At 42.5% G+C, this 72,089-nt stretch overlaps 2 protein-coding genes and 1 long non-coding RNA gene across 3 annotated transcripts in view; 1 reads left to right on the top strand and 2 right to left on the bottom strand.

Moving 5' to 3' along the window:
- Positions 1 to 14,385, bottom strand: part of wdr1 (WD repeat domain 1) — a 17,058-nt gene extending 2,673 nt beyond the window's left edge. The window contains exons 1-14 of the mRNA XM_083770967.1: positions 14,245 to 14,385; positions 12,935 to 13,056; positions 12,698 to 12,788; positions 12,183 to 12,330; positions 11,867 to 12,047; positions 7,975 to 8,052; positions 7,553 to 7,633; positions 5,873 to 6,106; positions 4,349 to 4,438; positions 3,199 to 3,353; positions 2,595 to 2,682; positions 1,549 to 1,659; positions 1,019 to 1,192; positions 149 to 293 (exon numbers count right to left, since the gene is read on the bottom strand). Of these exons, the coding sequence (XP_083627093.1) occupies positions 149 to 293; positions 1,019 to 1,192; positions 1,549 to 1,659; positions 2,595 to 2,682; positions 3,199 to 3,353; positions 4,349 to 4,438; positions 5,873 to 6,106; positions 7,553 to 7,633; positions 7,975 to 8,052; positions 11,867 to 12,047; positions 12,183 to 12,330; positions 12,698 to 12,788; positions 12,935 to 13,056; positions 14,245 to 14,260 (1,714 nt within the window). The 5' untranslated portion in view covers positions 14,261 to 14,385. The remainder of the gene's footprint in view (positions 1 to 148; positions 294 to 1,018; positions 1,193 to 1,548; positions 1,660 to 2,594; positions 2,683 to 3,198; positions 3,354 to 4,348; positions 4,439 to 5,872; positions 6,107 to 7,552; positions 7,634 to 7,974; positions 8,053 to 11,866; positions 12,048 to 12,182; positions 12,331 to 12,697; positions 12,789 to 12,934; positions 13,057 to 14,244) is intronic.
- Positions 14,386 to 31,069: 16,684 nt separating this feature from the next.
- On the bottom strand, positions 31,070 to 47,008 carry eif6 (eukaryotic translation initiation factor 6). Its single transcript, XM_083771978.1, has 7 exons — positions 46,924 to 47,008; positions 45,114 to 45,268; positions 42,301 to 42,386; positions 42,013 to 42,188; positions 33,211 to 33,387; positions 32,436 to 32,620; positions 31,070 to 31,957 (listed from the first exon to the last, which is right to left on the bottom strand). The coding sequence occupies exons 2-7, from the start codon at positions 45,218 to 45,220 to the stop codon at positions 31,948 to 31,950; spliced, it is 741 nt and encodes a 246-aa protein (XP_083628104.1). The 5' UTR covers positions 45,221 to 45,268; positions 46,924 to 47,008; the 3' UTR covers positions 31,070 to 31,947.
- Positions 47,009 to 49,003: 1,995 nt separating this feature from the next.
- On the top strand, positions 49,004 to 59,346 carry LOC310862524. Its single transcript, XR_014569576.1, has 4 exons — positions 49,004 to 49,134; positions 50,148 to 50,238; positions 55,913 to 56,048; positions 58,802 to 59,346. It is a non-coding gene; the product is annotated as an uncharacterized lncRNA (long non-coding RNA).
- Positions 59,347 to 72,089: the final 12,743 nt, after the last annotated feature.

Here is a 72,089-nt window from a genome sequence, read left to right on the forward strand (position 1 = left end):
AATAATTTAAAAGCCTAAACACATGCGTGAGTGTTGCCATTGTACCTAGCTAAAGTATGAACCATGTGTGAGTGTTGCCATTGTACCTAGCTAAAGTATGAACCATGTGTGAGTGTTGCCATTGTACCTAGCTAAAGTATGAACCTACCTGCTATCCTGATCCTCTTGTCCGAGTCGTTGACGGTCCAGACAAAGACCATCATGTCCATCCCTCCGCTGGCAAAGTGCTCGTTATCAGGTGACCAGGCCACTGTGACGATTTTTGCGTGGTGTCCATAGAACTCATCTTTGAGCTAGAAGGAAAGTGGCAGGGGAGAGAAAAACGGTTACAACTTCATAGATCAGTGCTTCTCAGACTTTTCTCACGTCAAAGGACCCCAAGGGTCCCTTGGAGGTCCACTGCTGTGAACTGTGAGGGAAAGACACGTCAGCCAGGGTAATGCTCCTGGCTGTGTGTGTCTGTTAACAAGATGACTGCAAAATGGATGGGCAGATTTACATACAATTTGAGGAGGGATGATGAGCAAGCTGCGCCGAAAGGGAATTTTAACTTTTGGGTGAGAAAGGTCTAAGAAGGTCAAGGTCAAAAATCAATAACAGAAAGGAACTGGTTTGAATAACGTGTTCCTTCCATGCGCTACGTCCGGCCGGGGAAACTCCCCCCTGTCAGGTGAAAAGAAGCAGCTTGGACTCCTCGTGCATAGAAGGAAACATGAGGTCTGTCCGCTGCTCCCCCAGGTTTGCAGAGGAAGTATAGAGCCCAGGATTACATTAGATATTTGACACTGGGTGAAAAAAAAATGGGCTGCAAAATCATGGGATAAAAATGCGTTTAAAAAAAGCAATAACAGATGGGTGGGTTTTCATTACACTTGGTGGTAATTAAAAACGTCCAAATAAAATAATCAGATGTGCCGTCCACTTAAACGGCAATGGCATTGTCCGGAGGTTGAAATCGCAAAAAAGTGAAACCACCTCCCAGTGGAAATCAGTGGTTGTTGTGTGGGGCATTACTTACCGCATAGCTGTCTGCAACGGTGAAGACCGAGACCACCTTCTTCTCGTCCGTGACCGCGAGGTAGGCTCCGTCGTTGGAGTAGGCCATGTCCGTGACGGGCCCCTTGACCTCCATGCTCTGGCCCTCCTCTTTCAGTGTGTTCCCCTCGATGGAGTACAGGTGCACCTTCCCAGTCTGAGGAGGAGGAGAGATACATGACAACTTGACAAGGCATTGGAACAAACCATTAACTCTTTGGGAGAAATTCTGTCTCGTTTTGCCAAGTCCTGGAAAGCAAATTTGTGTACCATTTCATGTATACTGGCTCCAATTAGGGTCTTTTTTGCTATAACTGACCCCGACACATACTACACCACCACCCCTCTTTTCTGGAGACTGAACTAAAGGGCAACTGCAGTATATTTTCTCTCCCCCATAGGGACACTAACCAATCCTCTTTCGTGTCGTGGGTGCCGTCCAATATTAATGTTTTTAACCAATCCTTTCACTTAGATTCCCATCTCTGTCCTGTGTGTGTGCTTTCCACTTACAGCATCCCCCACTGCAGCAGTAGTGCCTCCAGGGTGCAGGGCTCCGGCCTCTGGGTCGTAGCCCAGGTTGTCCAGAGAGAACACCTTCCTCTTGTCCTTCATCAGGACCAGCTGCTTACGGTGAAGGGAAAAGGGATATGGTGAATCACATTGACGAAAGCAAATATCACTGAAGATATTTGTATAACCAAGTCCTAATGTGAGATTTGTGAAAAAAGTGAGAAAGGAGCCATCCAACACACACGCACTAGCACTGTTTCCTAAACAAATTTAACACAAGATGTAAAGTTATGTTTCAATAATATAGTTTCTGCTGTTCTACAGTACGTACATACTGCCAAGTAACCACGTGAAGAAATCACAGATTGAAGCTTTAACCTTTGCTTTTATAAATGTTTTTTTTTTGTGGCTTTCGCCTTTATTTTTTTATGATAGGGATAGAGAGTAGGCTGACAGGAAATGGAGAGATATGGGGGGGGGGGTGACATGCAGTAAAGGCCGCCGGGATCGGGAGTCGAACCCACGGCCAGACTGGATTACCAGCCAAGGTGCCTGGACGGCTGAGCCACGGCCAGGGCCTAACCTTTGCTTTTATCCTCCCCCAGAGTTAGTGTCGAAGTGTCCTTGAGCAAGACTCTGAACCCCTAATTGCTCCCGATGAGCAGGTTGGTGCCTTGCACAGTTTCCTCCATCATCGGTGTATGAATGCGTGAGTGAATGAAATGCACAATCTATGTAAAGCGCCTTGGATAAAGGCACTATATAAATGCACCATTTACCATGTGTATGGGAGGCATAGAACACAGAGCAAGATGGACAACTGATATTAGAGGAGGAGCATGCATTGAGTACCTGGCCAATGATATTAGAGGAGGAGCATGCATGATTGCCTGGCCAATGATATTAGAGGAGGAGCATGCATTGATTACCTGGCCAATGATATTAGAGGAGGAGCATGCATTGATTACCTGGCCAATGATATTAGAGGAGGAGCATGCATTGATTACCTGGCCAATGATATTAGAGGAGGAGCATGCATTGATTACCTGGCCAATGCACACAGCCAGCGTCAGCCCTCCTGGTGCCACCGACACACATTTAGGCTGGGAATCCATCTTCACCAAATCAGAGGCACTGGAGAAAACAGTATTATCAGACGTGGTACTATCAATTAACACAATCCATGTCAGTACATTGCAATAGAAATGCAGACCAGGTGCCAGCGTTTCTATTGTAAAAAAGAAAAAGTAAAAAAAAAACACAGGGGGTTATAGTGCTTAAAACGTAACCTGTCGTTCCTTGGCTTGGGTTAAAAACAAGACTTCACAGAACAACTTGTGTCATTGTGTTTAGAGATAATAAAAAAAAGAGGAAATAGCAGCTCTACAAGCTTACGACGCATTGTAAGTTTGTACTTCAGCTTTTTCCGCAATGTTTCAGGAAATGTCAGTACTTTCTTAGTTACGTTGTCATATGCCCTGTGCAATTTTCAATTACGAAGCCTAAAAAGGCAACCAGAAATAGTTTTTTTGAATTCATAGGTTCAATGTTCAATGCAAAAACACACATTTACTTTAAATTGGTAATTTGTTTGTGTGAAAATGACTTAAACTTTGTAACCGTAACAGCCCTAATTGTTGTGCAGCGTACCTGTACTCCTTTTTGTTGAGGTTGATGAAGCGCACCGTATCGTCCATGCTGCAGGTCACCAGCTGGCCTGCGTCATCCACCACCATCCTGCTCACCTGGTTGGTATGGCCCTTGCCCGAGAACTCCCCATTCTCCCCGGTTTCTGAGTCCCAGTAATGTGAACACAGGATTAAGGAGGAATACGTTCAGAAGGACTAGGACTAGGACTAGGGAAACATCTCATCTATATATAAATCCTGGAATCCCTGTCCGTCTGTGACTGGCTGTCCGTCTGTGTCCCTTTTATGCCCATAGATCTCCAAACTTCCCGAGTTGCTGCATCATACCCTTCGCTTGCATGTAAAAAATATATATAATAATAATAATAATAATAATACTAAATAATTTTAGTAGTGGGTACAAAAGGTGAGGGCAGAAAGGTGAAATTGTGATTGGCTGAAGGTGTGCCATTCTACACTGTGATTAGGTGGAAGCTGTGTCATTCCGTGTTGCGATTGGCTGAGCATCGCATAAGGGGTGTGCGCTACACAAGTGGGTTTTTAAACAGAACAGCTGGTGGATTGGAAATGACACTAGTGCGCGCGGCTTCAACTTGTAGCTTTGGAAAAGCGTTTGTTTTTTTTTGCCGACGGCATGTCACCTGGCACAAACCTTTTCCAGATGGGGGGGTCCACAGCCAAATACATATATCAATCTGTAGGTCCTTGGCACGGAAAAGGTTTGAGAACCGCTGATATAGGCCGCCGCCTTACTGGCAAAGTGATGAGAGCACGTACTGCATTTAACCCATTCTGACCGGGCACCAATTTTGGTGTCAGCATCATGTTATGCTTTAGCTATTGAAAAAAAGCAGATCTACAAGCTCATATCGCGCCACCGAGTGGCGCGATACGAGCTTGTAGGTCTGCTATTTTTTTTTAAATCGAAGAGCGACTGACATTTTTTTAATCTGATCTCAGGTCAGAATGGGTTAATCAGACCAGTGTGTGTCCAGTGGAAACCTCGTGTGAATCTGATCTCAGGTCAGAATGGGTTAAGCAAGAGTACATAAAGAGAAAGTACTGTAATTGAGCATAAACACATAAAAGAGGCCACCTGCTTGCATTGTGTGCCATCTGGTTAACACCACCATTTGAGCAGTGAAAAGGATATTGATGTGTCCATCATGACTGCCAGTGTAGATGAATGTCCGCCCTTCGTTTTTGTGAACCGTTACAGACTGTATGGATTTGCTGTGCCCCTGTAATAGAAATGGAAAGGATTTCAAATTGGGCATCACACGGTAGACAACAGGTATAAACATAAAACAGAATATAAATATTAGCCACAATGTACACAACAGTAGTATAACGTTTAAACATAAAAACTGCAATACTGTATAAAATGAATAAAACCAAGCCAGTGGCCATTGTGAAAGGCGTAAAAGGCCTTTTCCCCTGATTCTCTGGATTAAGAGCGCCTGCAGTGCTAAATGCTAACAGCGCATGTTTTCACTTGATAAATACTGAATCCATGATTGCTCACACCACGTTTGCATTTTGTTTCCATGGAGGTCTATTTTGATGCGCTCTGAGTCCGGGTGCGGGAGTAATCTGATCCCAGGTCAGTGTAATCATCGTTGACCCATTCTGACCGGGCACCCATTTTGGTGTCAGCATCATGTTATGCTTTAGCTATTTAAAAATAGCAGATCTACAAGCTCATATCGCGCCACCGAGTGGCGCGATACGAGCTTGTAGGTCTGCTATTTTTGAAAAATCGAAGAACGACTGACATTTTTTTAATCTGATCTCAGGTCAGAATGAGTTAATCAGACCAGTGTGTGTCCAGTGGAAACCTCGTATGAATCTGATCTCAGGTCAGAATGGGTTAACACTTCATGCTTTTCTCTACCGATCAGTGCTGAGCACGGGTCTTCTCAGATCCACTCGGGTATTATCCATAATGATAAAGAGACACGAGGTCCGAGATAATAGAACCCAACAGACACAGGTCCGAGTGATTATGGTAAAACGCGGATCCGGACAGGTCGCCGATTCTTTGGGGTTTTTTTTTTTAATCGGGGAACCCAATGTGAAGTTCAGAGATGCCAGGTTTTCAAATCTGACTTGAATAGAGCTTGATTTACATAAATGTGGGGTTCTTTCATTATGGCGTTTGAAAAAAATGAAACCTTGGATCTCCATTACAGTCCAATTCAATGTTAAACTTGGCAATGTTATATGATCCCACTAATGAAGATGTGCCAACCGCCATTCAACAACATTTTGGCAGCAAATGATGGATTGGAACCATTTTGTATTCTGCGCCCCCATATCCTGTCCACATGGCTTCTTCGGCCCGTGAACGTCTCTAGACTCAGAAGTGTCAAGCTCTATAGAAACTGGTTGTGTATTCATAAGCCATGAATGACAGCACTCCCGCGCGCTCTTTGCCTTTGCTTGACGGGGTGTGCAATCAGAAAAAAGAAGAAACGATATTCTCTGGGAAATTGGAAGCAACATCTACAAAATGGCATACTGCATGTCCTGATTGAAATTTAAAAAACAGCAAAAGTAGCAGATCCATGCACAAAGCTCGATATTTTTGCCTTAGGTCAGGATTTAGAAGGATTTGTTTTAGGATCGACATCAGGCTTAAATGGGATGAAGTATTGAACCAATCAGAGACTGACCTTAATTGTGCGCAGGGGCCGGTCTGGGTTGTTCTTGTCCAGGTAGTTGATGTATCCCGACAGGGAGATACTGATGAGGTGGTCCTTCTGCCACAGGCAGCCCAGCTGCTGGTCCATGAGGTCGGGGCCCATGTTGAAGGTGGTGACCACCGTGCCCGCTGCCACGTCCCACAGCTTCACCGTCCTGTCCCCCGAGGCGGACATCAGCTGGGAGCCGTCGGGGCTCCAGCACACCTGGGACGAGGAGGTTAAGACCGTTTAGACCCGAGGACCTACAAATGTCTTCTAAACCCCGACAGTTTTCTGCAAAACTCTGTGTCAGTGGTTCTCAAGCTATTACATGTCAAGGACCCCTAGAATTATATATGTATTTGGCCGCAGACCCCCCATTTGAAAATATCTAGTTCCAGACCAGGGACCCTCCAGACGCAAAGATTTGAGTTAAAAACGTTCTGAAAGAATATATATATATATATATATATATATATATATATATATATATATATAATTATTTTTTTCAAAGATTTGTGCCACATTTTCATGATTTTTCAAAAATAGCAGACCTACAAGTTCATAGCACGGCACTCGGTGCTGCGCTATGAGCTTGTAGATCTGCTATTTTTCATAAGCTAAAGTATAACAATGCTATGAACACCAAAAGGGGTTCCACCAAAAATGAAGAAAGAGGATTTCAGTGATGCACACAGACATGTTGTTGTGTCCTCTTCCCCCTCCACTCTGAAAGCACTGGGTTGTAATTAAGGCCGGCACGATAATGTATTACAGACAGTGGTTCAAGTCAAGGACTCCCAAATTGATATGTATTTGGCCGCGACCGCCTATCTGGAAATGAATCGTGCCAGGGACCCCCAGTAGCGAAGATGTGTTAATTTCCAAACACTTCCAAGATTTTTCAAAACAAGTAATAGCAGATGCACAAGCGTGGCATAAAGTGACATGCTGTGAGCTTGTAGATTAGCCTTTGTTTATAGCCAAGTAAGCACATAAAATGATTGCGATGCTATATTAACATGGACCCCTGGGGGTTCCAGAACCCACGTTGAGAACCACTGGTATAGGCATTTTACATGACGATCAATTGGCATTCAAATAATTGTTATTAAACCATGGCAGGTAGAGTAGAACTAATAACTTAGATATACAAAGAAATCAGCACCAATAATCAAAATAATGTACTATACCAGGGGTGCCCAAAAGGTAGAAATTATAACATATGATATTTTTTAGTATAGTATAGTTACTTTACTATTGCAAAAAAATATCATACATTTTATTCGTTCAAAACCTTTATAAAATAACCGGTCTACAAGCTCACAACGCATTATATTGCCACATGTTGAGAGCCTGTGGAGCTGTCATTTACACTATTTTTGAAAATATATATATACTATATATATTTATGAAATGTTAAACAGATTAACTTGACGATGATCAATTATGCAAATTAATTGTGACAGTCATTGCATACTGGTGCCATGCATTAAATAGTCTTATAATCCTAACTAATAATTAAAAATACAATTATGGCGATCACTCAGAATAGTCAAAAACAAATAGTATCCAAGTGAGCAAATAAAATAAAATAAAGTTGGAAACTTTGATTACGTGAAACCATAAGTCATTTCAAAACACAGAAAAGATGATCTATTAATTACTTACTGCGTAAATTCCTCCACTATGTGCCTTTTCTCCACCAATTGAGGATATCTTTTCACTGGTCTTCCCGTCGAACATGAGGATCTGTGAAATCAAAACCAGTCACGATGATGGCGAGGAATTCAGTGATCATTTTCCACATCAAACAAGATTATCGTCTCCGTCGGGTGGAAACCTCATATGTCCAAAACTGTTGCTTTTCAGGATTCAAATTCAAAGATGACAAAAGAAGCAGAACTACAAGATGAACGCATCACTTAGCACCAAACTTGGATCTGCTACTTTTTATGCTTTTGTGTGACGCTGTAGGGCGCTAATTTTACGAATAATAATGAAATATAGAGGTTTGTGCCCAGCATCAGCGATGAGTCACAATGTCAGTCAATATTGGCTGTGAACTTGTTGGCTTTGGACCAGATACTCACTTGACCATCAGCACTGGCTGTAACAAAGCGGCTTCCATCTGGGGAGAATCGCACACAGTTGACGAAGTTGGTGTGTTCCTTTGACGAGTCAGCAGAAAGAAAAGAAAATTAACCTCAAACAAACATGGATTGACGCAGAAATACAATATCACAACCAAAAATGTTTGTATGGCCATTGGCCATGATGCCATGAGCATTTAGCAACATTATATGTAAAATAAATGTTTATGAATGATGTTCCTTGTTGGAATCGTTCCCGTTCTACATGCAGTACTGAACTGAAATCACAGCTTGATGCTTTAACCTTGAAATATCCAGAGACTATGGCCCTCATTTATCAACCGTGCGTACGCCAAAATATGGGCGCACGCCGAAATTACCGACATTTAACATTTCCGGCAAAGCTTGAAATTGAACTTGAGTAGGACAAATAGTCACGTCTGGTCGCGAGCTGGCGTACGCTGTTTTTCTGTTTTACACAAGCGGAGCAGCCTTGTCTGAACTGCTGAGAGGCTGTCACAGGCATCAAAACATATATGTATTCACTCCTAAAATGTTTATATAAAAGGTATGTATAATGTATATGGGCTACATGTAAAAAAATAAATAAATAAAAATGTTAAGGAATACATGTGTCATATGAAATTAGTAGGAGATAAAATCGCGCAATTTAAAACAATGTTGCAAGAGATGCTTAAGCCATTTAAACAGTGTTTTGCATGAGCGCATAGTACATGCGAGGATTTGGGCTGTCTGTGCTGAAATATTTCCATGACGGGACGTTGGAGAGTATAGTGCAGCAGCTGCTGCAGCTCAGCTGCGGAGTCCCAACGTGCAGGTATAGCCTACTGTAGCCTAATCTACAGCATGAAGGCCGATGTCTTTCTTACGGTATGTGCAATATAATAAACCCGACGCGTCGCTCGAATGCCAAATGTACCGTGCCAGGCTCCCAGCGCAAGTGGGAACTGCATCGGAGATATAGGTAGGCTATATTACCCAGCCAGCCCATGCACCAGCCACATGAGGCTATGGTTTTGGCTGCACATTCATATAACAGTGACTAACGACTGCGAGGCAATCTAAATAGACTGGCGAACGTCGGAACGTGCATGCGGGTCAGTTGGTCACGGACGGACCACTGTGATAGAGAGAGACAGACAGACAGACAGACAGGACAGGAGGAGCACCTGTAAAACAGCAGCGTGTGTGTGCCTATTTGTTATTTAATTATGGTTCACAGGTTCAGGTTTTCGTTCACTAATATATCTTGTTGTATATTAAATTAAAAATACTTTAATAATTTAATATACAACTAACAACACACAGTTAAAGTTGCAAATAGTGATATGTGCGTGCGTGCGTGCGGGGGGTGAGGGGGAAGCGAAGCGAGAGGAGAAACAGACAGCTTTATTTAATGTGTCATGTAGGTGCGTGCGTGCATGACAGCAAGGCAAGCGAGGTGAGAGGGAAACAGACAGGGACCCTGCATGAATTAAATAAAGTTGGTCACAGGGTAGGCCTACTGCCTACAACTTTATTTAGTTGTCTGTTTCTCCTCTCGCTTCGCTTCCCTTGCTGCCCGCCTCACCCCCCGCACGCACGCTTTATTTAATTCATGCAGGTGTTCGTTCTTTATTTGTTTAACAACACACCAGTTAGTTGGGCTTGCAAGTTGCGTGTGCGTGCTGTGCGTGTGTATGAGAGAGGGGGGTGAGGCGAGCAGCAAGGCACGGGAGAAACCTATTTTTTCATGTAACCATGGTTTCAGGAAACGTATTGCCGTTGTTCATGTCGCAAAAACGAGGGCGAGGCTTGATTTCTTAGGGCGTGCCAGATCAAATTCAGCCGTGACATTTATTAACGTGAGAACAAAATTAAGGAAGGATCAGCTGTTTGCGATCACTTTATAAATGCCGTGGCGACGTGGGTGTACTACGAAACCTGCACTCGAATCTGTGGCAGATTTTACACTCGATTGATAAATGAGGGCCTATAGATTTTATGAGTGTTTTTAAGATGCTTCTGAACATATTGCCAGTTAGACCACTTCAAATGCTCTAATCTTAAAATAACCCAAATAAACAGCCCATCTACAAGCTACAAATCAGTGTGTGTGTGTGTGTGTGTGTGTGTGTGTGTGTGTGTGTGTGTGTGTGTGTGTGTGTGTGTGTGTGTGTGTGTGTCACATGTCAATAGTGATCTCTGTGACTTAGGCCTGACTCACATCTTTGCAACAGATTGATGTATAGCTGATGCATGAGACTTATTGACTGATGCAAGCTCACAATGCATTTCCAATGGGAGTCACATGGTTTGACACAACATTTGTGTTGTATGAGGGGCAGTCGAAACACAGCCGAAAGCCGTACAACACAAATGTTGTGTCAAACCATGTGACTTCCATTGGAAATGCATTGGGGCAAGATGTAAACAAACCCTTTATTTACATCTAGCTGCGCATGCATCAATGTTGTATACTAGATGCGAAGGTGTGAGTCAGGCCTTAGTCAGGTGACCCGAGGTTGTGAGCAGAATAAGGAACCACAACAGAGAGGGACATGTTTATTGAGGAAGCTGGCCTTTTGGTTTCAAGGCAGATCTCTCCGTCTGTCCTTACATGGGCTACTGCTGTGCTGAGACTACACTCACTACAGGCAGCCCTGGATCAACAGATTTCAGACTACCGGTACACTCGCTACAGGCAGCCCTGGATCAACAGATTTCAGACTACCGGTACACTCGCTACAGGCAGCCCTGGATCAACAGATTTCAGGCCCACACAAAAAGGTTTACAGTCAACACTGAAGTGGGAGGTAAAAGTTTCTGCTGTTCTGATTTCCAAAAATAAAAAAGACAATCTTCAACTTGAACTAACCAGAAGCAAGATTATACATTATTAATACTTGTAACTTTACATGACTGACTCTCAAATCTGCCTTGTGATTGAAATAAAATGCAGTTCAATAACTCCATGTTGTATGTAACAACTAGGCCCAATATGTGAGAGGAAGGATCTAAACCAAAAGCAGTTATCTAGCACAGGTCCATGATAAAAAACAAGTTCACACATGCCCTAGTTGTGTAAGAATTCTGAGCTAAACTCTGCATAGTGAAAACTCTGGTAGACGTTCACAGGGCAAAAGGCTACTACTTTCTGAGGAATGCAATTCACACATATCCAAAGAATGTTATGGGGGTGAAATGACCAGAAATGGACAAATATCTACACTGTCAAGGAGCTGTGGAATGGACAAAACTGGAGTGCAAACCAAAAAAAAAAGAGGCCCACGAAGGGGAAAAACAAAAACAAAAGAAACGACATCCTCATCATGGTCAAGAATCTGACTGTGGAAATCTTGACACCTATATTATTTTCAGGTGCAGCTGGAAACAAAAACAAGATAGCCATGAACTTCATGGGACCAGTCCAATGGAAACAAAAACAAGGTAGCCATAATAAACTTCATGGGGCCAGTCCAATGGCGGCTCTACTACATTAGAGACTTCTATTGGCCAATAGTGACAAAGGCCTGAACAGGAAGTTTACAGAATGCATCGGAGTCTAGAGGCTTTGCAGTGACAAACGACGAGTTACATGAGCCAAGTGACCGGGCTGTTTTCTGCCCCCTCAATGTCTTAACTCTGTCTTACTCTATGGCTATGGCCATAAATAAGCTGTCATTTGGCACTAATGTAAGCACAATAATTAAGCCAACTGAAATGTCTGTTCAACAGAAATATCTCTTCTCCTCCCACTTCATCAGACACCTCCCTAGCAGCTTAGGACAAGAGACCCACACAATACCCCTTTCCAAAAGCTGCTCAAATGCCTTAAAAAACAAATATATATATATATATATATATATATATAAAACCGCTTTTTACTCACAGTCATCGTGCTCTTGTACTTGAAGGGGGGTCCTTCAGAGAAGGCAACAGAGGTGTCATCACTACCAGTGACCAGGCGGTATGGCCGCGTCTGCTTGAGATCTACGGTGTTGATGACTTTGTAGTGGCCAAACACCTCTCCCACTGAGGAGCCGGTGTTCCATAAGAACACAGCACCGTACCTGAGGTGAACACAATATGACAAGTTATATGGTTTATATAGACGAGTGGTTCTCAAACCTTTTCATGTCAAGCACCCTCAAATGTATTTGGCTGGGGCTTAGTTCTAAGTAAGATCTCCCCCCCATAACACCTACTTTTCTCGCCCCTCGCCCACAACGGCGAGCCTCTGGCTGTCCTCCGTCCAGGCAATATCCTTGATCCTCCCCCCGAATGGCTGGTACTCATATTTGAGCAAGTGCTCCTTCTGGGTGGTGTCCCAGATTCTGATCTTTCCAGACACATCTGAGGGAAACGCAGGCAAGGAGAGACACAGCAGTAGTCACTGTTGTGGTACGTGGCCACATTTCATAGACACAATCTGTAGCACAGTCAGTGGTTCTCAAAGTGGGGTCTTTGAGGGGGTTCAGGGGGTCCCCGGTAAAGGGAGGTTTGAGAACCTCTGCAGTAGCGCATGTCAAATATGTGTGGCTTTAGAAGAGGAAGGGAAGTATTAATATGCATTTGTAGTAGTATGCATAGAGTAGGTTTTCTACTGGAAGCTAGTATGCAGTGACTTTTTCTAAATGTACACATTTTAGTTTCAGCACCTGTGATTTTCTTTGGAGATGTACGTGCTTCCCTCTGGACTCTGTTTTAATACGTAGCTTACCTCCGGAGGCGATGTAGAAGCCACTGGGAGCGTACTTGGCAACAGTCACTTGGTGTGGGTGCTCTGTGTAGATGTCAGCTATCGCAGGGTTCTGTCAAAGACAAGGAGGGGAGAGAGACATTGGCAGATCTGTCTGTGTGTGACCGACGATATGGAACAAAGCATCCAAACCGCTTACGCCACATGGCACTTAAACATATTATTATTCAATGTCAGCTCAAGATAAATTAAACCTACATCGATGTTCCTGATGATGACACTCTTCCCGTTGGTGTAGAGAAAATTGACGCCTTTGGGATCTCCGCCGAGCACTTTGGCTACTCCCCTCTCCATGGAAGGGAGGCTGGCGAATACGTGTTCTGGAGAGAGAGGGCTATGATCATTCATCGACATCAAGCATCATCACACATGTCTCACACACACTAGGCCCGATTTATACTTTGTTGCATCCTAGTGTTATGCTCACTAAAAGCAGATCTACCAGCTCACAACAACACATCATGAATCTGAAGCGTTGTGAGCTTGTATCTCTGCTATTAATAGCATGCAACTATAAATCAGGTTGCATACAACCAGCTGCATACCCACTGGTTGGCTATACACAGTATAAATCCTGTCAGTTTGTAACTGACTGAACAAAATGATCCAAAATTGTCCATTACAGATTACAGGTCAATTGTGTTCCATCTGGTACACTGTCTTTCAGAGTTAAAATAGGCAAACATAACAGCATCACTCACAACCCTTTATCCATATTTGATATGTTGGCTATTTAAAATTAGCAGATAATAATCTTGAAAGTGTTTAAATAATTTCAAAAATATATATATATTTTATTTCTTACACAAAAGTGTCTCTTCTGGGGGTGTCTCTGGCATAAAACATTTTCAGATGGGGTCCGTGGCCAAATATATCAATTTTGGGTTGCTCCTTAGGGAACTTGACACAATAACGTTTGATAACCACTACTTTACAGGTCATTTTTGTTCCATTAGTCCATTAGCCAAGAGTTAAAATTATGTTTTGTACAGTGAGTGGTTACAGACCGTCACATACCGCGTGACAGATACAGGGGACCCCTTGTGCTAAACATGCCCCCTCCTCTGTCTCTCTCTGTCACTCCTTTGTAGACCTGTCATAACAATGCATAGAAATGCATGCACAGCTATTTCCTCCCAAAAGTAGTATTGCTATGGGCAAGGGAGGCTAAAAGCTAATGGAAATCTTCAGTCATGGTTGGTCGGTGCACCGCTCATTCAGGCTACATGCTCATTCACACACAATGTTTCGGGTATCTTTTTAGGCATAAGAGAAGGTTATCATTTGATAATACCATAGTATTCTTCTCCTTCTCGTTGACAAAGAGTTAATCCCCTTAGAAATGTCAGAATCGTGTATGGTACTAAATAGGGGCGAGGCTACACACACACACACAGCTCTCAGCTAAAGTAGGCTAGGCTTGGCTCGAGCGCTCCCCCCCGTTATTAATACAATCATTTGTACGAATTAAACCAACTAGCACGACGACAAGACGGGCAGAGACTTACTGGCTTCGAGCGACATTTTTTCGCTGCTTGCTGTGCTGTTTTTTGTTGTTGTTACTCCTTCCGAATGAATGAAACCGGGGCGAGCTGTGTGGAGGCAGTGAGTCAGTCAGTCTGGCTGCTCTGCTCTGCTCTCATACAAACACGGAAGTGGAGCGAGCGCTCGGCTCGAGACGTCTCGCCATGCCCATATATGGTAAACTCAGCTCCTACGCCACAGACTCGCCCCGTTGAGGAAATGACGTCAGCTTGAAATACCCCCCCCCCGCCCCCCCACCAATTAAACTCATAGATGTGATGTGATTAAAATACCTAACAAGAACATGATGACAGAAAAGTCTGTGGGTGAGACAGCCAGCCTTGCTACTGTGATGTTAAAACGCCTGTGTGTGTGTGTGTGTGTGTGTGTGTGTGTGTGTGTGTGTGTGTGTGTGTGTGTGTGTGTGTGTGTGTGTGTGTGTGTGTGCGTGTGCGCGCGCGTGCGTGAGTGAGTGTGCCATCATCAAATTCAAATAGAGTAGTGTGGTCACTGGTGTTTCTCAACCTTGTCAGGGCGTGACCCCCCAAATTAATCATTCATATTCTCCCCAGTCCCCCCCATCCAAATTAATCACATTTGAACGGGGGACCCTGACAAGAACTTAGGATGTAAATCATGTAATGTAAGATGCATTCCCTTTTGTTTGACTCCCGGTTCCACATGAATAGGCCTATTTATATAGTGAAATAACCATCGATCATTTCCCATTTTTGTCTTGATCAGTGTTTGACCATGAAGTTTTATAGTAGGCTATAGTTTATCGAATACTTTTAATGCAGTAATGCATGTTTTTCCTTTCTTTCTATAAGGGAACCCCCCCAAAAAAGAACCACTGAAATAGAGCAGTAGCTTGGACATTTTCATGTCAAGGACCGCTATCTAGCATAGGCTATTTGAATATAGTAATAATATATAGTAATAATATAATGAATATAGTAATAAAATATCTAGCATAGGCTATTTGAATGCATCACATCACAGTAGTCATAAGTAGGCCCTATTTGTAATTGTCCAACAAAAAATGTATTAGACCTATTATGAGCCTATAGTATATAGCCTGCATATTAGGCTAATTTGGCCTAAATAAGCCTAGTTCACAAAAAAAAACTTATTTTCAATCGGTTACACACCAGATGAAGCCTTGAATTCATGGAAATGGTTTTAGTTTCTGTTACAGTGCAGCATTCCTGAGCCAATCGTTCATTCAATCATGTTGACAGTATAGGAGATCATGAGTTGCTATAACTAATTTGTACTGCACGACCCCCTGGAACCCCTTCAAAGACCCCCTGGGCGTCCCTGGACCCCACTTTGAGAAACCCCTGCACCCAACAAGGAAGAGAGGAGAGCTGTCCATCTAGTCTGGAGGTGAGGCAGACCATGACTATGTCAAAAATCCTGTGTGTGTCATCATGTTCAAATAGACACTGAAATGTCTCTGAGAACTGGACAGGAAAGCCCCTACAGCTGCATGGCCACACTATCTATGGTTAATAGCCTACTAATACCGTCAATTCAGTTAATTTTATTTCTTTATCTAGGCTACTGTTACTAACTATATCATTTTTTGGTTTTGTTAATTGTTAAGATTATTATTGTTATATGGTGCCTTAAAGGTATATTCAGTGATTTCACTAAAAAAACCGTAGGTTTCGTTTTTGGCTGTGGGACCCAGCCTTTCGTCCAATCAGGATAGAGAGTCAAAAACGAAACCTAAGGTTTTTTGACCCCCAGGGGTTAACTGGGGACAGGGAGGAACTCCTTATATGGCCAGCACACTCTATAGTAGGGAGGATTATCACAACAAAACAAAAAAATAAGTGATATTTGAAATAAGTGAAATCACTGAATATACCTTTAATTATGCTTGAAAAGTTATAAAACATTGCTTATGATGGCTGAGCTGCTATAATACTCATGCTTTATCATTATTTAATTTAAAGACATCAGTGTCAAAAAACATTTTGGTCCTTTGAAGAAAGAAATCACACCCGTTTGAAGTGAGGGGTATTTCACAAAGCCTGCATGCTGTGACCCATACTTCAGACTGAGTCTGCCCACGATGACCCTGGCAGAGTCCAGCGTGCCAACACTGCTGAAGAGCGCCCCTAGGTCCACCTCTGTCATTGTGTTTGTCTTATGTGTGTTAATGCATGTTGTCAAACTATTTCATTGTAATGTAATTGTTTTGATTGTGCTGTTTGGCTACTGGAAGAATAGTCAGGCTGAGGCAGCCATGCAGTTCAAATGGACGTACAGACCTGCAGTGTAAGGACACTGTACTGTAGGTCTGTAAGTCTCATAATAATGGGATACTTGCACTGAGAATAGTATTATAGTGTTTCTCGAGCTATTTCATTTCTATTTCATTCATTTTCCCAACACCCCTATGTATAACAAATGCTCACCTACAATAAACGCAGCGAGGCATTGGAAAAGGTTACAATTATGCAGCAGCACCAACAACAAACACATGAGCATTATAATGTCTTCAGCATATATTAAATAACCATTTAATGAATTTGAACATGTATATATTTGTAATAATCATGAAGAACATATAGATTTTTAGATTTGTAAAACAGGATAGATCTCTCCATCTCAAACAGGTCTAATTGAAAACACCTTTATTGGCACAACACTGCCACCTGCTGTCATCATTTCCAATTAACCTAAAACACATTGGATTCATAACCTGACGTCACCAGAAAAATAGGTCATACTATATACTACTGTATGTTTCATTGTATTCATTTTTGGACAAAATATTAAAACAAACTTAACAAAAAAGACCAATACAAATGTTGGCATCCAAAAAAACATCACACTGTGTTAAGTCACCAATTTAATAAATAAAGCCCTAGCCATAACTCACTATAGCATAAAAAAGAGACATTTCATTCAATGTATTAAATGTAAATGTAAATGTAAATAATGAAAAGCACTAGAACACTCACTAGTGGTGTTTCTGCAGGTGAACTGACTCACTGACTGAAATGATGGCATAAAAACAAAAAATAAATAAAAAACACAACACTATGTTATGTCGCCAGTTTAATAATATAAAATCATAGTCATAACTTAAAAATGCCTAACAAGAGAAAACCCATACTCAGGTGAACTAACTCACTGACTCTCTTCACACTGTTACAGCGGAACGCTTTAAGTGTGGCGACGCAGGTGACTCTTCAGACTATCTGAACGAGTGAAACTCTGACCACACTGCTTACAGTGGAATGGTTTCTCTCCTGTGTGGATGCGGAGGTGTGTCTTCAGATGACTAGACACACTGAAACTCTGACCACACTGCTGACAGTGGAATGGTTTCTCTCCAGTGTGGATGCGCTGGTGTGTCTTCAGAGTACCTGACTCACTGAAACTCTGACCACACTGCTTACAGTGGAATGGTTTCTCTCCTGTGTGGATGCGGAGGTGTTTATTCAGATTACCTGAATCATTGAAACTCTTGTCACACTGACTGCAGTGGAAAGGTTTCTCTCCAGTGTGGATGCGGAGGTGTTTATTCAGATTACCTGAATCATTGAAACTCTTGTCACACTGACTGCAGTGGAATGGTTTCTCTCCAGTGTGGATGCGGAGGTGTTTATTCAGATTACCTGAATCATTGAAACTCTTGTCACACTGACTGCAGTGGAAAGGTTTATCTCCAGTGTGAATGCGCTCGTGTCTCTCCAGGAGAACTGACCATTTGAAACTCTTGTCACACAGCTTACAGGAGAAAGGTTTGTGTCCAGTGTCTCCTTGTTTCTGGTGGCTCACAGAGCTGCTGGTACTCTGCTGACTGGCTGCTGCTGCTGGGGGGATCTGTCCACTCCTCTGGTCACTCACAGAGCTGCTGGTGATTGGCTGACTGGCTGCTGCTGCTGGGGGGATCTGTCCACTACTCTGGTCACTCACAGAGCTGCTGGTGATTGGCTGACTGGCTGCTGCTGCTGGGGGGATCTGTCCGCTCCTCAGCATCTGGAAGTAGACGTTGTTGTGGCTCCTCTTCATGTGCTTGTGGAGGAAGAGCTGAGAGGTGAAGGCATACGGACACTCTGAGCAGCAGAAGATCTGAGTCTGGTGGGAAGACTGGGGACTCGGTCCTGAGCGAGAGAGAGAGAGAGAGAGAGAGTGGGGGGTGGTCAGTAGAATGATTAATCACTGTAAGTCGTCATAAGTTAAGAATAAGTCATCAAATCCTAAAACATAGGGAGATATATCACAGATACATTCAACACTTACTTGCATAATGTAAGGAGGAAGGGTTGTCAAAACTCAAAAGTGGTACAATTGGAAATGAAAACTAAAACATTCTCTAGTCGATTAGTCAGCTGTTAGCTGACTAGTCTGACCCATCAGTAATAGATACATCAGTCAGTCAGCCAGACAAAGAGACAGACAGACAAGTTACATTTAACAGACATTTTAGTGGGGTCTACAACAGGGGGTCCGGGGCCCCTAGGGGGTCCTCAGAGGTACTGCAGGGGGGCCACCAAATCTTTTACATTAACCACTTGAACCTTCGCATCCCTATCCTGGGGGGGAACATTAGCCGAAAATAGCAGATCTACAAGCAGAGCTAAGAGTGAGCTTGTAGATCGCCTATTTTCTACAAAGATTTGCTGTACAGGGAAAAAAACGACCGGACCAAGTACGGAGCCAAAGGTCAAGTTTACAACGTGAGGGTTTAAGTGGTTAAATGTCTGAATCCAATATGTAGTGGGAGGTCCCTGCTTCATCTCTCTCTGGATCAGCTAAGGGGTCCTTGGCCTGATAAACGTTGAAGAGCTCTGATGTAGTTACCTTTCTCAGTGCTCTTCTTGTCCCACATCTTATCAAAGATGATTCCCAGCTCCTTTCCATATTCATCTCCGTACCAGACCAGCAGTTCTTCTCCTTTCATCACAGGACGACAACAACGGTATGCAATCCCTTGACGATACTGGAACGCTATCAGGTTCTGTTCTCCCTCGTTACGAGCACAGTTCACATACCTGTCACACACACACACACACACACACACACACACACACACACACACACACACACACACACACACACACACACACACACACACACACACACACACACACAGATTTAAATGTATAAATAATCTTTGGGTGTTTCTGTTTTCTTCCAAAACTGTACATTTAGTTAAAAAGCTGCATTTCCGTGGACACGTCTAACAGCTTATTAAAAATACTGGCATTGACATTGTTGCTGTCCAGTGTCCACGTACATCAACTCCAACCACCTTCTTTCACAAAAACAAATTACACTCCTAGATCAAATCGGGGCCAAGGTAAGCTGTAATACTGTAAAAATACTGTACGTACGTATATTTGTATCTATAGGACAGGGGTCCTCAACTAGAAATGATGAAGGTCCACAAATAATGTTTTGAATAAGACCGAGGTCCGGTCCCATGCGCGGCGTCCATCGGACCATCTGACCATCGGACCGTTTAGTATGGTCAAGCCAAGCCAAGCCAAGCCAAGCCAAGCCAAGCCAATTCTGGCGCGCGCATAGCGCGCGCCAGAATTTTGGGGGCCCTTGGGGGACATTTTGGGGGCCTTTGCAGCAATTTCACATGAGAAATGTACCATCTGATGTTATTTATATTATTAACTATTAACTTTTGGGTGGTCCGCAAAGAGGTGGTCCGCGGTCCGGTCGCGGACCGCGGTCCGCCAGTTGAGTACTCCTGCTATAGGAAGTTATAGATCTACTGATAAAACTACAAGATGAATACCTTCCTGTGAAGGAGAAAGTGTTTTATTTGAGTTTATAACCATAGAATGATGTCTCACCGCATCCAGTTGGACTTAGTCTCGTCTTTAGCATCAATGTAGACATAATGGTTTTTCTTCTTGCGAACCTAAAGAAAAATAAATACATTATTTATCTACAGTAAGTATATACTGATATCTATGATATGTCTATTATTAACCTATATACTGACAAGGGGACTGACAATATTTAGGTTTATTCAGAGAATGAATAGTGTCCTTGAGTATACAACATCTATCACGATGAATGGATCAGTACAATAATGTTTCCAGCCATGGTGAGACTACATGTGGTTATCGGGTGCTGTTCGACAGATACGAAAAAGAGAACAAAATAAAAATAAATTAAACAAAAATAATGACTCACAGGAGGCAGGCATCCGTATGGCATACAAATATAATTGATCTACCATAAACAACATACATTGAGCACTGAGTGTCCTTCATTATAGATTAGTTCATATAACGACAGCAGTGGCTCAGGAGGGAGAGCGGCAGCAGAGTTGTTTATTGTTTATTGAATGGATCCCCATTAGCTGACGCCGTGGCGACAGCTAGTCTTCCTGGGGTCCATATAAAATACATACAAAAAATACATACGGTAATTACAAATACATTCAACAAAGTTAAATACATGGAAATACATAATTACAATATATTCTATAAAATTGAAATGCAACATAATGAGAATAACGTTATGGTCATGTGGTCAGCTGTAGCAAGTGTTCCTTTAAAGCATATTTGAAAGATAATTTATGTTGTGTTATATTAATGTGAGGTGGTAACATGTTCCAAAATGATATTGATCGATACATAACTGTTTGTTTAAGGAGGTTCGTTTTTGGAGCAGGGAGTGATAAATGACCGAGGCTTGCAATTCTGGTGTTATGATTATGTCTGTCACTCGATTTTAATAACTGTTTGAAAAAGTAATCTGGTGTTTGATTAGAAATTGTGTTTCTAACAAACATGAGGACACTGCAATGGAGTTTGTTTTTGACAGATAACCAGGACAGGCGTTTATGCATATATTCAATATTTGTGCGAGTAGAACAATGAAGTGCCAGTCTAGCAGCTCGGTTCTGAACAAGTTGTAGTTTGTTCAGGTCTGCTTGAGTCGCCGCTGACCATACAACAGGACAATAATAAAGGTGACAAAACACCAATGACTGTATCACTTGACCCATGACTGAGGATGTCAAGTATGTGGAGCACTTCCTGACCATGGCTATACCTCTACCCATCTTAGTAACAATGCCATCAATATGATCCGACCATGACAATTCACTGTCCAGTAGAACTCCAAGCAGTTTAGTTTTCTTAACCTGTTCTATTGGTATACCGGACATAGATAGGTGCAGCTGAGGGTCACCAATAAGCATATGCCTGGTGCCAAAAACAATACTTTTTGTTTTGGCAACATTCAGTGCTAGTTTGTTATTTTTCACCCAGTTAGATACCCTCTCAAGATCCAGATTTAAATTACTCACTAACTCATTTAATGAAGGGGCAGTACTATACAGAGTAGTGTCATCAGCATACATTACCATATGGGTGTTCATAGCCACACAAGGGAGATCATTAGTAAAAATAATGAAAAGTAAAGGACCCAAACAGCTTCCTTGAGGAACCCCACAATAATTATACTTGCATTCGGATAGGCTACCATTAAAAAACACTCTCTGTGATCTCTCCGATAAGTAGCTCACCATCCAATCAAGTGCCATATTGCTAAATCCATATGTTTTTAGTTTAGAAATCATTATGCCATGGTCTATGACATCAAATGCAGCACTAAAATCAAGCAAGACAGTGCCAACCATCTTCTTGATGTCCATTTGAGTCAGCCAGTCATCAGTCAACTGAGCTAAAGCAGTTGACGTGGAATGACCTTGCCTATAAGCGTGCTGGGAACTAGTGATCAATTTGTTATAAATAAAATATTCTTGAATTTGCTTAAAAACTACCTTTTCCATTAATTTACTCAGAACAGGGAGTATGCTTATTGGCCGACTGTTTGGCCCTGTGAATTGTTTCTTTTTATCCTTGGGCAAAGGAATGATCTTTGCCTCCTTCCAAGCCTTAGGACAAACTCCATAAGTTAAGCACCTATTAAAAATGTGACTAATCGGATTTGATATATGAGATGATGCAATTCTTAACAGTTTACTGTCTAACATGTCAGTACCAGCAGGTTTGTCACATGGCAGTGATGACAGCAAGTTTTCAATGTCAAAGCTACTTACTTGCACAAAATCAAACTTACAGTTTTTACCATTCATTATGTTATTTTCAATTAATTTGCATGAGGAGGAGCCATCAGATGGTGACATATTTTCTCTAAGAGTTTCAACCTTGCTTGTAAAGTAGTTGTTAAAGTATGTGGCAATTTCAGCTGGTTTGGTCAGAAACTCTCCATTAATTTCAATAAATGAATTAGTCTGGTGTGCAGATCTTCCCATTATTTGATTCAATATTTTCCACAATTGTTTTCCATTATTTTTGGAGTCATTAATTTTATTCTTATAATATTCTTTCTTTTTGCTTCTATTTATTTTAGTGACGTGATTTCTTAATTTACGGTATTCCATTCTGTGAGACAGCAAACCAGATGAGTCAACCAACTTTTTAGCTTCGTCACGTTGCCTCATGATTGATTTGAGATCAATGTCAATCCAGGGGGCGCCATTGGCCCTGACAGTTGTTTTTCTGACAGGAGCATGTTTGTCTACAATCTGCAAAAATGATTTCATGAATATCCCCAAAGCGACTTCTGGGTCCTCCTCAAGACAAACAGTTGACCAGTTAACATTTTTCACTTCATCAATAAACAGTTCTTGATTAAAATGTTTATACGACCTCTTATGTATAACCAAGCAAGGTGCTTTTGGGACCTTAGTTTTCCTTTTAATAGCAATTAAATTGTGATCAGTGAAGCCAAGAGCTATCGATACTGTTTTAGTACATTTTTCAGGAACATTTGTGAATAGGTGGTCAATACATTTGGATGATTTTAACCCATTCTTATTCATTGTGATTCTTGTTGGTAGAGTAATGGTCTGTGTGAGGTTACATGCATTAGCTACAGCAGTAAGTTTCTTTTTGAGAGGGCACATACCTAACCAGTCGATATTGGTATCGCCAGTCCAATAAATCTCTCTATTTTCATCACTAGATTTATCCAGCATCTCACAGATTGAATCTAAGTATCTTAAATCCGCACTAGGCGGCCTATAGCAACAACATACAAGTATGGGTTTAGTCTGTGGCAGATGGACCTGTATCCACAGTGCCTCAATTTCATCCAGCATCAAATCATTTCTTATTTTGGCAGGGATATGATTCTGCACATAAGAGTTGGTGTCCAAGTGTCCTTGAGCAACACACTGAACCTCTAACTGCTCCTGATGAGCAGCTTGGTGCCTTGCATGGTTTCCTCCTCCACCGGTGTGTGAATGTGTGAATGTGAAGTACATTGTAAAGCGCTTTGGAGAATTTGGTCCATTTACCATATCCCATTGAGTTGTTTCATACATGTATCTGAATGTCAAACATCACGCACGCACGCACATGCACATGCACATGCACATGCACATGCACATGCACATGCACATGCACATGCACATGCACATGCACATGCACATGCACATGCACATGCACATGCACACACTCACCACCCAGGAGTATCCACTCTTCTCAGCTTCCTCTTTGTCTGTCCTCACTCCTTCATACGGACCAAAGTGAGTCATGAAAGGAAGCGGATCCTCTCCATAGTAAAACACCCCTTGACCTGCTTTTGGAATGCGTGACCGTTTAACCTGAAAACACACATACACACGCACGCACGCACACACACACACACACACACACACACACACACACACACACACACACACACACACACACACACACACACACACACACATATAATGGGACAGTCAGACACGAGGAACAGATTCAAATATAATTTGATGTGATGACATATAACGTTATGTGTAAGAGGATATAACATGTACAGGTATGGATGTACTGGAGCTGTATATAACATGTACAGTTATGGATGTATTGTAGCTGTACCTGAAATCCATCAGGCAGTGTCAGCTTGGCTCTGTTAGGTGTTCCTTCAGGTACACCTATCAGACCATACCAGAACACAGGAGGTCCATGTTCCTCACAGTACACTAGAAAGAACTCCTTACACCGATCACAGACTGGACGGACAGACAGACAGACAGACAGACAGACAGACAGACAAAAAATACAGAATGAGAGAAAGATAAAGGGAGAGAGGAAGAAAGTCTATAGAGAAGCAAATAGAGAAGACAGAGATAACTAATTTTAATTTAGATAGGATGTTATCTTACAATAAATGCACCGACTGCAACGACGTATGTAAGTACGTACGTCGTCTGTAATCCACACAATTCACTCCACGACTTAAAATTCGACAAATGCGTTCAAAGGCTGCCTCTGGTCAGTGGACCTAATAAGCACTGGTCAGTGGACCTAATGAGTGCTGGTCAGTGGACCTAATGAGTGCTGGTCAGTGGACCTAATGAGTGCTGGTCAGTGGACCTAATGAGTGCTGGTCAGTGGACCTAATGAGTGCTGGTCAGTGGACCTAATGAGTGCTGGTCAGTGGACCTAATGAGTGCTGGTCAGTGGACCTAATGAGTGCTGGTCAGTGGACCTAATGAGTGCTGGTCAGTGGACCTAATGAGTGCTGGTCAGTGGACCTAATGAGTGCTGGTCAGTGGACATGATGAGTGCTGGTCAGTGGACCTAATGAGTGCTGGTTAGTGGACCTAATGAGTGCTGGTCAGTGGACCTAATGAGTGCTGGTTAGTGAACATAATGAGTGCTGGTCAGTGGACCTAATGAGTGCTGGTTAGTGAACATAATGAGTGCTGGTCAGTGGACCTAATGAGTGCTGGTTAGTGGACCTAATGAGTGCTGGTCAGTGGACCTAATGAGTGCTGGTTAGTGAACATAATGAGTGCTGGTCAGTGGACCTAATGAGTGCTGGTTAGTGGACCTAATAAGCTCTGGTCAGTGGACCTAATAAGCACTGGTCAGTGGACCTAATAAGCTCTGGTCAGTGGACCTAATAAGCTCTGGTCAGTGGACGTAATAAGCGATGGTCAGTGGACCTAATATGCCAATACTGATAGTGATAACATCAGGGATCTCCATAAAAGGGACAAACAAGACAAACAGATGGGTATGCATTCCTGATTTCCGTTCCCAGGTAGGTCGGTGTCCGACGGTGTTCAATGTATAGATTATTATTGTGACAGTATTGTTTAGAGTTATTGGTTTACCTGTGGAGGCACTCCACTGTCTCTCTGCATGTGTCTGTGATTACCTTGCTTATTGTAAGTCACTCTGTATCAGGGGCGTCTGATAAATGCTTTAATTGTAAATAGTAAATAGTTACAGAAGTATTCTTCATCTTCTGGCTCTTCTTCTTCTGTGTAATTAATCCTTGGAAGATTCCTGAGCTCTCTGTCACTGGGTGGCACAGCTACTGCTTTCTGACGTCCTGAAATATATCACGCACGCACGCACGCGCGCGCGCGCTCGCAAGCACGCACACACAGAGAGAGAGAGAGCAGACAGAAGTCAATGCCCATTCACATTCACAAAGAGCTCATCCTAATGCAACAAGCTTAAGTTTGTCTAAAGGTTTTGGATTTGGATTGGAATACAACATATGAAATAAATAAAATAATAGCTTGATGTGTCACTAGTGGTTTCAGATCATCATTGGAAGATTCAGGCTTGTATTAAGACCAGAAAACAAACTTTCGGCTCCATATACCTGTGGCTCTGATTATTGTGTTTAGACACTCAATGGCTTCTTTCTATGACTCATTTTGTTGCATGTTTAAACCAAACCCCACGTTATTGATTTAACAACTATAGGGCCGTTGCTGTCAGGTAGAAGCATATTATCTCCATATTTAAGAGCATCCACCTCTGACAACAACAGATGGCGCTGCTCTGAAGGAAGTCAAGGACTTCAAGTACCTGCTGTGCTCTTAGCTCCCCTCAACAGAACAAGATCTTAAAGTGAGGAATGCACTTGCATGGAGGGCCCTGAACGGCATGGCCAGCGTATGGAACTCCAACCTCCCCGAGTCTGTTCTCCTAGATGGGTGCTACACCAGAATGCTGCATGCAGCACTTAACATCAGCAAGAGTACACATGTTACCAACAAGAACCTGTATGATGTAATGCCAAGGGTGAACCAGAAAATAGCAGCCAGGAGACTGAGACTAGCAGGACACTGCCAAAGACACCAAGAGCTGCCAGCCAGCAAAGTAGTGCTGTGGGAACCAACACACGGGCACCGATCACGAGGATGTCCCACATTAACATATGTGGATGTACTCAAGAAAGACGTAGGAGCGCCAAGCACCAACGAGCTGGCCAGATGTATGGAGAACCGGGATGACTGGAAGTAACGATGGAGGGCTCGTCTGAGGACGACCCAGAGACAGATGCCATCTACACTATACTGACACATTAGTTAATAATACCAGTAAAGTGTTCCATATAGTATATCCTTATACCATACACTATACTGACACATTAGTTAATAATACCAGTAAAGTGTTCCATATATTATCCTTATACCATATACACTATATTGACACATTAGTACCAGTGAAGTGAATAAGAACTTCAGTAACACTATTCAGTACATCAGTACTACTATGGTAACAGTGTAGGATTACCAGGCGGACCAGGAGTCCACTCCTCATCTTCGTCCTTCTTCTCCTCCTCCTCTTCCTCACTCAGCTGAGGTGAGGCGGGTTCTACCTGCCTGGTCTTGTTGCGTCTCCTCATAAACTCTGGAGGGTCAGACTTCAGACCTGATGGAGGAGAGCAGAAAGGTAGGGAGAGGGAGACACATAGAAGGAATGGAAGGATTGACATTATAGCAAACATAGGGAAGTTAAATAAATTCATGTTTTCACCAGTAGGGAGCAGTCATGAGTCATGACACATGATGGAACCAACAGCATGACTGATGCACTTGACAGACAAATAAATCAATTCAGGAATCTACTTCTATAAACATTGTGATGATGTGATATGAATCTACTTCTATAAACATTGTGATGATGGTGATATTAATCTACTTCTATAAACATTGTGATGATGTGATATGAATCTACTTCTATAAACATTGTGATGATGTGATATGAATCTACTTCTATAAACATTGTGATGATGTGATATGAATCTACTTCTATAAACATTGTGATGATGGTGATATTAATCTACTTCTATAAACATTGTGATGATGTGATATGAATCTACTTCTATAAACATTGTGATGATGTGATATTAATCTACTTCTATAAACATTGTGATGATGTGATATGAATCTACTTCTATAAATATTGTGATGATGTGATATGAATCTACTTCTATAAACATTGTGATATGATATGCTACACTGCTACAGTGTGTAACTGGTCAATATCATCTAGTTTCTTCAATGCTGATTATAACTGATGTGTATTCTATCATACAAGTTAATTAAATGCTCTTCACTAGTCTGCAATAAAATAGAGTTCAATCTCCCATTCTTGTGACATCAAGTCAGTGAACTTATTAGTGAACTAATGTCGTGAAATAAACTGATTTCTATTTTATTTTATTGACTATTATACACATTGATCTACTATCACAGTAGGCCTACAATATTACATACAGCCTTAAGACTATATTAAAACTCCCTCATGTATGGATTCTAAACATACAGCCTTGAGACTAAATGGCTTATATTTGATGAATGTCTGATATAACTACTATAGTCCTACAACAAAACAAATAAATAAATGTATGGCGTTCAAATGCTGTCTGTCTCATTTTATATGACATTACTATGTTACCATGTTACATATTACATTACCTATAGAGAGCTTAAACAGGTGGTTGCTCTTCATATTCGTGTATATTATTTTCTCGATGTCCCTCAACTGCTCCCAATGTGTTTTAGTAAAATGAGGCCTTAAGTCCTCAAAGTCCAGGATGTCCTGAAATGATGGAAAGGAGGGGTGGGGGGGGGTATCAGTTATGGTAGCTGCAAATTATAGTACACTTTAATGTCATATATGGAATGTAGCTGTACAGCTTCTTTATAAAAGCACATGGGTTACAGAGTATAATAGGCTAAATAATTGAATCAACCTGCTCATATTTGTCAACCACCAAACAGACTAATGTTAAAATGACCAACAGAATACATTTACAGCCACTGGAACTTTGTTCTGTCTCACCTTAGGCTTTTCCTCCAAAGAACCCCCAGTCGCCATGTTAGCTGTTCCAGTCTTCTTCTCTGTCACCTATAGAGACAAAACAAAGTATGGTTTATAGCAGCAATACATAATAGTGTTAACATAAAACAATGTGTGACTATATATAAGTTTAGCTATAAGGCTAAGCTGGAGGTAGCAGCAGCTAACAAATAAACTCACGTTTAGAAAACATTCACTTCATTAATGTTACCAATTAAGCTGGATAGAGAACTTATTTGACGTGCATGTTGTATGTTTTATTGTATTTCTATGTCACTTACCTTCTGTCTACTACCTACAGTCAAACTTATTAGTTATTAAACCATAAACACTGAGTCTCTACCTTCAGTCAAACTTATTAGAGTTATTAAACCTTAAACACGGAGTCGCCACTCTTCCTCTTCCTTTGGCTTCTTCAAGAGGAGAGGCGGGAAGATTCGCGGGCTTCACGCTGCATTGACTGACGTCATCATGCAGAGGGAACGTGTAGCGCAGCCGCAGTGCAGTCAGTGTGTTAATTATATTATATTAGTTGCATTCAGGAATAATGGCGTGAAATGATCATTGATTCAGTTGTAAAGTAAAGTGTAAAGTCAGGTTGAGGAGAGAACCCTCTCCTTGCAGGGCAATGTAATGCAAAACATGTACACACCACGAGAGGGCAGTAGCAGACAGCTAGCCTTTTGGCTTTGTCACAGACTGGAACACTGGCCCATGTGATGTCCCTAAACCAGCTGGGAGTGGGTCTGTGGGTCTTCAATGATTTTCAGGCCAAGGACCCCAAGCTGAGAGTGGTAAAGCAAGGACCCCGGCCACTGTATTGTATAAAATTGTGTTACAGATTCATCTTTTGTCATAGATTTCATATGTTTGTCACTATCATTGTGTAGTGTAACTTGTTGTTATAACTTATATTCATGTTAATGTGTATTTCAGACAGTTACTGGTGACATGATCTAAAAGACAATTTAACACAAAAACAATTCAAAGAAGTGATCTGTGGAAGAGAACTAATATAATATAATATATATTATTATAACATATTACATGGAGTAACAGCACCATCCTGTGGTTAGAGATGTTTCTCATGAGGTTTATTATAAGAATTTAATTGGTTTACTGATTGATACCATGGGTTGATACCATGGTTTTTAAATAAATATGTCTTTGAATGTAGACCATAATAAAACATTGACATAATTACACATTTCAGCCAATTGCAAATTGCCAATCTAGTCTACAAGACAGTCAAATGCAGTGAACAACCATGTCTGCACATGGCCGTGACCCCAAAAAAGTAATATTTATTTAACTGGAGACCCCCCCCCCCCCCCTTCAGTGACAAGCAGTTGGAATTATAGGAGTTGAGGGCATTATTAGTTCGATTCCACAGATACATAGCCTATGTGAAAATGGCATCTCTAGAAGCTCACAATGCCTCACGCTGCAAGGCGTTGAGTTTGTAGATTGACTACTTTCAAAACTTTTGTCTTTCTTATATACAGCAGCAGGGACACATTGAATTCCATTGTGTTGCAGATAAAACATTTCCATAGATTGCTTCATAGATTTAACATCACCATGATCATGGTTGTGTATATATATTAATGTCCCTGGTTTGACTTAATTTTCTATCAACGTTGGATTCATGTTAATGTGTATTTTGAAATAAAAAACCTTTGTGTTTATTCGATTAACCTACATGGGCAGTCTTTTATTGGTTCTAAAATGTGGGTTTTGATAGATTTCTGCCATTTGCACCAGCACACAGTGGTGGGGAAAAAGTATATACGTTTTACTCAATACTGCAATGTAGAAATGCTTTTTACAAGTAAAAGTCCACAATACAAAATGTATTTGTAAAAGTACTGGTATCACAATCTACCAAAAGTAGAAAGTACTACGTCTGTGATAATCATAATCTAAAATCTAGTAACTAGTTTTAATCATTTGATTATTAAAGCATAGTAGCCTCTTGAGATGTAGTGGAGTAGAAGTAAAAGTACAGAAAATTGGAAACACTCCCGTTAATTAAAAATACTTAAATTGCCACAGTAGTTGTTTTCTGTGTGACAGAACAAACAACTGACTAGCCTACTAGGGGGCTGCTGCCATACAGTGTCATAGGCTCAATGTCAGTTTGTCACCTCCCCTTCACATTCAGTAGATCACGTGATCTTTTGTGGCCAGATGTAAATTATCGGGGTCTAGTAGGACTATAGTAAATAATAAAGAAATCACTTTAACCCATTCTGACCTGAGATCAGATTCTATAAACGTCTTCTACATCCTGACAGTTTTCTGAAAAAGCTATGTTTATGTCAGTCGTTCTTCGATTTATGAAAAATAGCAGACCTACAAGCTCGTATCGCGCCACTCGGTGGCGCGATATGAGCTTGTAGATCTGCTATTTTTAAATAGCTAAAGCATAACATGATGCTAACACCAAAATGGGTGCCCGGTCAGAATGGGTTAAAATGTGTAAACAATATATACATATTTAACCACTTGTTAGAATGCCCCTGCCGAAAATAGCTAAAATCGTTAAATCGAAAGAAATCAGCAAATGAGAAAAAAATGTAACACTAATCTTCTACTTCCTCTAATAACCTAAAACATGAAACTTGGTTAAGTACAGTACCGAGTAGCCACTGAATGAAATGATTAGGCATGACTACAGAGATTTACCAAGAAAACAAAAGAACAAACATTTATTGCATCTGGTGATGAATGAAAAGACACATGAATGCATGGATGAGCGAGCCAGGAGCGGCTTGATGCTCATTTATCTCATCCCTGTAAGAGTTCCCCAGGCAAAGCTTCCATTTCAGCCAATGACAAAGACTTGACATAAAAAACAAAACAAAAACATACATTTGCCCAGACTGCACATAACCGAATGCCGAGTTTCTGTTTGGAATTCACACCATTAAGGAAACCATTCCGGGGGTTTTTTCCCCACCAACATTTAGCCAACAAATGTATTTTTTTACCTCTAAAAATAGACAGTCATTTATGGTAGCGATTTGACTGCTCTACAGACTGCACCGTTCACTTCAATTATCAAAGCACATCATATGATTATATATTTTTTTCATACCTCAAATATGCCAAGTACTTAACTTGGTGCATTTGACGTAAGCCCATCAAGAGGAGAAACTTATAAGAACCCTAATGATAATTTCTTAGCAATTATTCTATAGATTAATTTGGATAATTCTAATAATTTGGATTATTTTAATAATTGACAAATGCAGGTTTTTTATATGCATTACATTTTTGAAAATATAAATGAATGGATGATTCATCGTCATCTTCAAAGACTTTCATTTCCGGAAGCATGCCGGAAGAAGTGGTCCATGGTCCATGGATTGGATTGTGGGTTTTTGTCAGTGTGATGGTGTCACTTGCCAGACATTTTGGCAAGTAACCCCATCATGCAATGGAAGTTTGACATGTTTAGGTCCCAAGTACAGGTCCAGCAGCTTGTTGTTGGCATCCATCTCTCAGACCTGGGCAGACGCTGCACAAATCTTCCAACGCCAGGGCAGTGGGCACTGTTTATGTCAGGCTGAAAAGGGGCGAGAAGAAGGCCAAAGGGTTCACATGTACAATATTTTTTGAAGTTCACAACAGAAAGAAGTAAAGAGCATCAAATGAAGCCATTGATATTATAATATGGCTGAAGCTGTGAACAGAAAAATACATGTAGAAATGCTCTGAACTATCTGCCACCGATCGGTGATCGTCTGATTTCCACTCCAAATGACTACATCGGTGATCGACAATTTACCTGATCTGGAGAAACCGATATTTTTATACCTTTTAAGTGGTGTAAAAGTCCATCAGATATATAGTATAATATCGTTTTGCATCTTTATGACAGGCCTAAACATTCTCCCCTTCCTCGCCACACACATAGGAATGTTTTGACGTGGGTTTTTTTGAGTTTTGGATAAGTCTCAGAAAACCTGATCGGAGCACCTCTAATGCCATGCACAGTAAAGACGTGTATTTCTGCAGCAATAAGAGGACCGCGTGGGTTTTACCTGTCGATCAGCGAGTCTCTCATGGTGGTGGCGATGGCGGAGGGCTGGGCGTCGTCACTCAGCTTGAAGACGCTCTCGATTACCGACAGCTCTGTGCTGGTGGTGTCCAGGCCACAGAACGCACACCAGTCGTTGACCACCATGCCTGCCGCGATCACCTCGCTGCCTCTGTTGACTGTACCGGCCTGTGGGAAGGAGACAATGGAGGAGGACAAATACAGTATATATTTTTTTAAAGGTTTGTTTTTGGCTGATAGTTACAGTGAAGATGGACAGGAAAGAGGGGGAGAGAGAAGGGGAGAGACATGCAGCAAAGGTCGTCATGCTCGAACACGCAATGCGCTGTCAGGCCAAAGCCTATACGTGGCATGCACCTGGACCACTTGGCCAGCGGGCGCCCAGGAGGACAAATATTAAGAACCACTTTCAAGCTGGCGTCCATAAAATGGGCTAGGCCTGTCACGATCCTATAGTATAACTAATACTCGAACTCGAACCGTAGCGACACATGTTGCGCTTGTAGTGACTCTGAGCTTGTGTGATGCTGTAGTGGTTATCAAGTAGTAGGGTGTTTAATTTACAACAAAAAATTAAACTAAAAAAAGTTAGAATGTGCCAGCAACAAGCAACAATGCTACAATTGCCCAATGGGTGGGTGGGTGGGCCGGCCAGTGGATGACACATACCCATCTCCGTCTCAGACACACTACAACTAAACGTGCACAGCCAGCCCGTATCGGACAGGACACTGCATGGTCTCACACACTCAACTCACCACTAGGGGAACTTGGAGTAGTGATGACAGCTCGTCCTGGTCCTCTATGGAGGTCTTGGGGTGGACCAGCCCACCCTGGTTGGAGAAGGCACAGTAGGAGCCCACGAGCACCTGCTCCGCCACCGTCTGACGAAACACCTCCACCTTCAGGGTGTCCGCTAGGATCTCCTCCGTTTCCTGACATGAGGGAGGGAGAGACCGTGACAGTGAGTATGTTTTCTTTTCTAGTGGTGCTCTTTTCTTCACACAGAACGGAGCTAAACTCGACTCGACTTCGTCAGGTCTAGCATTCTATTCTCTCTGACCAAATCCAGTAGTCTGCTAGTATTTTCACCTCACCATTTAGCTATACTTGGAACCTCGACGGAGGCGATACTAAAATGATGGAAGGCAAGTAGACTCGAGTCGGTTCCATGCAATGGAAAAGTGCCATGCCATGATTTGTGTCAAACTGGCTCTGTATTTCCGATCACTATACCAAGAAAAAAAGATACCTAGCAACCTTGGTTGAGGGCAAGTAAGCAAACCAGAGAGGCCCGCATTATCAATAAAAAAATAATTATACTTAAGGACTAAAGAGATGATTTTAAAGAAAAGAAAACTCTCTACTTGGCTTCTTGGCTCATTCTTATTTTTGTTATAGTCTCCCTCACATGATATTTTAATATAACAATTTGATGACCAGCGGAGACTCCAAAAGGTCTCCTACTGACCGGTCATCAAATTATTGGCTTGGGAATGCGACAAAATCAAAAGAAATGAATGAAAAATCTAAGAATGAATCAAATCATGGGCTGTGTAATTGAAATTGAAAATAAGTAATTTGTGTTGGGTGAACTACTCCTTCAATGGGTTAATAATATAAACAGGGCTGCACACGACTTTTTGGGTCTAGTACTCAGAGGAGCACCTGGAGAAGTTTGTTGGTGCTCCCAAAATGCGGCGACCAGTCTCGCCGGATGGATAAAAGAGGGATGCATGAATAACTTATAGCAAAACGATATTTATTGGATAAGTGGGGACTTGGGAGTCAATGGAGAGTATTGCAACTCTAGATTCATCCCATTATTTAAAAAAAATCTAGAGTTGCAAATTGCAGCTATAGGTTCATGTGTGGTCCAGCCCTATATGCATATTCTATAATAAAAACGTCTTAATACTTCCTAAGGATATATGAGCATCAAAGCAATATTTAGATACTTTTTAATTTATAGCCGATCTACTAGCTCAACGTGTTACGGAGGCGACACGTTGTGAGCTTGCAGATCAGCTATTTGTTTAACATACGACACGTCGTACGGCGAAGCATACGTCAGGCTTCCCTTTTGTTTTTAGCCGAGGCGATGTACACAGTCAACACAGAGTCAGACAGTCAGACACACATGGCTCCTCGGTGCAAAATAAACAATGTATACTACCCGACTTTACGATAATAAGGGACAGTATGTCGGGACACTCTGTTGTCATGTTGATAAGCTTCATGTTGTGCAGCAGACGGCATCGCACACGAGCAACTTGCTCCAGCACCCGGAAAACAAACACAAGCACAGTGGCGAGAGTGCAAAGCATCAAAAGCATGCCCTTTTACAACTTTTTATTTTCTTTTTCTTTTTATCCCACGATTTTGTAACCCAGTTTTCTTTTCACCAATGCCAATTATCTAATGTAATCCTGGGCGCTACACTTCCTCTGCCAACCTGGGGGGGCAGCGGACTGACCTCATGCCTCCTTCTATGCATGAGGAGTCCAAGCTGCTTCTTTTCACCTGACAGAGGGGAATTTCCCCGGCCGGACGTAGCGTGTGGGCACCAAGTGACACGTTATTCCGACCAGTTCCTTTCCCCTCCATCAGGCGCCCCGGCTGGCCAGGGGGAGGTAGTTTTAGAGACCAGGATTACGGCATGTTTTTGTGAGGGTATCTACCCTAGGGGACACGGGGAGAACATGCAAACTCCACACAGAAAGACCCTATCGCCAACCCCCGCCTCGGGTATGGGCACTGATGACGCGGAGGAGGGAACACGCCGCCAGCGCCCACAGCGTCCCCAGCGGGAATCGAACCAGGACCTTCTAGCTGTGAGGCGACAGCACTACCAACTGTGCCACCGTGCCCCCTACAACTTTTGCTTTTTAGATCGCTCCACATCTGAAACGGAGAAGCCGAACCATTTGTGTCAGGTTCTCAGTAGTAAACTCCTATTCTCCTGTCAACCGCCCTCCTCGCAGCAGTGAGCAGTAAGGTTGTGCGATATTTCGGTTTAATACGGTTTAATGATTTCATTAAGGTTTAATCCGTCAAAACCGGCAAACCGTTTAACCTGACATGAGCGTTGGGTGGCCGTGATTATTGTTTACGGAAGCAGTGGAGAATGGCAGCATCGCATGATCCATCCGTCTGTCTGTGTCTGACTAAATTCTTGTGCCAGTTACCGACTTGCCGTGCTCTCCCCCGCCCGCCTCCCCCTAACGTGCGTGCACCATGACAGGCAACGCTGAAGCCAAGTGACACACAAGCGCTAAATAATAAACTATGTGTGTGTGTGTGTGTGTGTGCGTGCGTGCGCTGTATGGTTTACGTCAAGTCACAAAATCACTTGTTGCTGTGACACAGACACAGAGCTATGCTGGGACAGACACAGAACAGATTCGTTGCAGCTCAGCATTGCAAAAATATTCCTATCAGCAACAGCAACTGGCCCGCTCTCTGTGTAGTACAGTCTCTGGAGGGGGGTCTCCTGCACCCCCCGGAAATATACTTCTAATCAGTGTTTTCTTATTGGAAAAAATGTGCTGAAAATGATGAGCTATGATAAAAAGTTGTCAAAATGTCCCACCTACCTCAAAACCCCCTTTTTGGTATATGGCTCTGGCGAAATTGTGTAAAGGCAAATATGAATTCACTAAAATTACATAAATAGACATGGTAGTCTGAAATTGGTCATGAAGTATCTTGACACATAGGGGTAAGTAGCAGAACAGGATTTGGGGGGTTGCTACCATTATATTCTTAAATATGACCCACATCATCCTCAAAAAGACAAAAGAATATGGTGTCCGCTTGGCTAATAACAACAAAGATGGTTATTTTCCAACACATTATGGTGAGTATCACTGCCTCACTTGTATATAGAAAACTTCCCATATCCCTAAGCTTCAATTTGAGCCCAAGATAACCTTTCTATCTTGTAAATTAGTCTTTCTGTAGCCAAAATTCTGAACTATACCTCAAATCGGTGAAAATTGTATATTTAGTCAGTATCAGCTATACATTTGGAATAAATGAATGAATGACTGAGTTTGAACTGACTCCACATCATGGAATATTTCTTACTTGAATAAGCTATGTTAAAAAGTTTGCAAAGTGTCCCATCTACCATTTTTATGCAAATGAGTGCCTCCATTATCAAAATAATCGATTTTCACTATATCTCAGCCAATATTGCACTTAAATGAACAAATAAGGTGTCTAGTAGGGATGCCAAACGACTCATATTTGGCCAATCGACGAATCGAGGCCAAAAATCGACGTGTCGAACGACTTTTTTCCTTTTTTTTCTTCATTATTTTTTTTGTTGTTGTTGCTGCGCAGCAGTTGAGGAGAACGCAACTATGCATTCCTTTAAGCAACACAACTTCTGCAGCTGCATCCATATGTTTAGAATTTGCACAATGATCAAATCCCAATAATAAAAAATAAACTTTATTTTGTAAACAACGAAACTGAAGGAGCAGCGGCGCTATCGGCTAGCTGCTAGTCCCAACTCTCAAGTGTCTGCAGCCTGTCACGAGTAATGAACTGATACGAGACGCACGTTGTTCCGTATTTTAATGTCGGGTCGGATAATAAATACAGTATAAATGACGGCGGGATTTATTTGACAACTCTATCCTGCTTTCTTCACGGGAAGAGAAGAGCGCTCACCGCTCAGAACAGAGCAGACCTGTGGCTGTCAGCTCACTTTACGGCATGTGTAGATGAGCTGGGTCATGGGTCTGGGAAGCTCAGAGCTGCAGCCATTGGCTCATGATACGAGCACACGACCAATGGGACAGATCATTCAGTGTTGCTAAGATACCACCCCCCACCACACACACACGCACACACCCTTGGACGATGGGGTCCACAGCGCTCAAAGTAAACTTGCATGCAACGAGCGGCACTGACTGACTGAAAAAATAATAATACAAATAAGAACGATTTTTCGACTCATACGTTTTGAGTCGCGGGAGGCATGAGTCGATAATCGAGTCGATTTTCAACTTTTTTCAACATCCCTAGTGTCTAGACCTATGTTTTGAGGGTCAAGGATCTCAGTGAAACTATTCTTAAAGTGACCACATGTGCCTGTGGCATGCTGGTGTACAAATCAGTGCCGATTAAATATCTATCTCGTCGGCTTCTTGTCCATGCTCTCCAGACAGTGTCAAGGAGATCAACCAGTGAGGTTGGTAGGACTGCACCGCAGGACACACTGGATTAAAAAACTCAACCACCCCTGTCCTTCATCATAGGGTTTTGGTTTTTCCAAAAAAGCTTCATCAGCTCGCTTGTATAAGGCAACACGGTGGTTCTCTTCAGAGCAGAGTAGCATGGAGCAAGACGAGCCAGGTCAACTTTAGATTTAGAAATGAGTTTGTCATCTGCCCCCACCACTCTTTCACTGAAGACTCACAATTCAAATAGCTCTAGCCAAGCCATGTGGCTCATCGGTCAGGAGCCTAACAAGTACACTCCCTGGCATTACTAGTATGTCGCAGGGACCCTTTGGTACAGTATTACCCAGCTGGGGATCGAACCCCTGACCATCCAGTCTCAGGGTGGACGCTGAGCTGTTGATGATATCCAGGGCCTCTTACGGGTGTGTAACTCTAGAGTGTAAAAAATGGAACCAAATGGACCTGTAAGCCTTGCGGAGCCATGAGGCCCATAGGGCAGGAGCCTATCTCCCGTTTCTGTAGTGGGAGGCAGCTTGATGTACAAGTACACCCCCTGGACATGGCACTAGTATGTAGCAGGGACTTAACCCAATCCAACCCTTGATGCTGAGTACCAAGCAGGGACAAGCAGGGAGGTACTGGGTTCCATTTTTCAGAGTCTTTGGTATGACCCAGCCGGGGATCGAACCCTGACCTCCCAGGCTCAAGGCAAATGCTCTGACCACAAGGCCACTGAGCTGTTGATATCCAGGGCCCCTTACGGGTGTGCAACTCTGAATGTACAAATGGAACTGTAAGGGTTATGGGGGTCCTTGAAATGTGCCTTGTGCTACACTATATAGAACAGATCCTTAATTAGTATAGTTGGAGCAATTAATCTGTCTGCTGTATGGACAGAGTTGCGAGTCTTCAGTATGGTAAATGGTGGATTTATAAAGCGCTTTTATCCAAGGCGCTTTACATAGATTGTGCATTACATTCACCCATTCACACACACATTCATACACTGATGGCAGCGGAAACCATGCAAGGCACCAAACTGCACACCAGGAGCCGTTAGGGGTTCAGGGTCTTGCTCAAGGAGCCCGGGTTTGAACTGGCAACTTTTGGTTACCATCCAGCCACTCTACCCCTGAGCCACCGCCGCCCCAGTGGACGTCACCCGTGCCAAGTTGCTGTGGATAATGGTGGGTTAAAGTTGACCTGGCTCGTCTTCCTCCATGCTACTCTGCTCTGAAGAGAACCATCGTGTTGCCCGATAGCTGATGTAGCTGATGAAGCTATTGTGGAAAAACCAAAACCATATTAACCCATTCTGACCGGGCACCCATTTTGGTGTTAGCATCATGTTATGCTTTAGCTATTGAAAAATAGCAGATCTACAAGCTCATATCGCGCCACCGAGTGGCGCGATACGAGCTTGTAGGTCTGCTATTTTTGAAAAATCGAAGAGCGACTGACATTTCTAGAAGCTGATCTCAGGTCAGAATGGGTTCATCAGACCAGTGTGTGTCCGGCGGAAACCTCGTGTGAATCTGATCTCAGGTCAGAATGGGTTAAGGGCAGAGATGGTCATTGGAGACCATGGACAAGCAGACAAAGAAGACTGATGAGTTCTATGAACACGATGACTCATTCATGTGACTGTGCATTTTGTCCTTTATGGTGCAGGCTAGGGTGGTCACTGTTTGTACACTGTTGCTTACATTTTTGCCTTTGAGTGTGTACAGGAATAGGATGGAATACTGTTACAGGATTGTGTGAATGTTTGAATTTTGTACTGCATATTGCAGGCCATTCTATAGTCTAGTGTGTATACTGCCGTATACTATTGTTCATACTAAGGATGTTTTTAGTTTGTGATGTTATTCTACAGTATATTCTAAATTATAAAGCTTGCTTAAAAACACAGCACCTGTCTAGATGTTATATGCAATATTGGTATCTCTTACGTATAAATGTGACTTTATTGTAATGTAACTGATTTGTACACTAGCATGCCACGGGCACATGTGGTCACTTTAAGAATAGGTTAACTGAGACCCTCAAAACATAGGTCTAGACACCTTATTTGTTCATTTAAGTGCAATATAGATATAGTGAAAATCGATTGTCTTAATAATGGTGACACTCATTTGCATAAAAATGGTAGATTGGACACTTTGCCAACTTGCAAAGTTGGCAAAGTTGCCAACTATAACATACCGTAGCTTATTCAAGTAAGAAATATTCCATAATGTGGAGTCAGTTCAAACTGTATAGCTGATACTGACTGAATATACAATGTTCACCGATTTGAGGTATAGTATATACCAAAGGGTCCCTTTGGTACATACTAGTCATGCCAGGGAGTGTACTTGTTAGGCTCCTGCCCTATGAGCCACATGGCTTGGCTAGAGCTATAGAGCTATTTGAATTGTGAGTCTTCAGTGAAAGAGTGGTGGGGGCAGATGACAAACTCATTTCTAAATCTAAAGTTGACCTGGCTCGTCTTCCTCCATGCTACTCTGCTCTGAAGAGAACCACCGTGTTGCCTTATACAAGCGAGCTGATGAAGCTTTTTTGGAAAAACCAAAACCCTATGATGAAGGACAGGGGTGGTTGAGTTTTTTAATCCAGTGTGTCCTGCGGTGCAGTCCTACCAACCTCACTGGTTGATCTCCTTGACACTGTCTGGAGAGCATGGACAAGAAGCCGACGAGATAGATATTTAATCGGCACTGATTTGTACACCAGCATGCCACGGGCACATGTGGTCACAAGTAGTAGTTTCACTGAGATCCTTGACCCTCAAAACATAGGTCTAGACACCTTATTTGTTCATTTAAGTGCAATATTGGCTGAGATATAGTGAAAATCGATTATTTTGATAATGGAGGCACTCATTTGCATAAAAATGGTAGATGGGACACTTTGCAAACTTTTTAACATAGCTTATTCAAGTAAGAAATATTCCATGATGTGGAGTCAGTTCAAACTCAGTCATTCATTCATTTATTCCAAATGTATAGCTGATACTGACTAAATATACAATTTTCACCGATTTGAGGTATAGTTCAGAATTTTGGCTACAGAAAGACTAATTTACAAGATAGAAAGGTTATCTTGGGCTCAAATTGAAGCTTAGGGATATGGGAAGTTTTCTATATACAAGTGAGGCAGTGATACTCACCATAATGTGTTGGAAAATAAGTTAACCATCTTTGTTGTTATTAGTCAAGCGGACACCATATTCTTTTGTGTTTTTGAGGATGATGTGGGTCATATTTAAGAATATAATGGTAGCAACCCGCCAAATCCTGTTCTGCTACTTACCCCTATGTGTCAAGATACTTCATGACCAATTTCAGACTACCATGTCTATTTATGTCATTTTAGTGAATTAATATTTGCCTTTACACAATTTCGCCAGAGCCATATACCAAAAAGGGGGTTTTGAGGTAGATGGGACATTTTGACAACTTTTTATCATAGCTCATCATTTTCAGCACATTTTTTCCAATAAGAAAACATTGATTAGAAGTATATTTCCGGGGGGTGCAGGAGACCCCCCTCCAGAGACTAGACTAGTGAGGCATGAACTAAACTCAGTTGATCATGCTGAAATAATCTGATGCGAGACAACGGCTGCGTCTCCACTTCCAATCTAGAATTAATTATATGTCGCCGTACTGCGGAGCGCGTGCAGAAAATAGCCGATCTACAAGCTTACAGCGCGTCGTCGCGCATTGTTTATGGATGCGTTCATGACTCGTTTCTGTCACATCATAAGATACTAATGTAATGGGTAAAATAATCACTGAGATCAACTAGGAGCAGGCAGCAAGGCAAGAGGCAACGCTGTTTGCCTGTTCCTGGGGGCTACACTGCTACAGTATACACTACGGTAGGCAGAGAGGGACAAGACAGGCGAACATGACTGACGAGACATTACAATAGCGAAAGGGGCCATCTCGTGGCGATAGACTGTAATAGCAGTCTCTGATTAACAAAATGAAATAATGCGAACGCATGGCCACGTTAAGATTAATTAGACGGTAAAACCGAAAAACAGGGTATTTTGGCAATAGTAAACCGGGGTTTTAAAATGTCCCAAACCGTCCAACCTTAGTGAGCAGCATGGAATCCTCCCTCGTTTGAGTACGGACGCGCTGTGTAGTAGCTACTTTGAGTGGCAGTCAGTGGTAAATGCTCTCGCCACAGAATTTACTAGTATTCTGCCATAATAATCATTCTGGGCGGCCCCAGCTGTTGGTACGCAGAAGCGCTTCCCGGCGCTTGATTGACAGCACATAATGAATTTTGACGACGCATGCGCTCTGGCGCACCGCTTATGTGCAGCCCTGAATATAAAGTCCTACATACCCTGTCCAGGTCAGGGTGGACCAGCGCCACGTAGTCGTTGCAGGCGATGACGTTCCCCAGAGCAGAGAGTCTCTCCTCCACTCTCTGGATCTTGGCCGTGTCCGGCAGGCAGTTCCTTATGTGTTGGAGCTCCTGGTCCGTGGTGTTGTTGGGCACTAGGAGACCGTGACGGTTACCTGGAGACGATAACACATCATAGGTGATTTGGGAAATACATATTTTTATACTGCCAATAGTTCACTGACGTCTTACATCATCACTGCCGCATCAATTGGTTCATATACTCACCTACACACATCCGCCCTATGATCCGACAGCCAGCTATGGAGGCATGTACCACTGGTATGGTTTCTGAAAGCTCCCCCTCAAAGACACTGTCAACAGCACAACACAGGTACAGAGAAGCATGTTAGGGGGCAGTCACATCAAAGACACTATCATGGGGGGGGGGGGGACCACCGCAGAGGTTCAGCGTGGTGCACACGGCTTTGTCGAGTGTCTATAACTCTAAATGAACACAATAGGCCCTGCGGTAAGCCCCGCCCGCTCGCTCAGCTGCCTCGATACCGTTGTTAAGCAGGACAAACATCAGCGAACCTCCATTGAGGACCGTGTTATGTCGGCGTTTTTCCGAAGAGGAATAGAAGCATTCACATCAACAACATTCATACTATAATAACGCCATGGTGAAACGTTGCTGTTGGGCGTCCTGCAACAGTGCTTCATAGGCACCCAGAACGTTTGGGGCATTTCTTTTTACTCCATTCCCGTGGATGCGCACAATGTTTACATTCTAGAGGAGGAAGCGGCGGTGGCATCACTCGTTCACCCTCCCTGCTACTATCATACTAGTATTAACGTCAACCTTTACTAAACAATGGTTAAATCAACTGTCTAATAAACAACTAACAACTTACCTTGGAGCAAATGGTGTGCTTTGTAACTTTCTAGTTGCCACTTGCTTGTGTTGGACGGCAGCCACATAACTGAGGATCTGAAAAAAAAGAACGCTGCTTACCCCCCCCCCCCCTTCTGCATCCAAAAAGTGAAGGTCCGCTAATGGTCTAAACTATTTTCTTTGCCGTTCCTAAATTCAAAATAGTTTAGACCATTAGCAGACCTTCACTTTTTGGATACAATGTGCAGAAAATGGTATTAAAGCAGCGTTCTTTTTCTGAACCGCAGTGGGAGGGAACGTGACTGGAGGCTGGAGCCTGTGGCTGCCGTCCGACCAACAAAAGCAACTGAGCGTGGAGATTAGAAAGTTACAAAGCACACCATTTTGCTCCAAGGTAAGTTGTTAGTTGTTTATTAGACGATTGATTTAAACATTGTTTAGTAAAAGTTGACGTTAATAGTATGATTTAGTAGCAGGGAGGGTGAATGAGTGACCGCCGCGTCCTCCACCTCCAGAATGTAAACATTGACATGTGCATGATGTGCGCACCCACGGGGAAAGGAATAAAAAGAAATGCCCCAAACGTTCTGGGTGCCTATGAAGCACTGTTGCAGGACGCCCAACAGCAATGTTTCACCATGGCGTTATTATAGTATGAATGTTGTTGATATGAATGCTTCTATTCCTCTTCGGAAAAACGCCGACATAACACGGTCCTCAATGGAGGTTCGCTGATGTTTGTCCTGCTTAACAACGGTATCGAGGCAGCTGAGCGAGCGGGCGGGGCTTACCGCAGGGCCTATTGGCCGGTGTTCAAGGGAGGGAAGCCAGGCGGGGAGGGTGTCTACTGTCTATGCATGTATTCCTACGGGCTAAAAGCTGAGGCCCCCCCTTTTATTTAAGGCAGCTGGTACATCGTACAATCGTGCCCTATATGAAAATGCCTGTTGCCTCACATTATTAACAGAGTCGGACATGTAGTTAATAACAAATAAATCCCATCATCACAGATAAGGATTTCTGGCTTGCGTACACCCACCACAGAATGGAATAGTTTTGAAAATCATGCTGGCAGCAACTCTTGTCTTGCAAAGCTACCAGACAGTGGAAAAAGAAATCCACTTGACCGACCGCTTTGGCAATCTCCTGTCCTCTGCCTTGTCAGCAATGGCTGCATAATAATACATTACTTTCATCTAAAGTGGGATTCATCTGAAGTAGGATTAAGTACCCCCACGGGGTGTTCTTTTACATTAATGGCTGGTTTTAATGGCTGGTTTTAATGAAGATGGAGATAGGTGCAGGGCATTACAATTGTAACTTGAAAGTTACCAGCACAGCATTATGTGCTCACAAAATCCAATCTTCACGCGTCACGCTTGACAGCTCTCCTAAAGACGCTGCAAACAATATTACTGACAGAGCAGCAGGAATATAAGCTTAGCTAACTTAAGGGCCAACGCTCAAGCTTTTTCATATCAAGGAGGACGCCACAAATTATACGCCGCAGACTGCCATCTCAAAATAATTCGTATGAGGCACTAGGCAGTGTCGACCAGAAGCTAAGATTTTAGTTTAAAATGTTTGCTTGAAAAAAATGTAAAGATTTGCACAAATTTAAGATTTTTCAATAGCCAAAGTATAAAATAATGGTTAAAGTAGTTACACAGATGTTTTACTGGTTTTAACATGATACATTAAAAGACAGCACACACCAAATTGAATATGTATGCAAGATGTATGTTAATTATCGTATCTGTAGGCTACGATACGCAAATAAGGTACCCAAATGTGAGATATTTTCACCACATCACAAAACGTATCGGTATCCTGTTCAGCTTTCCAAAATATAGATTGAAAAAGGTAAATGTGGTTAAAAACACAGGTACACGGTGGATTTTTCTCAAGTAGGCATGTCAAACAAGGTTGTTTCTTAAAATATGGCATTTTTGGGAAATTACATATTTACACCTGTGATTTATTCACCTTGTGCCATGCTAATGTGAGCATTTAATATTTTTGAGAAATAGACACTTTTACAAAAAATTTGAATAAGTTTGATTAAAAAAATACATATTCTCTTCTGGGGGTCAGAGAAAGACACTGCCCTAGAGTTCCCAGCTAGCCCCCCTGTTGAAGACCCATGACACATTATAATACAGAGACTAAATCGTCCAGAAATGGGACCGTTTCACTCGTTCACCTGTAGAAGTTCTCAGAGCCTCCTATGGCCACCAGACAGTAGGTATTGGTGAGCTTAGCGAAGCATCCGATCTCGTTGTTCTTCTCAAACGCAGCTCTGACCGCCATGATGACGACGATGATGAACTCTGCAGCAGTGAACTGTATTTTATGATCCTGAAATGGAGATGGAGAATTGGGGTAAGCAACTAAGCAAGATGCCTGGCCCGGGTCTATACTGCACATCATCTTGCCAAAAAGAACAGATCTACAAGCCAACAAACACTTAGGATGGTCACAAATATTACATAATCTGCCTGGTCTCGACTCTTTTTGAGGGGCACTAGCGCTAGCCCCTCCTATCCTATGCCCAGCTTTCAGGGTTTGTGTAAACACAAACAATGGCTGATGATTGGCTGATCACGCCATAGCGATGATTTGATTGGCTGAGCAAAATACATATCGAGGATAAAAGTGAGGGCAGAAAAGTTTAGACATTTGATTGGCTGAGCACGGAATGTGATGTATGATGATAGAACCTGCGCAGGTGTAAAAACCTAAAACACCCAAAGAAGACGCAGGAAACGCCCCTCACGCACAGCGTTCTATTAAACAAGCGCTCTCCCACACAAATTGTAGCTCAGAATTATGCTTTCAATATTTTGGACAGAAAGTAGCTCATAACATGTCTACGGTGGATTTTTATGAAACAAAAGCTTTGCAGATTGAAAGAGGATAATTCAAGCTTGGCCTACAGCTGCAATGTTGGTGAGTTTAACGTAATTTAATAAAAGCAGATCGCCGATGGAAATTGGATGAATGGTGAGTCAATGCACGGTATTGCAACTCTAGATTCATCCCATTATAAAAAAAATCTAGAGTTGCAAATTGCAGCCAAGGGTTCCCCAGCATTTAGTTTATTTTCTCAACAAATGTTTTAAATTACTAACGCTCTAACACTATGCTTGACGTTTTATTCCTATTTTTATTTTATGTCCATGATTTTAGGCATATTCTGTGTCTTGCATTGTGTATGATATGTTAACTTATGACCCAACTGTAAAGTATTTGATTTCCATCCTGACTGTGAACTGCAACTCTGTATGAAAGGTCACCCTGCTTTATTGTCAATGTCCTCAGCCTAGCAAAATGCTTGTTTCAAAAATCCCCAAGTTTCTACCCAGCCCAAGTCATTGGAAATTATTTGACTATAGCAATTTATTAGCAAGCATTCTGATAGGCTGAGGACATAGATTGATTTATTGAAATGTATATTAACAGTTTGTACAGGTCAATACTAAATCTGACAAAAAGGCAGGGTGAATCAGCAGTGAATAGGAGAGTATAAGGCAGAAATAAATCCCCATCTAATTGCCAGTGGTTTATTATACATTTCCCCCCCCCAAAACCTCAAAAAATATATGACTTAGGCAATGATGCTTGCTATATGAATGAGGCTACTATCTGCCATGTGCAATTGTTTACGAAGCCGCCTAAAAAGCATAGCTAAAAAGCCATGCAGAAATGCCAATGTTCAAAGCAAAAAAAAAACACGACTGGGCCATTCATTAATGGCAAATGTAGTAAGTAAAATGATAGTATTAGTGACATCATTAGTGAGTGATAAGAAAGTCATTGCAGGCAGCAGTTATGGAACGTGCCCAACATACAGTACACTAGGGCTATCTGGTTAGCGAGCTTTACCAGAGTTCCACCACACTTTACTAGACATTCACTGATCAAAATGGACGTACGGAGACGTTAGGACGCAACAGCGGTTACTCGTTATTTATCTGTATTCGTAAAATGTGCTAAGACAGCGGTATATTTACCTGAGGAAGGAGAGAAGGTTGCTTCGGCGCGGCCTCCTTCTTTTTCTTTTACATGCGTGATTCCTTCTCACGTGTTCACTTCCGCATCGGCAGCATCATCAACGTCATGACGCACGTCGAATAGGGTCCCATCTCCAGACGGCCGCGACTCTCTGATTGGCTAGTTGGTTGTCATAGGAGACAAGTGTTGTGTTGGTCTGTGTGTGTGTGTGTGTGTGTGTGTGTGTGTGTGTGTGTGTGTGTGTGTGTGTGTGTGTGTGTGTGTGTGTGTGTGTGTGTGTGTGTGTGTGTGTGTGTGTGTGTGTGTGTGTGTGTGTGTGTGTGTGTGTGTGTGTGTGTGTGTGTGTGTGTGTGTGTGTGTGTGTGTGTTGCTGACTGTATATAGCCTACTTTCCCCATTTTCAACTGTTTTTTATTATATTCTTTTGACACTTGCTTGCCTTGGCAATGTAAACGTATGTTTTCTCATGCCACTAAACCAGTATGTGTCGTTTGTGTGTGTGTGTGTGTGTGTGCGCGTGCGTGCGTGCGTGCGTGTGTGTGTGTGTGTGTGTGTGTGTGTGTGTGTGTGAGAGAGAGAGAGAGAGAGAGAGAGAGAGAGAGAGAAATGTATACCAATACCATAACCACCCCACCATGCACGTCCACATGCCCAGTTGTTCTCATTTCTCAAACCTTTATTGTCAAGGACCCCTAAATGTATTTGTCCACATTGGACCCCAGGAAATATAGAAGGACCCTGTAAGTTACTGTAACACTGTAGGCTATATTATGGCCTTTACTCTGTAAATTGCAATGCCTGTTTCTGACTGATATGAGAAATCAAACAGCCCACAGGCGTGTGTGCGTGCGTGAAAGGAAAACAACTGGAGAAGCCTCTCACTTCATTCATGGTTTTCAAACAAAAAAAACCTGCATAGCAACAACCTGCGCGCGCACCTGCATCTCCCTCCCCTCCTTCATTGGATTCTTCGGATTCTTCGTCCAATCACGCCGCGGATTGCCCGCGTGCGTGACGTCTTTAGTTTGTTGACACTTTCCCATTCGCTGGCGGTCCGCGTGGCGTCACTGCAACAGGGAGGGGAGGGGGGGAGAGCCCAAGATAAACAATAGAAAAGCAAGACACGCCGTCTAAATATTGGGAATTGGGATACACATTACACACTATCCATGTGTGTGTATACTATCATAGTACACACATACATACAGGATAGCCTGGATAGGTGGGACATCTGGGCACCTGTTTTTTGATTGATTGATTGATTGATTGATTGATTGATTGATTGATTGATTGATTGATAAGTATTTATTAACAGTTTCCAAAATATATTTGAAATATAGTAATGTAACAGACTTAATTAAATCCAAAGTGACTGTAAGGCCCTACTGTAACTGTATATATAACTGCTCCACACGTCCCAAACTCGATCTTCTCCCTTCTGGCTCCAAAACTGTGGAATGCACTTCCCATTGCAGTCAGAACTGCAGCATCACTCCCAATCTTCCGCCGTAGTCTGAAAACCCACCTTTTCAGACTCCATCATGGCCCATAGCACTTACCCTACCCCCTTAGATAGCATTTCTGTAGACTTAGATAGCATTTGATACAGACTTATAGCATGTTATGTAGACAGCACTATAATTGCATTGTATGTAGTCATAGCACGCCATAGTACATATGTATAGCATAGTAGTATATATGTATAGTTTATATGTATAGTTTCATTATATACAGATATTGCACTGTTACTTTCTTAGTCTAGGCCTACGCATGTTTCATGATAAATGCTTTTATGTGATGTATTCCCATGCTTTTAGTTCTTGCTTAATGTAAATCGCTCTGGATTAAGAGCGTCTGCTAAATGCCTAAATTGTAAATTGTATATAGGCTAAACTGGCTACATGTTTTGGGAGAAATTAGAAATATGCCTCTGCCCCAGCAGAAACGCACCCTCGCGTCAGGTTGCGTTCAGCTCTCATGTTCAGCACAGCAGGAATCAGGAGGACGTTCGCTCACGAGATCTGAACGAAGTGTGTGATGGCGTATCTTCCACAAATGAAGCATCTTTGGGAGGCAGGAGACAGGAGGGCTGGAGCGGTACTATAGTGGCCGCTGGACCGGACTGACTGGCTGTCAACACGGGCTGTTCTGCCTAGAAACACCCTGAGAAACAGAGAGAGACCTGCGTGGGGGTCGACCGACTGCATGGGGTAACATTAATGTTTGTAACACACCGACCGATTTGGTCGGAAACATCATGACTACTGTCATAATCTATAGTACGAGCGTCATGTGAACCTTGGCTGCGACCGATAGGGCATGGATTGGGGGCAATAAAAAGCGTTCTCTTCTCTTCTCTTCTCTTCTCTTCTCTTCTCTTCTCTTCTCTTCTCTTCTCTTCTCTTCTCTTCTCTTCTCTCTGTTTTATTATTATTATGGCCATTTACTTGAAGTGAAGTCACGCTTGTTATTGAACTTATTAAAACTATATTATTACCACCGTACCACCATGCAGACAATATATATTTGAACCAGTCAAACCCTCTAAACTTACCGGTATAGTAAACTGGACCTGAATTGGCTCTCTAGATCTGCAATGCTTTTTTAAATCAAATGTTTCCCCCAGAACATGATGCTGGGGTTCAAATAATAATAATAATAATAATAATAATAATAATAATAATAATAATATGTTGTTAAGTGGTTAATGATGAGAGGGTCTGGTGCTCTCACAAACGCCCTGGGCTACAGTATATGAATATGAGATATCAGTGATATCATATCACTCTAGACAAATCCAAGGAGGGGTGCCCTGGAACCCTCCCAAGGAGTCAAGGACCCCTGGGGGTCCCCGGACCCCACTTTGAGAACCACTTTAGTATGGTATACTGCAAACATAATCTGATCACCTGTAACCTTTGTGATTCCACTTGATACACGTACTCGATTAGTGGATTCATAACATATGAGGATGCAACAGTAGCCTATTGGCGGTCAATTCACTGTCATATGAGATTGTCTTGAACTGAGGGCAACTCTGTCTAATTAAAGTAAATCAAAATGTATTTGAAAGTGATTGAATTGACACACAAGTTGCTACAGTATATAAGTTTAAGTATTAGATAATAGTTCTCATGGCCAGATATATCCCCATATGTCAAAGGGTTACTCCACGTTCTTTCCAAGAATCTGAACAAGACCTTTCTTTCACATTTGCATGCAGATTTTGTGCTTATTCTGGTGAGCCTTCAGTTGGCGACAACAAGACGGCTTCGGTTTTGGATCAGTCCTCTCACAAGAGGGCAGCACCGGAGGTAAGAAGAAGGAATCGAATCAAATCAAAACAAAACTAAACTAAACAAAACAGTCTCTCAGAAAGAGAGCGACAGAGAGTTATATTTAGCCTGCCTCTCTCTCTCTCTCTCTCTCTCTCTCTCTCTCTCTCTCTCTCTCTCTCTCTCTCTCGCTCTCTGGCTGTGACTTGTGTTGTTCAGGTAACTGTGGAGGAGATAAACCACCTCGTCGTGATTCTCTTTAAGTGTCTGGAACTCTGTATGAGTCACATTTGGGTCATTTAAGGTGCCTGCCTCATTATTCCGTGCTGTTCTCTCTCTCAGACATGAGTTTTGTTTCCGCAGTCCACATTTGAGAAAGAAAATACAACTAAAAACAATGCCTATACTCTTACAAGATTACACAAAATCTAAACGCATTATCCCAAAAACATTATCCCAATTCCTCAATGACGTGTGTCTTGTATTTTAGGTCAAAACTAGGCCTTTTTTATTGTTGTTTTTTCTCTTCTGTTTGAGCCCCGGCCTTTAGTTATATTCATGTGCTCTTTTGTTGTAATGTTGCTTGTTTTCTGTATGGGGACTACGGATGGAAATGTTAATTCTTGCTAAATCTGGTGTATTTACATGGCATTTTATGTGTGGTGTTCATGAATATGCTCTGTCCCGTCTAAATAAACTGTTATAAACTGTTATAAAACTAAATGTTACATAATAAAAGCCAGAAAAAAATAATCACATTTTATTGATCTATTTTTGTTATCATTTACCTGGTAATTATACTTTAAAAACCGCCGTTTCTGTCATAAGTTTCAGCTCACTCTACATCTAGCTGCTACAATAGGCTATAACATATTTAAGATTCATGTTTTTCTTTCTGCTCTGTCATGTGATGGTGTAACACAAAAGTGGCAAAAATAGACGATCTACAACATTTGAGGTTTGTTAAACAACATATTGCTACAGTGGTCAGGCCCTTTTCCCTTTGTGCCTCCAATATTTGCAAGATACTTTACAGGAAAAAACAAGCCCAAAGTCGCTTCTAAATAATAGGCAGACTTGGTAACCCTGGTGAGGAGGATGGCTGTCTCTCACGTCAAATTACCCGTACCGTGTACCGTATTCAGACTGACAGGAAAGCTTGTGTGACTCACCCAGCTGTTCTCATTTATTAGTGAATGTGTTCAGCAAAGTGAGATGATCCCATCAAACGTGCCCGTCCGCTAAACTGCTTATGTTTGTTGCATTGGATTGGTGACTATATGGTGGTGTTGTTGTGATCCTGGATGGGTCATTCTAGAAGGGATTAATTAATATGTCCCCCGTGTGATGGTGAGGCCCGATTCAGCACCCAAAATAGCCGATCTACAAGCTCACCGTGCTGTCTGTGTCTGTGAGCTTATAGATCCAATGTTTTCAGTGAGTGACACCCGCACGCAATTAAGTATAATTCAGGTTTAACTGTGCTGTGATCCGACTGTGATCCCCCCCACCCATCTCTTTCTCTCTCACTCACGCTCTTTCTGTCTCTCGCTTTATCTTTCTGTCTGTCTGTCTGTCTGTCTGTCTGTCTCTAGCTGTTGCCAGACCTACCAGACAGCCGCGGATGTTTTCTGCCGTCTCCCGGCTTCTTTTCTGGGTTTTTAGACAGCTGGTGGATGGAAATTAAGCTCCACCCACGTGGCTGACTGCCGCGGGGGCAAGCGTTTCCGGGAATCTGGCCGTCGCAGCATTCGGCCGCATGGGAGGAGCGTCTTTTCCATCTAAAAACCCGGAAAAGACGCTGGCCGGCAGAGAAAACGGCCGCGGCTGTCGGCTCAGGTCTGGAAACCCTGTCTGTAATTCTCTCTGACTGGGTGTTCCTGTCTGTCATTGGTTGATGTCTTCTGTCTCCATCTACCCCCCCCCCCCTCCCCTCCCTCTCTCCCCCTCTCTGAAATGTAATCAAATGTATCTCTGGGATCTGCACACATTTTAGTGTGTCCTTTTCGAGGTGAAAGTCAAAGTCAGATTGTCATCAGCTGTTTCCTCTCCATCAGAGTGATTGTGTCACCAGGGACAATGACACTGTGTAAGACACAGTTGCCAGGGGGGGTTTTACTGAAGGTGGCCCCGTAGAATCTGCCCAGTGGTCAAACGGCACTGGTGGAAAGTACTTTCTTCAGTAGTTCTCAAACGTTTGGGTGCCAAGGATGCCCAAAATGATATGTGTGAAGTTGGCCAATGGTCAAGGCTCCAAGAACAGTTCAAAGTCCAGAAATGGAGGGTTTTTTATGTTTATTTCCCTCCACAAAGTCTGCTCCAAGTCACAACTCAGACTCCTCACCTGAAGCCTCCCTTTTATAACGGGTGAGCCAACACCCAGAACACAGATTAGCAATTTACTGTCAATTAACTATTCTCCATATCTGATATCTGATATCTGATATCCTATAAACAGCCATACCATTATACCAAAAAGTTGAACATCACATATACAGTACATCATATTTTAGACTTTAGATAGCAATAATACACATAATATACAAAATACACTTCAAAATAGTATTGCAAACAGCTATACCCCCAAACAGACACTTCCAAGCCGGCCGGCATGATGATCATCAATGGAACTTATGGAAGCAGCTGTAAGTTGTGTGCAGTGTCTTTACTATTGTCTATCCCATTCTGACCGGGCACCCATTTTGGTGTCAGCATCATGTTATGCTCTATCTATTTAAAAATAGCAGATCTACAAGCTCATATCGTGCCACCGTGTGGCGTGATACAAGCTTGTAGGTCTGCTATTTTTGAAAAATCAACTGACATTTTTAGAATCTGAACTCAGGTCAGAATGGGTTCATCAGACCAGTGTGTGTCCGGCGGAAACCTCGTATGAATCTGATCTCAGGTCAGAATGGGCTATAGGGCACGGGCTGCTCCGTGACAATATGTATTTGTCCGTGGACCCCCCATCTGAAAATGTTTTGATCCAGGGCCCCTCGGAGGAGAAGATTCGTGTTCAACAAAAACAATTCAACACTTTCAAAAAGTTTCAAAAATGTTCAAAAATAGACAGCAATAGATGCTCTCCTGGTTTTAATGGGTTAACCCGAGGCCGATTCAACAAAATGCTTCTACATCATAAACAATTTTATGAAAAACGTATGTTGCTACATACGTACTGTAGCCTATATCAGTGCTTCTCAAACGTTTATTAATACCAGGGGTTCTCAAACGTGGTTCTCAAGGACCCCCAAAACTATTATTATGTTTATGTATTTGGCCGCGGACCTCCGTCTAAAAATATTTAGTTCCAGGCAGGGACCCCCAGAAGCAAAGATTTGAGTAAAAAAAAATTCACTTTAAAAATAATAATATATATATTCAAAGATTTTCTAAAATCTTTACGATTATAAAACCCCCAACATATACATCTCATAGCACCGCACAAGGTGACGCGCTATGACCTTGTATATACTGTACCTTGCCTTGTATAAGTAAAAGAAAAACCGTCAGTACTCCTTCCCCCACTGCACATGAGCCAGTGCACAGGGCTGAGAAGAAGAGATTGTTTATTAAAGGTGGCACGGTGGAATGTGTGCCCGGCGGTCAAACGGTCCGTCTGGCCTTTAGCTCGGAAGCTTTGATCCGGTAAAGTGGAGGTGGAACCAGCTGTGTATAGGATGATGGATGGTTTGTGCACCGTGCCGACTCTCCTTCACACACACTCCTGTCTGCATATTAGAGATGTTTTTTTTTTTTGGGGTGCTGAGAAACGATACGCCTCCCCCCTCCATATCGTCTCTGTCGGGTAGAAACAGCCTCTTTATGTCCAAAACTGCCTCTTTATGTCCAAAACTGCAAAGCATTGCCGATCTACAAGCTCAAAACGCGGTGGGCTATAGGCTATACACTTTTGTGTGATGCTGTAGTATGACAAAGTAGGACATTCATTTACAATACAAAAGTAAAAATATGGAGATAAGAGGTTTCTGCCCGATATCGATGATATTCACCTGACTTGCCCAGTGTGATTTCTGTATACGTTCCCTCAACCCAAAAATATATGATCTAAAAAAGATGGAAGGAGATTAGAAACATTCCAACTAGACAGAGGAGGTATATTTTATCTCAGGTTGAGGTACTATGTATAAATATGTTTTTTGGGGGGAAAAGCTATAAAAGACCATTTTGTTGTACCGTTTGTGGCCAAAGATTTAACCTTTTTTTGGTAAAAGCGCTCAAACTTTCTTTCCCTTTCTTTGTTTTTACTACTATGCACAAAAACGAATTTCACCCACTTTTTTACCTGTAAAACTGTGATGTGACAATAAAGCTGATTCTTATTCTGAGGAGATTTGTGTTCTAAACACTTTTTTTCAACATTTAAAAAAATAGCAGATCGTATAAGTACGATGAAGATGAAAATCTTGTTAACACAAATATTTTCTCGTCCGGTCCCTGGCACAAAACATTTAAATATATATACAGTATATATTCATTTCGGCGTTTGAAAAAAATTGAGAAATACTGGCCTAGATGATAGAACTAGGCCTACACCAACACCCTGTTAATCCACACTCACACAATCCACTTTATTTTACTGGCGTCTGAGAGTTAGAACAAAATTTGAACACATAAAAAAAACATGAACTTTGTCTTGATTCATCTCCGCCAGCAACAAGTGAGGCGTTCAATTTTTAACGCGGTTGTTGTGTCTGTCTGGCAAGACAGATTTCGGCCGGCTTCAAACTAAACTCAAATATTTGATATTTTTATTAATACATATCCTACGGCCAGTCCCACAGTTCAGTGTTGTTGGCTCTAGTCTAGACTGTAAGAAGGATTTTACATTAACAGATAACTGGCAGCGGTTTAATAATTCACCCATTATTACTGGCCTCTAATTAGTGTGGTTGCTATAGGCAACACACTATTGTTCTCGGTCCGAGAATCCTTTATTGCCAGCAACAAGAACCTGCTTTTTGTTAACTTTTGCACAACAGAAAAGTGAAGCTTTTGGTCATGTTTCATACGCTGTTGTCATGCTTCACATGACATCACAATTCCACGGTGGATTCCTCGCAACTCGCGTCAGTGCAACCACACTTTCTAGTTTCTAGTTTAAACTGTACTTTTAGTCCAGGTGAGAGTACGTGAGCAGAGAGAGAGAGAGGAGAGAGAGAGATGAGGTATTGGTATTTCCCCAAGTTTACAAACCCAAGGGCTGTTCCAGGAAACCCTTCCAATTACCGTAGCTGTTCATACCATAAAGCAACGTCATAACAAGTATAGCAGGCCTGCAGGAGTCAAGCTTATTTCCTCTTTGCAAAAACAACAGCTAGGGCAAGTTAACAAAACTTTAGTGATGTCATTCTTCTTTTTGAGAGAGAGAGAGAGGGGGGGGGGGGTGTTAAGATAGTCAAAGTGCCCTCAATATTCCTCATACCTGTCAAGCTACCTCCAAAGTGAGTGACACCCACAGCCAAAACACTCGGGTGGGTGGTACCGAAATGTGGATTGCCAGACACTCGTGACACCATTCATTACGATAAAAATAATGTAAATCACTGGTTTCTTTCCGAATTTACCTGAAACCACAATGCAATTTCTCATAGAAAGGAAGTGTCATTCACCAAAATGTGGAATGCCTGACAAAGTAATGCTCACACAGTGCAAATACTTACGCTTTCATGTGTATATTTCCAACCAGGTGTGACTCAGTGCATCCATGAGTGCCTCTGGTGATGCAGGGAGAGCGAGGGGCACAGAGCAGCTGCAGGGGGAGGTGGAGGAGACACCTGCAAAGACACCCCCACAGAGTTCCACAGGAGAGGCTGCATCTCAAGGTGAAAGCCAAGGGGACATCGCTTCAATCGGTTAACCCATTCTGACCTGAGATCAGATTCTAAAAATGTCAGTCGTTCTTCGATATTTTTCAAAAATAGCAGACCTACAAGCTCGTAGCGCGCCACTTGGTGGCGCGCTATGAGCTTGTAGATCTGCTATTTTTCAATAGCTAAAGCATAACGTGATGCCAACACCAAAATGGGTTCCCGTTCAGAATGGGTTAATGGTTAATCCACTGGTTCCAGGCAGCAACGTTTCGCTCTTGAAAATAGATCGATGTTTACAATTTAAAAATGTAGGCATTTAGCAGATGCTCTTAATCCAGAGTTCTCTGGGACCATAACAATATCATCATGTCTAAACAGTATAATATAGAGAAAGGGAAAAAACTAAACAAAACTAAAATTATCTGTACAAGGACCTGCCATCTATCTACATAACATTATTATTACATTTAAAGGTATATTCAGTGATTTCACTCAAAAGACCTTAAGTTTCGCTTTTGGCTGTGGGACCCAGCCTTTCGTCCAATCAGGATAGAGAGTCAAAAACGAAACCTAAGGTTTTTTGACCCCCAGGGGTTAACTGGGGACAGGGAGGAACTCCTTATATGGCCAGCACACTCTATAGTAGGGAGGATTATCACAACAAAACAAAAAAATAAGTGATATTTGAATTAAGTGAAATCACTGAATATACCTTTAAATTACATTTTAGCCTTTGCATAAGCCTGAAAGGTTGTCAAGGCTAAGGCTAGTGCTACCTGCTACGGGCTAAGGTGGAGTCTGAAGAGGTGAGTCTTCAGACTACAGTCTGCAGTTCTAACCGCAATGGGGTGTTTGTTCAAACAAGTTTTCATTATGTGCAACTTATGTGGATACCTGTGATCTTGTCAAGGTAGTAGCACAACTCCGACTATTCCCAAACTCTCTGAGCATTTTTACCGGGTGCCAGATCGGGTAAGTAACTTTACAGAAAAATCTCTGAAAGACAAAACCACTCACGGAGCTCTTGTTTTTAACGAGACAGACACGGAACAGAGGAAGTTGTCTCACATAGGAAGACTATAAAATGTGACACTGGTCTGCTGGTGTCTCCAGCAGACAACGCTGATGAAGGCTTGAACGCCAAAACGCGTTCGGTGTACCATGCCAACCATTCAATCAATTAAAAGTGCCTTCCGTGAGTGCCGGTTTTCTCTTTTAGAGATGTTTCTGTAAAGTACCTGTGATCTTCGGCAAGTACTGTTTCCACCACTGCTGGTCGCCGCCCATCAAATGTTTCATCGATCCAGAGATCATGGCACATCCAGCACCATTAGATAAGTAGAACGCAACGTCCAACTTGCTTTGTGTCTTGTGTGGTTGCAGCAGTTGACCAGGGAAACCCAATCCACACAGATCACATTCCAAAGCAAAAAGAGAAAAGTGACCTTGTGACCGAAACGTCAACCTTTTTTGTGTACAAATCAATGCAAAGTGTGTGTGTGTGCGGCAATTGTCTTATTATTTTTTCTCCAATGGAACTGGATTTTTTGGGGATTTTGATTCCCTGCACCGATGAAACAAAGCAAGTGGTGTGTGTGTGTGTGTGTGTGTGTGTGTGTGTGTGTGTGTGTGTGTGTGTGTGTGTGTGCGTGTGTGTGTGTGTGCGTAATTGCGAATGCACATGCGAGAGCGTGATTGTGTGCATGTGTTGCCGTCTACCCTTCAGGATTAACAGTGAATATCTTTATCCGACAGCCTAAACCACAAGATGTTCCCAAATGTATCTTGGGGTACATTGCGTACCGTTGTCTCTGATGTAACTCTGAGTTTGTCATCTAAAATGACGTATTTGGGACATCTGTGCTGTATCTCATTAAAAACCGGGAAAGTATCTGTCATGTTAGATTTTTGCATTGGCCATTCCAAAAATAGCAGATATACAAGCTCACAGCGTGCCACTTCTTGCTGCACTGTGATCTGCTAATTTAGAACAGAACAGATTTCTAGAAGGCATTTGTAGAATCAGCCTCAGGTCTTAAGGGGGTTATTCAGACCCAAGATAGTTGACTGAGGAGAGACAGGAATGCAAGAGCAGAGCTGTTCTATTTGGTCTTCTCTGAATTGGTTTCCCCAACTGGCTGGCCCCGCACCTCCTTCCTTTCTATGTTTGGATCATGAATTGTTTTAAACTGTATATTTTTACATTTTATATCTTCTGTCCAGTCTTGTTTGAGTGTTGAATGTTTTAATGGACCACGACCACAATGGAAACAAGCCTTTGGCTTTGTTGCATCTAATCCATTTGCCGTTTTTAACTTGTGTACTGCAGTAAAAATTCAAAGGTGTGTCTCTCTCTCTCTCTCTCTCTCTCTCTCTCTCTCTCTCTCTCTCTCTCTCTCTCTCTCTCTCTCTCTCTCTCTGCTTGTCTCTGTCTCAGGTATCCCAGGTTTAGTATTGAATTAAATTCCAGACAGTTTGAGGCTGGCTCGTTTAATAATTCAGATTTCACGTGCCAACTGTTATGCATGTTCTTTCATTATAATTGCAAATGGTTGTTTTGAATATTTTAGTAATGTATCCTCTCTCCCTCTCTCTCTCCCCCCCCCCCCCCCCCCCCCCCCCCACACACACACACACACACACACACACACACACACACACCACACACACACACACACACACACACACACACACACACACACACACACACACACACACACACACACACCACACACACACACACACACACACACACACACACACAGGAGAATCCGCGGGAGAGCTGCCCCAACGCAAGATGGGTGACGGAAGGTGGACGACATGAGTTTCATGATCACATGCACCAACTGGTACTAAAACCATGTTCTAGTACACATTGACGATGATGACGCCAAGGGAAGTTACGATTGGAATCAGTGAGAGATTCTTTAGTGAATAAAATGTTATTCCCCCCCCCCACCCCCAGTCTGTATGTTAATTACAATATATTTGGTTGTATTTGGTCTCCCTGCTACTCCTATTGAGACCTTTATCTCCTGTGTCTAGGTTGGAGTTGGACATGACCTTTGACACAATGTTTATTATGCAGAAATTGTGGCCAAGTTCAAAATTATATTTCTCTATTCTCTAGCACATGTTTTTAACGATTCTGGTTCCTTAACGATTCTCTCCTAAGAGTCCAATTACTTAATGGTTCCTTTTAACGAGTCCTAGGGGTCCCTTACTGGTCCATTTGGTTCCATTTTTACACTCTCAGAGTTATAGTGGTCCTTGACATTTAAAGAGTTCGAGAACCACCGGTATTGTAATTGCACAGGGAAGTTACAAGTTAAACTACAAAACGATCTACAAGGCAAGTTCACATAGATCGAGGAGGCCATTTTTGCAGTTATCCCCGACAACAGGGAGGCTTTGTGCACAGGCTGTCGTTGTGAGTGTGATTACATGCGAGTACTCCGAGTAGTAGGGCTGTTTCTATAGCATTTTATCCAGCAGTTTGGCAATAGGCATTTATCACTGTGGCCAACTGTGAGATCAGTGAGCTATGAAAAAGGTGAACGCACTGGCAATAAATCAAGCGTTTATGATGCATATATAGCCTGCGAGCCAGTTAAGGCAGACACACTGGAGAGGTTTACACCCAATGCACACCACGCTATGTGGGCGATGCGTTATGTGACTAGTGACTGTATGCGCGACACTGGCATGTTCAAGCAGGCAGCTGACCAATTTCCCGGTCTATTTGAGCTCACCTCATTTGCTGGCTGCTGGTGTACCTCTTTCTGTCACTAAAGGTTGGTATGTCCTCCCCAGCATCATCACCTACCTCTTTCTGTCACTAGAGGTTGGTATGTCCTCCCCAGCATCATCACCTACCTCTTTCTGTCACTAAAGGTTGGTATGTCCCCCCCAGCATCATCACCTACCTCTTTCTGTCACTAAAGGTTGGTATGTCCTCCCCAGCATCATCACCTACCTCTTTCTGTCACTAGAGGTTGGTATGTCCTCCCCAGCATCATCACCTACCTCTTTCTGTCACTAAAGGTTGGTATGTCCCCCCCAGCATCATCACCTACCTCTTTCTGTCACTAGAGGTTGGTATGTCCTCCCCAGCATCATCACCTACCTCTTTCTGTCACTAGAGGTTGGTATGTCCCTCCCAGCATCATCACCTACCTCTTTCTGTCACTAAAGGTTGGTATGTCCCTCCCAGCATCATCACCTACCTCTTTCTGTCACTAGAGGTTGGTATGTCCTCCCCAGCATCATCACCTACCTCTTTCTGTCACTAAAGGTTGGTATGTCCCTCCCAGCATCATCACCTACCTCTTTCTGTCACTAGAGGTTGGTAATTATGTCCCTCCCAGCATCATCACCAGTGGGATCTGTTTCTTAAAACCCACAGACCAACCTTTTTGACTTTCTCTACTAATATAAAAGGAGAGCTAATATAGAACTAATATAAAAGCAGATCTACTGTACAAGATCACATTGCAAAATGTTGTGAGCTTCTAGATCAGCTATTCTTGCTGCTTTTGTATGACACTGCAGTATGACAAAGTAGGGCAATAATTTATGAAAAATAAATAAATGTGATGATAATGTAATGTACGTACTGTGTCTTCTAACGTGCTGAGCAGCGAGTAATATATAGCAGAGCATTGCATGAACAACAAGATCCAAATATAATATTCACAGTTCACTTGCATTTACATTTATATTGGTGATCCATCTGACTGAGTTATGTTGTATTGTAAATAATAAAGACCTGTTTGTTTGGTACCTATATGCCTACATTATGTTTCACCACTGATTCGTGTAATTGTAAGCATTGAGCACGCACACACTGGCCAATTGTATCTGATTCTGCTTGCAGGATATCTGGGCCAAATGGACTGTTGTATTTTGTCGTGAGCTCACAGCGCTGAGAGCTTGTACATCTGCTATTTTTGAACATTTTAGAGTGTGAAAATGCCTGATCTGTAAGCTCACGATGCGAAGCGCTGTGAGCTTGTACATCTGGTATGTTCCACTAGTTTTGTGTGATGAGACTGTTAATATAATGAAGTAGGGCATCAGTTAATACAAAACTGCCAGCTGTAAGCAAGCTCTCGTTTATGAACATCTAATCAGTTTGTGTGCCACAGCCTCTGTCTCAGCTCACGGCATCATACGTTCAGAGTATGCAGCCAATACGGCTTCACGTTGCGGTGTCCAGAGTATGCAGCCAATAGGGCTTCACGTTGCGGTGTTCAGAGTATGCAGCCAATAGGGCTTCACGTTGCGGCGTTCAGAGTATGGGTTTTATGCCGTTCAGACTATGGGTTTTATTGGTAAGTCTCCCATTGGCTTAGAGGCAGCCAATGATGAAAAGCTCCCACTAGGGTGCTACTACGGTCGCTAGTAGAGGTACAGTAGGTGAACATGTTGTCCAGCCGCTTTTAAGGCAGCTGGCAAAAAATGAAATTAAACTAGAAGAAGTAGGCCTACCCCTCGGGGCACAGGTCTCCACCAGGGTAATAGCATTTGTGATGTTTGTTCCGAATATGTACTGTGGGACAGAAATCACCGTGTTAATGATTTGAGAGATGGTTTACAGCTGGAATGTAGACGGCACCCGGGTGAGCAGTGTGGGATAGATTCTGGAGCAGCGGATTGTGTGTCCCTGGTTTTTCCCTAATGAGACTGATCGAGGGCAGCTACTGGGAGGTAAGTCGGGACTTGATCAGACCGGCTGGGTCACCCAAGTGAGGGGTATGATGTTGTGAGACCCGAAACCCAGAGGACCTTGGGATACATCACTGAGGATACGTCCCAGGTGCATCCTTTGCGATGTTTTTTAGCTGAGGCATTTTGTTCAAAATGGACTAATACTGCAATGTTTGGAAGGCAATCTTAGCCAATAGGAATGGAATTAAAAATTAAATGGAATGTAATGTTGATGTCATTACTATGGAGATAGTGTATACCGATTTGCGTGATGTATGGATAAAATATGTATGAGTAATGTACAGAAATGTGTTTTACCAACAAACAAAAAAAGCCTCATGGCGGCGCTATAACCAGCAGATGTGGCATTTCTTCCTCTGCCTATATAGTGGGAATGTGTGTGCATAATTTCACGGAAAGCGCACGCTGTGTTAATGATTTGAGGCATTTTGTTGGAAATGGACAAATCCTGCCAACTTTGGAAGGTAATCGTAGCGATTGGGGATGGAATTTTGGGGAAGCGGACAGGTCCCTATTGATCACATGACTGTAGAGATAGTGTATAGCAATTTGCGTGATGAATGGATAAAATCTGTAGGCCTACGAGTAATATAAAGAAATGTGTTTAGCAAAAATCGGCCTCATGGTGGTGCTATAACAGGCCATTGTGGAAACTTTGGGGCAGAGGTTCATCGTTGGCATCCAGGGAGTGTGTGTGCACAGTTTGGCATCGACCGGGTTAACGGTGCCGGAGATTAGTTTATACACGCACACACGCGGACGGAGTGCAAAACATACTCTCTTCCCATGCCTTCTGCCTGGTGGAGACAATGAACAGTTGAGAAAGATATGGAGAAATGAGGTTTCTGGCCCACAGCAGTGGCTTCTAGTTTATTATTAACCTTTGTATTAAATGGTGATGTATTGGTCCATTTGGTCTCGTGTTACCTGGTTCAAAACAAGCAAGGCAAACAATGCCAACACATTGTGCATACTGTGCCAAATGATCCATTACCGCATATGTAGCTGCCAAACACGGAGGTGAGGGAAAATAAGGGAGACAAATATGTGGCAAACCGCCCCATATTTGTCTCCCTTATTTTCCCTATGAGAACCTGGAGAGAAAATGCATCCAAAATGAAACAACAGTACAGTAACAGACCGGGGAAGGGGTGTTTTTGTCAGATATTGCCAATTTGTCCTTTGTCCCATTAGGCTGCTGTATTGACAACAGCAGTGCATGGGTATACAATATAACATTTAACGGAACATTTCTGTGACAACAAATAAAATGAAATAAAAACGGATATTGAATAATACAAAAAAAGGTATTAGCAATCTCATCATTGCCTATGATTGGAAAAAATATCAGAGATTTGTGCTTGGCAGATGGTCAGTTTTTTTTATCAGCTTCAATAGTATAGCGTTCCATTTCCAATATTGTCTCAATTTATTTGTTATCACGTTCCTTGCTGTAGGCTAGTATATCCTGTATACGTTATATCTCCAGTCCTCATTAGAAGGAAATGGTCCGGCAGTTTAATATCCAATGCACATTATATTCATTTCATCCTATAGACTTGTTTCCATTAACTCTGCTTTTTTTTAATTTGTGTGTAGCCTAGTTGTTAAGCTTGAAAGTCTAGTTGAACCCAAATGCAGACTCAAACACAGAGGCAAGGCAAGGATATAAAACAAATCTAAGATCTATTACCAGCCTATAGAGCGCAACAAAAAGCAAAAATGCATAAACAGGCAAAAAGATTAAACTAATTAAAAAGCCAAAACTTGAGGGCAGTTTAGGCTGGCAGAGCAGACAAAGGCAAGGTCCAGGGAGTGAGGAGTCACACCGTTTCTGTGTGCAGAAAAACTACCAAAAAATGAATTAAGAGCTGAGCTTAAATAGGCTCCACCTGATTGCTGAAGTGCTGCAGCTGGTGAGGAGCCGCACCCCTGTCTCCAGTCTCCCATTCACATACAGACGCGAGCATGGAATCTTCTTCGGGTTTGAGTAAACTATAGACCTGTGCCCGGCCGGGTCAGTGATGAAATGGCAGGTGTGGGGTTGCCATTGGCAATCAATTGGCTGAGGCAGAGACTGGGAATTGTACAGGTGAGGGGACTTAGGCTCATTAGGTCCACTGGCGGACAGTGGTATCCACTACCCAGACAGCAGCGTCAAGAGGCGGCAAGATGCCGCCTAGAGCAGGCGTCTCTGCACAGCTGGTGGAAGGAAATGACGCTTGCGCACGGCTTCAAATGGCAGCGTCGGCAAAAAAACGGAAACGCTTTGCCGATGCAAGTTGAAGCCGTGTAAGCATCATTTCCACCCACCACCTGTTTAAAAACCCGGAAGCAGCTTGGACTCCTCATGCATAGAAGGAGGCATGAGGTCAGTCCGCTGCCCCCCCCCAGGTTGGCAGAGGAAGTGTAACGCCCAGGATTACATTAGATAATTGGCACTGGCCACACACACACACACACACACACACACACACGCAGGCACGTACAGATACGTGCATTTATGATGGTAGGCCTATAGGATAGGTAATTTCAGACCAGGGCTGCACAATATATCGGTATCGAGGTATGAACATGCACAATATCAGTATCGCAAAAAGGCAATGGTATCGCGATATAGATATATCGTCGACATATCGATATATCGTCCACTTCTAAAGCCAGCCCTCTGTTTTAGCCTGTGCCCCTCGGAAAATAAACCATCAGTCCCTCTGTCCTGTTGTAGCCTGGCTCCAGCCCTGAATCGCTAGCCCATTAAGAAAATATGTTGCTGCACGATATATCGTATCGTATCGATATCGAGATATCTCCCATATATATATCGTGATATATATTATATCGTATCGATATCGAGATATCTGCCATATATATCGTGATATGAATTTTTGTCCATATCGTGCAGCCCTATTTCAGACCACGACAGAGGGGCGCCGCCGTCTCAAGCAGACTTACTTGAGCCACGAGAGATACTGATCGTGCGAGTTACCGTGTCGAACGTTGCAAAGTTTGCTTTAGCCGACTCAGGCCCGTTCGAGTTGCGACCCGATTGTTGTTGATTTAGTTTATAATGGTCTTTTGTGTGTACCGTCTGTGTGGTTGTATGTAATTAATATCAGGTATAGTGACCTGAGTATCGACCATCAAGATCGAAACGTTGTCGTTTAAAGTCATTATTTGCCAAGAGAATGGCGTGCGGGCCCTACTGTAACTCCTTCCATAATTGCCTTATTGGCCCTGCAACCACTGTCGAGGTGCATGTAAATAAGTATGCTCTGTATGTAATTAAAACATGTGAAAATTGGATAATTTTCTTTCCAAAGGAACCCCTTACCCTACCTTTATTTGGAGTGTGTGCGTGCACCTGCATTGACCAAAATCTTAGACAATGGAGTTTGTTTTCTCACTTTTATTGACATTTCATTGTTTCAAACGGAACATGGTGATATCTGTAGAGAATCAGCGTGAGACAGTAAAACTCAAATCAAAACAGAGGTAAAAAAGAAACATATAATTCACCTCTGATTCAATCATGTTGTCATTTGGAAATATTAAACTTTCATTTCAGCAGAATAAAAAACAAACAAAAAAGAAACTTGAATCAATAGAATATCTTCTTAAGACATTAACATAAACATGCCTATTCGTTATAAGCATTGTCATAAAAAGGATTTTTTTTACCCCCTATTGTGTGCAAATAAAGGACGATGCTCAAAAAGGGAGAGAAATAAATAAATTATCCCAAAGTTTCTCTCTGACTTTTCTATTTACATTTTAATGCAAAGTACGTGATGATGGTCCTTTATATATATATAAAAAAAGAAAGAAAAACAAAACAATCCACAACAAAACAGTGCATCATTTTTGTATTGTACAGAAGAGTACACGTCACTGTCGGGCAGAAACCTTGTATCTTCATATTGCAACTTTTCATGTTTCAATGTTTTGACATTAATTCCCTACTTGTCATACAAGAGTATTGCACAAAAGTAGGCTACTGGAAATAGCAGATCTACAAGCTTGTAGATCTGCCATTTTTCATTATTTCATTAGTATTTTTTGAAGCCATTAAGAGCTGAGGCCGATTCTACAAATGCCTTCTAAATCACTAGATCTACAAATGCCTTCTAAATCACTAGATCTCAATTCTCTACATGCATGCAAAGGACCCGCAAAATCGAAATCTTCTTTTTAGTTCAAAAAAATAGCAGATGCACAAGCTCACAATGTGGCATGAAGTGACGAGATGTGAGCTTATATATCTGCCATTTTTTGAGAACCACTGTTCTAAACAATGGTCTAAATCCTAAGACTTGTGTTATATAATGTAAAATATAATAAAAAGGAACGGTTTGGACATAATATAAGGTATCCACCCGACAGCGACAGTGTACGTAAGGACGCGTGAGCCGAGTAATTTTTTTGTTCTTTTTACTTTTCTAAGCAACCCACGTAGTCAAAAAACCCAAAATGAAACCAGAAAAGCATGTGATACGGTATGTACAGAAAAAAAAGATGGTTTCATTGTAAGAAAAACCAACAGAATCATATCTCTCTTAAAGCTATACAGGTATCTGATAAAAACCTCCCCTAGCAGTAGAGGTTCAATATATCGCGTTTGCTTCAAAAGTCTGGACTGACTACTTTGATATGTATTCATTCACCTACAGTATGTACTGTATCTTCTTTTCTGGAGAAAAATAAAGACAAAACATTAGAAACTAAAGGCAACGACAGGCAAGTTAAAGGGAGACTTAGCCGCTTGGAAGCCAGACATTGTGTTGACATTCGTCAGAGATGGCGATGTTTGTACGGTTAAAACACAGAATGGCGATAACTTTCATGTTAAAACTGGAGCAGGCGTGTCAGATTAAAAGAAAATGGTTTAACTAAGAAAACATGCAGCTTTCTTCTTTCCACCTTGGTGGAAACCTTTTCACTTGAATAATTTTCACGACTTACGAAATGTCACTCTGCCACTATAGGACATAAATTGACATGAACATTATTTGAATAGCATAATTCACACTTTTTCAAAATATGGTGGCCACTCCAAATATGTTTTCCTCCATGTATTGTTTTTGTCCAACATATACTTTTTATATATTACTTATATATAGTAACTTATATATTACTTCAGTAGGCATATGGGACAATACGAGTTTTCTGCTCAACAGAGATACATTGTTTACATGTTCCCTGCGGCATGGGCAGTTAGATACACCATCTCTGGTGAGTGTCACAGTGCTGCCTGGGAGTGACGACGCCACATGAACTAAATCTACCTTTAAAGGCAACTGCATTGTTGTGAAAAGAAAAGAAAAAAAGACACTAACTAACTAACTAACACATCAGCAGACCAGGGACAAAGCAAACCACTCTCCAAATAAAGCTTCATTTCAAAATGAGGTGTCCTTTGAATCGAACACATTCTCTCTTTGAGAGAGAGAGAGAGAGAGAGAGAGAGAGAGAGAGAGAGAGAGAGAGAGATGCCGTATATAAGCTTGGAATTAAACCTTAAAATAGTCTTGAGGTGAGGCTACCCTTGAGCATTTGATAAGGGTCAGACTTTCTTTCTTTTCCCTGTTTCAAAACTCTATTAAGAAACTGCAAAGCCGTCCTACTTAAGGGTCAAGTGGCAACTTCACCCTTCTATTTCTGCAAGTTCCAACTCTTCTCTGATGTGACAGATTGGACTTGTCTGCCTGGCTGGAACACATTTCCAACCAATTGGTTTCACAATAGTTTTTGGAGTCCCCCCCGGGTTTACGTAATCCATATAAATAGTGCAAAGGTGCAGGGCAAACGACGTTTACCGAGCCGTGGATCTGTCCCATGCACCACCACCACCACCACCATCTGACATGCAAATGCAGACAAATCAAACAAACCCAGGCCCACTTGGAGGCTGCGGTTCATCCCTGGTCTGCGTCTGATATCCTTAAAAAGAGGCAAATCTCCCAGAGGACCACTTTGCCCTCTGTGTATATAGAGTACAAGAAAAGTGGTTGAATAAATAACCTTTACAAAGCAATAGTGGTGGATTGGACACACACCAAGTAGTTTAAAAATCTCATGTACATATACGACTTTTATGTGTTTTTCTCACAAACAATGTGGATACGTGATCACCGTTTTCCTTCAAGTACACGCCCCTTTAATCCCCACCGACCTTTTACATAGACAGACATCTGCTGAAATACATACTGCACTCTATTGTAAACGGCTACTCTTCTGCAAAGCTCGGTAAATATGTACTTACGTAACGTATATACACACATGGTTTATAGTACTCTTCAACGATCCAAGGACATGGCCTTGCTGTGATTATTTTAACCACTTGAACCCCAGCATACCCATTCTGGGTGGGAACATTTGGCCCCATCAGCCTTTTGATCTACAAGATCGAGCTTGTGTATGTATTTTTTGTGTCAACGGGAAAACGCGGTCCGAGAACAGTTGTAACTCAAAGCTTAGAGGGTTGAAGTGGTTAATTAATTCCCATAAGTACATTTCTTTGATCAAATATGATGGAATTTGCATTTCGTTCATCAGCTCAACATCCCCCTTTGTAAAAGTGTCAACATGGTGGGGCCAAATCGTCCCTTATTCTTTATAAAAGTACAGCATTATGGTACAATTGAACAGTCAGTGAGATTCTGTCATACCTAAGAACATTGCCCCTCATCATATTATTAGTAACGGGAGTTAACCTGGGGGGCCTTCCCACCCACACAACGAGCACTATGGGGCAAGTCGCTTAACCCCCCCTAATTACTGCAGAGCAGCCGCTCAACATACGAGTATGAAGAAATGAGTGAATAAAGATTTTAATCGGCTCACTTTCCAAACTACAATAAGATGCAAGTGTAGCTCGGTAGCAGCACTCAATGGAATGTTATTAATGGCTGTTATTTTCTACAACAACGCGTCCCACACCTGTCATCTCACACTACTGCCGTGACACTATCGCGGCGTAGCTGAGTTCAAGAGAGATAATTGGCTGGGGTGATTAAATCTATTCTATGAGACTCGCTCTCCTCTCTCACTTCCCATCAACCCTCTTGCTGGAGTGTCCGTTAATCGTGTGTGTGTGTGTGTGTGTGTGTGTGTGTGGGGGGGGGGGGTCGCGTGGGGGATGGTGGGTGGGTTCGAGACAGACAGACAGGCGCGTGTTTTCGAACAGGAGGTCGCCATTACAAATCCACCGTACTTAGAAAGTGGATTAGAAAATGTAATGCTCTCTCTCTCTCTCCGCATCCATCAATTAGAACCGTCGAGGTGCCCTACAGCAAGGCACTTAACCCCCTTTTTTGCTGGCGTGGAGCTGCTGGCTGTGATCGTACTGGCCAGTTCCTAAGCATAGACAGACAGGGACGTACCGCAATGTACTTTGCTGAAGTCGACTTCCCCATCCACCGTTTTCAATGTGAATGAGTGTCAAAAGTGAAGAGATTTTGTGGATTAGCTGTCAAGCTAAACACGCGGGCAAGGCTTCACCGAGGTATGACCGTATAAAATCCTTCATTCTCTAAGGCAGGGATTTCCAAGCGATTTAGCTCAAGACCCAACAGAGAAATGTGATGTCTGCCCGGGACCCAAACTAGAGAGAATAGGCGATCTAACAAAGCTCACAATATGTCCTCAATCTACCTAAAAATCTTGCGTTCAATTTTCATAATAATTGATCCTTTCGAATGCTTGCCATAAGATGTCACCGTATCTGTCTCATTGGTGGGCAGTTCTGAGACGTAGCCTATCAGTGACATAATCAATGGGGATCCAAGCTAATGCTTTCAGGGTTTCTCTTCCTGGAAAATGTATCATGCTGAAATACAAGGTATTCCACTGGGGGTGGTGTGTGTGTTTGTGTGTGTGTGTGTGGTGTGACATAGCTCTGTTTACAAAATGCTATACCCAATCCAACTGTACATAGTTTCCCCATTTTCAACTGTTTTTAATGTATTGTATTGTACTTGCTTTGGCAATGAGTTTGTTTTCTCATGCCAATAAAGCTCCTTTGAACTGAATTGTGTGTGTGTGTGTGTGTGTGTGTGTGCGTGCGTGGGGTGGGTACGGGGGAGGGGTAAAATGACCAAACATCATTGGTAGGCAGGTTTCTGTCCAAAGCCCACCTCTGAGACACAGAGTGAGTAGTGGTGTCATCTTTTAATGAGCATTAGTGAGGAGTGGACCAATTAGTATGAAGAAGTGGTGCTCACACCACATGTACATTTTTCACCTTAAGCAGCCCAGCCTAATATATTACACTCAAGCTGGCCAAAGCCGCAGAAACAACTTCAAAAAGATTTCAGATGAAAAGGCTGCTTCCCCAGAGAGACGTTCACATTTCCCCGAAGCTGCCACGAGCGCGGACACCACGCACGCACGTGAGGACCCAACAAAGCTTCCAGGTAGAGCACTAGAGAAAACAGAGGCCGTCTCGTTCTGTGCCGATGTCTATTATTCCCCTCCTGGGAACCAAGTGTGCAGGCGACTTTACAATGGCTCTCCGCTGAGTCAAAATAACCCCGTCAAGATATCGAACGCTATCGATTTGGAACCTATGCAAGGGCGTGCTGAATTGCACTAGACAGCAGAGTGTAATTATAAGTATATGGGGCTGAGAACACATTCAATTACTGCAGGACAACGGGAGAGCGCTCAATGGGTAAACAAAAGACCAGTACAGGGGATGAGGAGAGGCAGACGGAGGGAGAAAGGCAGGATTGTATAGAGGCAGAGTTCACGGTAGCCATTAATCTGATCAGAAAATCACTCCGCCAAGAGAATAAAACCAGTCTGTGAGGTTTTTTGTGTGCGTGCGTGCATGTGTGCAAAAGAGTGCGTAAGTGTGTGTGTGTGTGTGTTCGCGTGTGTGCATGTGTGTATAAGCAGTGAGTCAGTCAGAATGCCCAAGGGTCTTGAGAGTAGCAGCAACCAGGCCTGTGGGAAGTGCTCCAGGGACAGACATCACACCATCGAGTCATGGAATCCAAAGGCGTCACCCGCTCCATGTTAAATAGGTTTCCTATGTATAGTCCAGTTGTTTCAGAAGAAAAGAGAGAAGATGCATGGTCATCCCCCCGATGAGTTATGTCCCCCTTTGGACTCTGTAATATTTCACCAGGTGATTTGTCTTGTTCCCTATCTCTCTCCCACAGGCATCATAGCCTCCAACAGCCTTCGTACTGTGGCCTTGCTTTTTCAAATTAAATCCCGCTTTCGTTGACTTTTATTGGCTCTCGTGGCAGGTAATTACAGGTACACTCTGTCAGACATACGTAACCTGTAAGCCATCGTGCCAGGCACGTTAGGAGTTACCGACCTTGCCAGTAACACACACAAAACACGGAGAGCGAGAGACAGAGAGAGAGAGAGATATTTTGGCATTTTTGTCGATGCCGCCGAAGAATGGCCTGCTCCCTCCTGTTCGCAAATTTCCCACACAGCGATAAAAGCACTTACCAGGTAATAAGGAGAGTAATGAGTTTGATGTATACAGCTATATGACTACTTTCAATTACTGCTTATTTCCCAGCGCACACCGGCGTTAAGTGAATTCAAATGGAGTCAGGGTTTCACTACAACGCACGTGGGAAATCGAGCCGATGAATGAGAAAACGAGAAGCGCGTGGTGAGCGATGGCGGCAATAAGGGAAACAGATGGACAGAATGAGAATGAGATGTGGAGAGAGAGAGAGAGAGAGAGAGCTAGAGAGAGAGTCAGGAGTCAGGAGAGATAAAAAGAACATTGGCAGATGGACTCTATCGTTATTGTTTGTTAATAAAATGTTATTTGGTCCAAGCTGTATGTTAATACAATATAACTTCTTCCATTGAGACATTTAGATCATGTGTGTCTAAATTGGACATGATCTTTGACATTTTTCATGTTCCTGATGTTCAAACAATTTCTCCCCAGATCAAGCACGCCAGGCTCTATTAGATCAGCGGTAAACAATCTCAGCGCTTCCCAATGAGACGTGCATGATGGGTTCAAATCCGGGGGTAGAACAGTAAAAGTTACATCACAGCTTTAAATTACATTTATATGTAAATGTAACTCAGTTTAGAAAAACAAACAAACATGAATCCCTAACAGAGAGCATCTTGCAATGGAGAAATGGGGCAAGTGGACTAACCCTGCTCTCCCTTTAAAAATGAAACAATACATTGGAATAAAGAAGAGGCAGGAGGCAGGGGGATTAGAGCGAGGGATGCGGAGGGCAAGTATCTGCTATTAGTCGTGTGAACGGAGCTACTTCATTAATCCTGGTCGATGGTGCTGACGCACGCACGGCTAGCCCCCTCTGCCCCCCCCCC

The sequence above is a fragment of the Protomyctophum parallelum genome (assembly GCF_964188405.1).
Source record: "Protomyctophum parallelum genome assembly, chromosome: 8".
NCBI classification, from domain to species: domain Eukaryota; kingdom Metazoa; phylum Chordata; class Actinopteri; order Myctophiformes; family Myctophidae; genus Protomyctophum; species Protomyctophum parallelum.

Excerpts from the sequence above, each read along its gene's own strand:
- eif6 (XM_083771978.1), bottom strand. The coding sequence starts at position 45,220 with ATGGCGGTCAGAGCTGCGTTTGAGAAGAACAACGAGATCGGATGCTTC. Across the intron at positions 42,387-45,113 it reads GGCTCTGAGAACTTCTACAG|TGTCTTTGAGGGGGAGCTTT; the intron begins GTGAACGAGTGA and ends TGCTGTTGACAG. Across the intron at positions 32,621-33,210 it reads TACTCCAAGTTCCCCTAGTG|GCCGGTACAGTCAACAGAGG; the intron begins GTGAGTTGAGTG and ends TCCTTCCCACAG.